The following is a 53,783-nucleotide window of genomic DNA, read 5'->3' as shown; positions in this document are numbered from 1 at the left end:
GCAAAAGTAAATGTTTAATAAGTAACAGTCCAATCGAATGGCCCTCATTTTTCGGCTTACTTCCGCCCGGGGACCGAGGAAATCCTGAAAAGCAGGGGCCGCGCTTTCCCGGCGGTTGCAGCCGAAGCGCTGAGCGAGCGGCCCCCGCCAGCGCAAGTCCTCCCCTCGGTGGCCGCGCCCGGGGCGCTCGGGTCTCGGGGACCCCGCCCCTGCTCGCGTTCCTCGGGCCTCGGAGGCGCAGGGCGGAGCCGCGGGCCGGCGGGCACAGGTGGGGAGGGGCGGCCCGAGCGCGTCGGTGACACCCGCGGGGGGCGGGGAGGCGCGGCGGGCTCACCCCGCCCTGGGAAGAAACCGGCCAGGTGTGGCCTCGGTGCCGGGTGCCAGCGGGGAGGAGACTCGCGCCCCCACCAACCAACACCAACACCCAACCGCGACCCAGCTCCTCTGAGCCCTCGCCGCCCTCCGAGCCACAGCTCTTCCTCCCGCGCCTGGTCCCTGCCCGTCGTCGTCCCCACGCCCGACCTCCGCCCGCCGCGCTGCTCTCGCAGCGGCCGGGACGGCCCTGGTGGCGAGGAGCGTCCCCGCGACCCTTCTGCGCCCACCCCAGTTCCCGGCTTGGGGCCTCTCTTTTGAACCCCTCCACCTTCTCCGAGCCGGCCCGCCCTCGCTTATGCCTCGGCGCTGAGCGGCTCTCTGAGTGCTCGCCAACATGAGCTGCAACGGAGGCTCCCACCCGCGGATCAACACGTTGGGTCGCATGACCCGCGCCGAGTCCGGCCCGGACCTGCGCTACGAGGTGACCTGCGGTGGCGGCGGGGGCGGCGGTGGCGGCGGCGGGGGCACCAGCAGGATGTACTACTCCCGGCGCTGCACGGTCACCGACCAGAACTCGGACGGCTACTGGTGGGTACCGGCCGTCGGGCAAGCACCGGGAGCCTGGGACCGGGGGGGTGGGGGGGGTCTCCATACTCTCCTTGCCGAACCCCAGCATGTTAGGAAAGGGAGGCACCGAGCCCTCCCTCCTCTGACCGACGAGAAAAGCCAGGTCCAGAAAAAGGAAAGCCGTTTTGCTCGAGTTCATGAAAGCATTGCTTGTTCGCGCCGGGGCAGAGCCAGGTGTCCTGCCGCCCTGTGCGCTGCGCACAGCCGGGTGGGTGTGTGTGCGAGCGGGGAGCGGAGCGGCTTCTTCCCTGCAAACGGGTTCTCGGTCCCGCCCTTCTCCCTTCCTGCCAGCCGGGGCTGGAGGCTGGCCAGCGAGGCGTGCAGGAGGACGCCGCAGGCCGGCCGGGCCGTGGGGGTCTCTGCCTCCCGGACTGCCCCCTGCGCCGCCGGGTCCGGCTGGCATCCCTTTTGTCCCCGCCGGCAGGTGGGAGGTCGGGCGGGCGGGGCTGCAACGATAAAACCCAATCTCTCCAACTGTAACCAAAAGTAGAATAGTAAAGCAGCGGGGGCTCCGGCTAGCCAGGGTCGGATTCGGAGCTCCTCGGGCTCCAGTGGCTTACTCCAAATTCCTGGTCACCCCGAGACCACCCCAGCTCGGGCGCCAGGGCTGCTGCGCCAGCCAAGGGCTTTTGTGTAGAGGCCGTGCGTCCGGCCGCGCGGGGTCTGGTCCCGAGAAGGCCCCGCCTGGGCCTCCCCTGCTACCCAATGGAGCTTCCCCGCAGGGGCAGCGGGCCGGCCCCAGGTCCCAGCTCACCCGGGACGCTCCGGTCGCCCTGGCCCCGCTGCGCCGCAGTCCCAGCCGGCGAGCGTACCTGTGACCCCGCGCCTGCGCCCTTTGTCTCCTCCTTTTAAAACTCGGAGGAACGACCTCGGTGTATTGCTAGCAGAGTGCGGGCGCAGGGTTGGCTTTTGGAGCCGGCGAGCTGGAGCGGGGACCTGTGGCGCGGAGGGCGCCGCTTCTCACAGCGCGAGCCCGCGACGCTGGGAGCCTGTCCTGGTCAGGGGGCCCAGTCGGGGGCCCTGCGGGATGGGGGCAGGGTCTTCACAGAAACATCGCGGAAACTGATCGCGGGGGTCATTTGGGAGGGTGGGGGAAGATCATGAGGCTGCATTGACTCGGTCCCTAGAGCTGGACTTGGGATGCCCACGGCAGCCGTGAGAATTTCGCGGTCCGCGCCCTCCCCCCGCCCCCTGCAAGCCCTTCCCCAGTAGGGCTTTTGGGAAACAGGCCGGCGTTCCAGAAGATTATTTACCCTGCCTTGTGGCCTTAGGCTGGGGAGGAGCAACCTGAATACACTCCAGGGGATTTTTGTTTTACCAGCAGTTTTGAAGGCAGGACCAGTCGAGTTGCGACCTGTTTTCTGCTTCGATTTATTTATATATTTATTTTTCCCGAGCATCTTTACATTTTATTTTCTCTTTTTAGAGTTAGCGAAGACTTGTCTTAGCCTTGGCGCTCTTGTTTTCTGAACAAAATGCGCCTGGGGATTTCCAAGAAAAATGTGCCAAGTAGTAGGAAGAATGGGGAGAAAATTTTACTAGTTATCACTTTGATTTTTAACCTTGTTTTAAAACTTGGCCAAGCATTTAAATCCGAAACTCCACTTTCCCCTCTCAGTCTTCCTGTATTTGGGAAGGACGTTCTTTTCATCTACCCATTTAAATCCAAGTCAGAATTTTGCAAGGATTCTTGAGCAGCAGTGTTTTCTGGCATTTTACGAACCAAGTGTTTTATTTTCATTTTATATTTTAAAAAAATATGAACCTGTTAATCTAGAGTCCTTATATTTTAAATTGACAATAAACATTACTGTTAATTGACCATTTCACTCCCTTGGCTCCTTGTAGAAGTAAATTTGTAATGAATTACTATATTGGTTAATGAACTGCATGAAGATACATGATTTATAAGGATTCTTCGTGGAAACACTACATTTTGAGGGGGCTCAATGTTTTCTCATAGCATTATTTTCCAACCTAAGCGCTGTTTATAAAATGTCAAGTTTTAAGTCTCTCTGAGAAGGGGAAACAGACTGGAGTTTAGAATTACTTACTTTTGGGGAGGGGTGTTTTTCTGCACTTGGAGGTGGATCGGCTAGGGCAGCGGGGTGTCTTGCTTGGAGGCCTGAGTCATTGTGGGGCCATTCTTCCGTGATCCAGTAATGGAGATTCTCCCAGCCTGGCCCCCCGGCCAGTGGTGCCGCTAACCCTTGCTGGATTCAAGAATTAGCACACGAAAACATTGCCTGCAACTGCTGACTTCTGCATTTAAAAAAATAATGGCGACTGACTTAGGAGACTTGAGGCTTTCATGCACACAGTTTCGTGTGGTCCTTTTTTTTAATGGTTTTGTGCCCAGGGATTTGTTGTCCCCCGGCACGTACTTTCTAGAAGTAGGATGCCATGTATGACCCTGACTGCCCTCTGCCAAATGAAGAAGGATTAAGAATTTAATAAGTGCTTTCTGACCAAAAGTTTTTCTAAATGAAGGTTTTTTGTTTGTTTTTAAAGCACCAAAACCTGTATGAAACTACTGGTTGAATTTAAACTTGTTTCTTTAAAACACTGCCACTTTATTGGCAGAATTAGATTGCTGATTTTTTAAACAATCCGTGTTTGTATTTAACCTTCCCCTAAATAAACTGATTTGAGTGTGTAAGGAGCCTAAATCTTATTTTTCTTTTTAAAATGACTTTAAAACACCGTCCTGTGTCTGTGCTTTGCATTGATAACACTTGTCAGTTCTTAAGACAGTATTTTATTTCATTTGTGGTTCTCCTTCTTCAGTGCCCACCCACCTTTTGTGTTTTCTTTATTTTAGGCTGACTGGAATCACAACTACTTTAACTGTTTTTTGCTCTACTTGATAAAGTTTGGTAAATGTTACGTGCTTGATGATGTAAGATATATTTCTGAAAATTTAAACTGGATTTTCTTATAGGATGTTACATTAATATTGCTTTCAATGAAAGCCAACTTACTGTCGCCTTGTTCCTACAGTTAAAAGAAATGATAAATCTGTAGTGAATTTGGTAGCAAAATTCAGTTTGGTAGACAAAGCCCCACAGTTAGAGCTCTCACTGATCAAAGTGTGGATATTGTAGGAGGATTAAAAGCCAAATACAGTCATTAAGCTTCAGAACTATGTAGTTATAAAGTTAATGCTTACTTCTCTCCAGAACTCGTGATTTCCAAACCAAAATACATGTGATCTATATTTTAATATTTGATATATATTTTAAAGTTTGTTTTAAACTAAGTGTCTTCCTTAGCAGGAGATAAAGAGGTCCATTTGCATTGAATTTTAGAGTTGGAGAGAGGGCCGAGGTGTATAAAGCCTCACTCTTCCACTTTAGAGAGAAGTCGAGTAAGACTTGCCCTAAATCCCAGAGTCCGCTCCTGGCTAAGTTGGCATGAGAACCCAAGGCTTCTCACCTTTGCCCTCCTGTCAATTCTGTGCCTTTAGACCATGTGTACCTTGGGTATTAGACTGGACAGTCCTGTACCTAAACAATGAAAGAGTCTCAATTCCAGTCATTCATTCATTCATTCATTCATTCAGTCATTCAGTGAATACTGAACATCTGCTGTGTATTAGGTGTCAAGGAGTGTCAAAGGTGAAAATACAAAGACTTCTTTTTTTTTAATTTTTTTTAAAATTTATTTTTGACAGAGAGACAGAGCATGAGTGGGGGAGGGGCAGAGAGAGAGAGGGGGACACAGAATCCGAAGCAGGCTCCAGGCCCTGAGCTGTCAACACAGAGTCCGATGCGGGGTTCCAACTCACGGACTTCGAGATCATGACCTGAGCCAAAGTCGGATGCTCAACTGACTGAGCCACCCAGGCACCCCCAAAGACTTCTTAAAAGGAACATAGCTTTTAAAGAAAAATAAGTACTATAATACAAAAGGATAGTAGAAGGTGTAAATGACCGAGAGGCTCATACTGTACTGGAGGTACTAGTGAGATTTTATAAAGAAAGTTGTGCTGAATTAGATGTTGAACTGTTTCAGCTGATAAAGATGGGTGGGCAGAGAGAGCATTCCAGGGGAAGGAAAGTCTGGGAGGTGAAAAAGCAGCAGGTCTGCTTTTTGAGCAAGTGGGAAGCAGGAAGACTCAGAAGAAGGGTAGGTTGTGGCCAGAGCCTGGGAGACGTTGACTCCGTGGTGGGGAATGTGGATACAATGTAGAGGGGAGCCACGGCAGGTTTTCTTCGAAGCCAGTGATGGTCTCCTACCTTGAAGGAACAGGGACATAAGACTGTCCTCGCGAGCTGTAGCACTGTTTCTGTGGTAGCAGTGAGCAGGGCGGAGAGGTGATGAAAGCCTGACTGAGGGTGGGGGCCTGGCCTCAGGATAGGAAAGTAGATGTGGTGGGTGGAGTGGCAGCTTCGGCTGAGGACTGGATGTGAGAGGCCGGGGAGAGCCTGAGAAAACAGGCCTGGAGTCGGGTGACTCACAGAATGGATCTTCTAAATATTTTTCTGGGAAGCGATTGCAAAGTACGATTCAGTTTAGCTCAATCTATGACTGATAACAAACACTTCCATGTTATTATCTTTGAGTAAGTTACATATTTTATAAAAATATCAGATGAGTGGTTAATAATAGCTACCATCACCTGGCAAACACCTACAGTGTGCCAGGTGTATTATATATGTTTTCTTAAGCCTCCTGACAAACTTCCCCTTTTACAGATACAAAACCGAGGTTAAAGTAGTTAATGATTTGGCCTGCGTCACACAACTGGTTAGTGGTTGAGCTGCACTTGAATCCAGTATACTACAATGGATCAAGAAAAGATCAAATCCTAGTTATTAGAATTCATCTTTTGGGGGCGCCTGGGTGGCTCAGTCGGTTGAGCTTCCGACTTCGGCTCAGGTCATGATCTCACGGTCTGTGAGTTCGAGCCCCGCATCGGGCTCTGTACTCACAGCTCAGAGCCTGGAGCCTGCTTCAGATTCTGTGTCTCCCTCTCTCTCTCTGACCCTCCCCCGTTCATGCTCTGTCTCTCTCTTTCTCAAAAATAAATAAACATTAAAAAAAAAAAATTCATCTTTTGTCCTGGTAAACTCTTCTACCTAAACCGAGTGTTTGCTTCTTTTTAATCTGTTGCACTCCTGTGAAATATTTATTTCATAACCAATGTATTCTTTTGTTAATACTCCAGTAGGGTTTCCATCTGCCAAGGAAAAAACACAGCATGATGCTGTATTAAGCCAACTCATGTTGGTCAGACCTACAAAGCAGCTTTCAACAGCAGTTAATTTTTTTCTCTAAATATGGGCATAATTTCATTGTTGTTCAGGTGATTGAAATGTCTTGGGGAAGAAAAAAAACTGCTGATGCCCCTGATGCCTCAGTGCTGACTGCTTAGGGTGGAGCAAAGGAGGGCTTGGGTGTGACCTGGGGAGTCTAACTCAACCCTCAGCCAACCTGTCTTTCCAGATGAGGAGGTTCTAGAAGGAGTGCTTCAGTCTGGAGGCCCAGGTGCTTAGGGCACTGCCCCACCCTTTGCTTTTCTTTCTCCCTCCTGCACTTGGTGGGAAATGGTCAGGTGTGGTTCTGATGTTGAAGGCACCGCCCCACAGACCCTAAGACTCAGCGAGCCTCTCCTTTGAGGCAACATCCTGTAAAATGTTAGTGCCGCCCAGGAATTTACATCTTACCACCAACAGCTTGGACTGGTCGGGTCCAGAACCTGCAAGGACCTCATGGATGTGAAATCTACATTTCGTGAAAATGATGATGCTTTTGCAAATAGGTCTAAGTTCTTGCTTGGAATTACATTTTTAAAAAACATTTTATTTACTTTTGAAAGTTTATTTATTTATTTTTTTAGTAATATCTGCCCCCATCGTGGAGCTCAGACTCGGGATCCCAATGTCAAGAGTCGCATGCTTTTCCAACTGAGCCAGCGAGGTGCCCCTGCAACTAAATTTTTTACATGCAAACATAACATCCCTGACTTCATCTGGCACCTGAAAAAAATTAAAAAGGAGCTGACTTCTTTTTTATGTTTTTTATTTTTGGGACAGAGAAAGACAGAGCATGAACGGGGGAGGGGCAGAGAGAGAGGGAGACACAGAATCGGAAGCAGGCTCCAGGCTCCGAGCCATCAGCCCAGAGCCTGACGCGGGGCTCGAACTCACGGACCGCGAGATCGTGACCTGGCTGAAGTCGGACGCTTAACCGACTGCGCCACCCAGGCGCCCAGGAGCTGACTTCTTGATGGATAAGCAGATAACCTGTCAATGATTTTTTTTTAGGCTTCAGAATGAATGTAAGTTTTCTCATAGGGGAATAATTCAAAATACAAATCCTTATTGTGGTATTGAGTTTGTAAGGACCAAATATTGATAAGTCATTTCTGCTTCATGAAGGATAAGAGGACATCTTTTTCTGAATTTTCTCATCTCTTTAGGAAATTTCTTTCACGTTGTTAAAATGTATCACTTTCTTTGAATCCTCTCAAGGTGTTATTTTCACATCTTTTTTTTTTTTAAATGTTTATTTATTTATTTTGAGAGAGAGAGAGAGCAGGGGAGAGGCAGAGAGAGAGAATTTCAAGCATGCCCTGCCATGTCAGTGTAGAGCCCCACATGGGGTTCGATCCCACGAATTGTGAGATCATGACCCGAGCTGAAATCAAGAGTCGGACGCTTCACCTACTGAGCCACCCAGGTGCCCCTTTTAGGTCTTGTAATAACCTCTGAAATGCCTCATGTTTACTGCCTAATCCATTTCTTCTTTTTCTTTCTTTCTTCCTTCCTTCCTTCCTTCCTTCCTTCCTTCCTTCCTTCCTTCCTTCCTTCCTTCCTTCCTTCTTTCTTTCTTTCTTTCTTTCTTTCTTTCTTTCTTTCTTTCTTTCTTTCTTTCTTTCTTTCTTTCTTTCTTTCTTTCTTTCTTTCTTTCTTTCTTTCTTTCTTTCTTCCCACCTCACCCCGGTTTGATGCAAAACATCTTTGGGAAAAGTTCAAAATTATGCATTGAGACAGAGACACAAAATGAAAAATAAAACAAATCTGAGAAGCCTAGCCTAGCAAGCAGCAGCAGTGACGACTGAATTTCTTCTGGGCTTTGTGGGCCTTTACTGGCTCCTCTGAGTGTCTTGTCAACCCCAGGAGGTGGGTGTGTTCCTACATGTTGCAGACGCAGAAACTCCAGGCACCAGGAGTCCAAGTCATTTATTTGCTCAAAGTCCCAGGCTGTACAAGTGGAAGTAGCTGAGCAGAGAGCGGAATCTGTCTCCCCGACCTCGGAAGTGTTTATATGAAGTTAATGGTATGTGATTCGTTTGCCCCGTGATGCTCCAATCCACGGAAAACCGTGTGAAGATAATGAACATGGAAAGGATGTCAACTTTTATTAGAGACTGCTTCCAAAGCTCATGGGTGGGGACAAAAGGAAGGCTCAGAGGAGGCCCCTTTCTAAAATTTATAGAAGAAAACTCTCTTTGTACATTGCTGGGGTGGGAATGGGGGTAGGGGGCAGAATAGATGCGCCACCTGACTTGGCTTTGGAAATCTGGGTAATGAGCGAGTGGTGGTATCCTCAGATCAGCCTTTTTATATACCTTCATTTTGCTTCTCCTTTACTAAACCAAACAAATACACATTAAGTACCTTCTGTGTGCAAAACTGTGTTGTTAGGTGCGTGTGTGAGTCAAGGATGACTAAGATGTGAGACTTTGCTCGACAGGAGTAGGACGGACAGGTGTGTAAATAACTAGTGCAGAATGAGGGCAGAGGTGTGAACCTGAGAGCCTAGTGAAGAGGCAGCAGTTTGGTCTGTAAGTTCTGAAGGACTTTGAGCTTGTTCAGTGACATTTCGACTGATACGTAGTGTGTTTAGTGTGTCTTGGAGGTAGGATGTTGCCCTGAAATGAAGAAGTAAAGATGTTTTCCTTTTCCAAACGTCACCTTCCCCCCGCCCCCCGCTTTTTACTTAAGATCCTCTAAAGAAACTCAGAATAGTTTACGTGAAAATGCTTTGAAAATTAGAAAGAGCTGGGGCTCCTGGGTGGCTCAGTTGGTTAAGCGGCTGACTTCGGCTCAGGTCATGATCTCACAGTTCGCGGGTTCGAGCCTCACATCGGGCTCTGTGCTGACAGCTCAGGGCCTGGAGCCTGTTTCAGATTCTGTGTCTTCCTCTCTCTCTGCCCCTTTCTCACTCCTGCTCTGTCTCTCTCTCTCTCTCTCTCTCAAAATTAAATAAACATTAAAAAATTTGTTTAAAATTAGAAAGAGCTAAGCAAATAGGCTTTAAGATCCATATTAATGCGTTACATAATTATAATTTCCAACAAATATTTATTGAGCTTTTCTAAAGCCATTATTCTGTGAACCTGAATACAAAGAGACATAAGGACCCTGTGTTGATGGACTGAACAAAAGAAAGGCAAGAGATAAAGATGGTGGTAGAGCTAGACAGAGAGGGAGAGAGAGAGAGGAAGGAAGAAAAGAAGGAATCCAATAGGAGAGAAAGTGTATACACAAAAGCACTACAGAATTAGTTGGCATGGACCACGTGTGCAATGAGCAATACTGATTATTATAAAATGACTTTGAAAATCAGAAAGAGTAAATATTAAATTTTTTTCTCTTACCTTGTAATGCTGCATGCACTCAAAATATTTGTCTTGTGTTTTCTGCTTATATTCTCGGCAATAGGCATTAAACTTAATGTCTCAATACAGCTAATGTTGAAGTCTTATTTTTAAAGAAAAGAATGTTATTTGGCAGTAGGAAAATAAAACATGAAAAGCTCTCTAATATTGTTCACATAATCATGTGGTCTGTCCTTAAAATTTGGATTAAGATCCAGAATGGGTTTTCCTTTTAGCCATTGATGAAGGAAACTTTATGTAAACAGTTAGAACCATTACTTGTTTAAACAAGTTTTAGAATGAATTTTTTTTTTTGATGTTTGTTCAGGCAGGTTCTTTATAGTATGAACCACTTGCCTTTGTATGTTTGAAGATAAAACAGAATTTCTGAGAAGTTAAAAACTTCGAAGGACAAATGTTATTTTTTCAAGGACAGTAATTAATTTTAGTTTAGAAGTCAGTATTTTTGATTGATTTGACCCAAGTAAGTTTTGTCTTCTTGTGGGCTTTTTTAAAACATTTTTTTTTACATGACATCTTTCATCTCCCATGAATTTAAAAATTGAACTTTGAGCTTTGTTAGTTCAATTCCCAACATGGTTTAAAATCGCTGCACCCCAACATCTATACATAGCAGTATTGACAATTTTTTTTGAGGCCAGGGATTTTTAAAATCTCTATATGCTTGCTAAATAAGTACTTTTACTTAAAAATTATTTCTTCATCTGTGGTAGAATTTTGCATTTTTCCAGTCACCTTGTGAACTGAAGAGGAAACTTCATTCCCTACCATTAGAAGAGACTTTTGTATTATGATCAGTAGGAGTGAGTTTGGTGGTTTCATAAAACAGTTACAGAGGAGTGAGCTAAAGAAATCTTAGATATCCTATCTAGCCTAACAGATGAGAAAACCGAGGTCCAGAAATTTCTGATGTAAAAAAAAAAGTTCTGAAATTGTGATGTGGTAAATTAAAAATATGACTTGACTTAAAAAGTTTTGAGTGGCACACAGCTGTAACAAAAAGGCACGTGCTCCCTGAGCAAGCTCTCAGGGAGCAATATTCACTCTTTTCTGATTTTCTCCTGGCTGTCATGCTGACGGATCCTGCACAGTGTTGAGCGTCTGATGGCGGACTGACTTGATGAGTCACAGTCCATTCGCCTGCACTTTCTCCCTGATTGAAGTACAGCCATTTCTACGTGGAGTCTTCCTAGGGCCGCAGACAAGCAAATGGAACGTGAAAGTGGATTCTCTTTTCCCCAGTCACTAAACCTCAGTCAGCCTGAGCCTCCCTGCCCCTGATTTTGCTGGACTCACCTATTAGAAAAGCCTACACCTGGCTCCCTCTCTCACCTAGCTCTGTGCCCAAAGGGTGTTCCTGGCCACACTGCTGAAGTGGGATTTTTACAGATGAGAGACAAGATGGGTAGATTTCGCTTTGAGAATCAGAGGAAGTCTTGGGGCGCGTGGGTGGCTCAGTCGGTTGAGCAGTTGAGCGTCTGACTCTATTTCCGCTCAGGTCACGATCTCATAGTTCATGAGATCAAGCCCCGAGTCCAGCTTCATGATGAGGGTGGAGCCTGCTTGAGATTCTCTCTCTCCCTCTGTCTCTGCCCCTCCCTGTGACATGCGTACATGTGTGCGTGCGTGCTCTCTCTCTCTCTCTCTCTCTCTCTCTCAGTAAATAAACTTAAAAAAGGAACCAGATGAAGTCTTGAAAAGTCGTAAGTTGAAATTTGGTTAATTAGGTCATATTTTCCTATGGACATATAGCAAGATGGAAAATTCTTCATTATGTTTTTCTAACACTTAGCTTTCCCTTTTTTTTCTTTTTGACCCTTAAAAAGATTCAATTTTTGTACATTTCTCTTTCCTGTACAGTGGTTAATCTATTCGCCTAATTGCCAAGCAACACATAGGGGGTTTTAGTGGATATCTAAGGCATGCATGGTGAACATAGGCAAGTCCTTTAGTGAAGCATGAAGATTTTTTTCAGAATTATTAGCAACATATGGAGTTACCTGTTTTTTTGATTAAGTTCAGATCTTTGTAGGGGAAATGTCTTCTAAAAGTAGGAGGGAACAAAAAACATGCAGAAAGTCCATGTATTAAAAAAAATTTTTTTTTAATGTTTATTTATTTTTGAAAGAGACAGAGACAGGATGTGAGTGGGGGGAGGGGCAGAGAGAGAGAGGGAGCCATGGAATCCGAAGCAGGCTCCAGGCTCCGAGCTGTCAGCACAGAGCCTGATGCGGGGCTCGAACTCAGACACGGAGCTGAAGTTGATAGCTCAACCGACTGAGCCACCCAGGCGCCCCAAAAGTCCGTGTATTTTTAAGCCAACATCAAATTCCCTCACCTCCCTTTTTGCTGCATACAGTTCATTCCTATGTCATGGAACTACTCTAATAGTTGGTTTAAAAGCAGCTGGTGAGTTTTCTGTTTTGTCATCAAGTGAATTTAGTGTCATCACCTCACTCTTAAAAAGACTCGTACGTACACTTTGGTCCATTCATCCACAGCTGAGTTTGGCCTCCCTGCCTCTTTTTTTTTTGTTTTTTTTTTTATACATTTTTATTTTCGGATAATTGTAGATTTATAGAAAAGTTGCAGATCCACTAGAGAGTTTTCATATGTGCTTCACTCAGTTTCTCCTGTCAGCCTCTGTCTTGCAGCTCAGTTTGTGATACTTTTTACAATAGCCCATGCTATTAAATCATTTGAGGAACCCTGACTTTGCATTGCACTAAGAGATAGCCCTTTCGTTTATATACCGGGGACTGGCTTGCTTTGTGGGAATCACTCTCTGGACCAGATTGCTGGAAGCAGTCACGAAACGTTTCAGAACAAAGGCACTCTCATCGCCTTTCAATAAAGAAAATAAATATAATTACACAGGACCTTCCTAAATTCCTTATCCATCCTCGGGTTCTAAATGAGGTTTCTGTATTTCCTAATTTTTTCCTTTGTCTCTTGAATTTCTTTCATGTGATTCTTAAGTCCATTGGAATTTTGCACAAGTTTTGACAACTGATTCAGTCTTGTTTACATCTCAGCGATATGAGAAGTGTGCCAGGTTTCCTGTATAATTCTGAGTGGAAGAAAGAGAAGGCTGTGCTCATGGGGGGTGAGGGGCGGGGTGTGTGGGTTTTGGTAGGTGGGCAGTTCAGGCAGCATTGTGCCTGGGCCTGCCTGGAGAAGCCGTGTCATCATCCGGGAGTGGTTCCCAGGGAGAGCTTCCTCACCCACGTACATCAGCTAGTGCTGGCTTGTTGAGAAGCCTTCCTTGTAGAGAGGGACCAAAATAGGTGGCAGAGAAAGTCAGTTGCTTCCCCAACGTGAAAAGACGCAGAATCAGGTGCTGTGGGAGAAGTTTCTTGCAATCTCATCCCATCTACCCATGGGGTAGCCTGTGTTTTACAAATCCCTCCTTTTTTTCAAAGTGACATTCTTTCTTTACAGCACACACAGACACCCCCCCCCCCCCACATGCAGGCACATATACACATAAGAGAAAGTCCAGTGCATCCAACAGGCATCAGTTTTATCTGCAGGTGTAGACCAGTCCTGGCTGAAGCCCTGGTGGCTCTGAAGCCCTGTGAAGAACTCAGGAGGCCTTTTCCCAAACATTCAGCAATAATTTAATATGCTTTAAATCTCTTTCCACTAAGGCTTAGGAGGCTATGCTGTAGCATAATGAATGTATCTTGGCAAATTAAAAAATAATACTTTTATTCTATGTTGCTCTTTTTATGTATATCTGGAGCACATTATAGTCTCGTAATCTCTTTCTTTAAAATATAGAACATCTATAGGGGTGCCTGGGTGGCTCAGTTAAGTGTACAACTCTTGGTTTCTACTCAGGTCATGACCTCATGGTTCATGGGTCGAGCCCCATGTGGGGCTCCGCCCTGAGCGTGGAGCGTGCTTGGGATTCTCTCTCTCCCTGCTTGTGCTCTCTCTCTCTCTCAAAATAAATAAATAAACTTTAAAAAAATATGGAACATCTACAACACCACCTTTTAAAAAAAATTTTTAATATTTATTTTTGAGAGAGAGAGAGAGAGAGAGAGAGACAGAGCACAAGTGGGGGAGGAACAGAGAGAGAGGGACACAGAATCTGAAGCAGGCTCCAGGCTCTGAGCTGTCAGTACAGAGCCCGACATGGGGTTCAAACTCATGAACTGCAAGATAGTGACCTGAGCTGAAGTCAGACGCTTCACCTGGGTGTTGCCCCCCGCCTTTTTTGTTTGTTTGTTTAAGGTTTCTACCATGCATCTGCCAGGAAAATGTTTCATGTGAGATGTGCATTTGGGTGATTATCATTGTAGAGAAAAATATTCCGTAGGGTCATCTTGAAAGGAAAAGCAGCTTGTTTTTGCATTCAAGATGTTTAAATTTCCCGTTGCTTTCCTGACACATATTTCTTTATCAATATTTTTTGTAGAATAAACTCTTCTCACACCTCCTACTGTTTTCCTCAGCCAGACTTGACTGTGAAACTTTCCTGTTCTGGGTCTGATCCCTTGAGGTCTTCCCTTGGAGGGCCTTGCATGGATAATCGCATTATCAGTTATTATGGGATGAAGCAGGAAAGGTGATGGATAAGCTGCTGGAAATGTGTTTTTATAACTCAAGGGAATATTTCTGGGTTGGATCTTAGACCTGGGGGTGGGGAGGAAGCTTGCTGTGAAGGACATTATTGGGCTAATTAGTAAAATTGGAAAAAGTTCTATAGATTAGAAAATAATATTCAATTAGTTTTGAATGTCTTGATTTTGGTAACTGTACTGTGGTTATATAATTGAATGTTTATTCTTAGGAAACATGCTGAAATATTTTGGGGTAAAGAGTTTATGAATATTTTTAAATGCTTCAGACAAATGTATATAAATTTTTTCTTAATGTTTATTTTTAATTTTTATTAATGTTTATTTATTTTTGAGAGAGACAGCGAGAGCGAGAGGGAGAGGGGCAGACAGAGGGAGACACAGAATCCGAAGCAGGTTCTAGGCTCTGAGCTGTCTGCACAGAGCCCGATGTGGGGCTCAAACTCATAAGCTGAGAGATCATGACCTGAGCCGAAGTCAGATGCTCAAGCGACTGAGCCACCCAGGCGTCCTCAGACAAATGTGTATATACGGCAATAAATACACCTGCAGAGAGGGGAAGAGCGATAAAACAAACATGCGAAACGTTAACAATGAGGGAATCTGCACAAAAGGTCTACAGGCGTGTTTTTGTTTCATTTTTGCAGCTTTTCTGAAAGTTTGAGATTATTTCGAAATGGGGAAAAAAATAAATTTCACATCTGCTTTCTTTGTGTTTGCTTTGTCAGTCAAACCGGGACGATGTCCAGGCACCAGAACCAGAACACCATCCAAGAGCTTCTGCAGAACTGCTCGGATTGTTTGATGCGGGCCGAGCTGATTGTACAGCCGGTGAGCTTTCTTGTTCTTCAAGAATGCCATACACCTCTACCTTTGTCCCCGTTAGCTTAGACTTCTTGTCCTGATCTGTGCATCCTTATTCACTGATGTCCTGCATACTTAGAGTTTAGAGATTATCTTTTTCAAAACAGACTAGAGAGGGAGGTGTATCTTCTTCATCTATTTGTTGGTTTAACAACAGTTAAACAATCAGTTTCCAACAAATGTTTACGGATTGCCACCCTTTTGGAATTGCAACAACGCGCCATTTATTTATTATTTTGATGATTATTGTCATGCTTTCTCTTCCTAGAAATGCAGCCTGACATGTTTATGTCACTGGATTGTGACGTACGCCATCAATGTAATAAGTTTTTTTTTTGGTCAGGAAATATTCCTGTATTGTGAGAACAATTCTATTTGAGAAAAGAAAAAGAAAGGAAGGAAGGAAGGGAGGAAGAAAGGAAGGAAAGAAGGAAGAAAGGAAGGAAGGAAGGAAGGAAGGAAGGAAGGAAGGAAGGAAGGAAGGAAGGAAGGAAGGAAGGAAGAAAATGAGCAATGGAAAATTGAGGAAAAATGGTAACATTTATGAAAGCCTCATGTTATTTCTGAGTATTAGCTTAAGTTCTCATTGAAACAGGCTTAGCAATCATGGATTGTATTTGTAAAGTTTTAATTTTAAAACACTGTAGCTAGCATTCAGATTTGCTCTGGTTTTGCTAAAAACCAGAATGGTGGGGCTGTAGACACCTTTTCTCTGTTTCCCCTGATTTATCGTATCTCTCCAGGGAAGGAACTGAGTTTCAATCTTCCCTATGCTGATATTAATGTAGGGGTTACACCTGGAATCTGGCCCATCACAAAGCTCCCCCTGTGAAATACAAAGAGGGATTTTAACCAAGTAAATTTATGTGTTCTGTCTGGAGAATATCTTAATGTTCTAATTTCTCAATTTTAGAGATCTGTGTGGGTTCTAGTTTATTTTACCCAGTTAAAAAATAACTTCACTTTAATCAGTATAAAAGGATATTTGGGGCTCAGCAAACTAGCTTGACTCTAGTTCTGGTTGTTCCAAGTCCCTGATTTATTTTTTTATTTTTTATTGACTTATTTTTTTAATGTTTATTTTTGAGACAGAGCGTGAGTGGGGGAGGGGCAGGGAGAGGGAGACACAGAATCTGAAACAGGCTCCAGGTTCTGAGCTGTCAGCACACAACCCGATGCGGGGCTCAAACCCACGAACCTCGAGATCATGACCTGAGCCAAAGCTGACGCTTAACCGACTGAGCCTCCCATGTGCTACCCCACCCCCCCTGCCTAGTCTCTGATTTAAAACACATTCTTCATCACAGAGCTGTGATTCCTTTACATAAAGCAAAATAGGAGGTTCCATGCTTCAGATTCTGTGTCTCCCTCTCTCTGTGCCCGTCCCCTGCTTGCACTCTGTCTCTCTCTCAAAAATAAACATTAAAAAAATTAAAAACAAAAACGGGAGCCTCCAGTGATTTAATATTGAATACATACACACCACAGTCCTGGACACGATTTGTAGTGGCTGTGGAGACGTTTTACATGTGGTTGTAAAAATGTACCTGGCATCATATTCTCAGTGTATTTTGACTTACATGCATTGAAGTGTAATAACATCAGGAATAGGTAGCATACTTGCTTCATTTGGCTGAAGTCAAATGAAAACAGCAATTGTAAAATTTGAGGGAAAGCTCATCTATGGCCCTGAAGCAGCGGCCTCTTGCATGTGAAAAGAGGAAGCTTTCTTTTTTTAAAACAATTTTTAATTTTGAAATAATTATAGACTCATAAGAAGTTGTAAAAATGGTACAGACCACCCTGGTGTACCCCATCACCCAGCTTCCCCCAGAGGTGACATCTCACACGACTGTGATGCATCATCAGAAGCGGGAAATTGATTAGCCCCATACCATGAATTAGATAGCTTCCTTTTAAGAACTGAAAAGCTGTGTTCCTCGAAGATGCAGGAAAAGCTCAGTGTGTGTGTAAAACACTTTATCCAGTAGAGTGTTCTGACCCCAGTGAAATTCCCATTGGATGGATGTTCTTTGTAAATATGAAAGATAGCATTTAACATATTGAAGCAAGGGAAAACTCAGTGTTCCGTAACTTTGCCTTTAAAGGCCTAGTAAAAATTTAAAATATAGTCCACAAATTTTGCTTCATGAATCCGCCCATATTTACCTACCTGTCCCACCAAATTAATAAGGTAATTTTCAGTTAGTCGCATGCAAAATGGCATCTTCTACTATTTGTCAAGTTTACAGCAGAAGCTTTTGCTTCCGTGAACACAAGTGAAAGTCTTCCTCTCCAGCATCGTGTGTTGCCTTCATGTGGATTCTTTCCTTTAGGAACTGAAATATGGAGATGGGATACAGCTGGCTCGGAGCAGAGAATTGGATGAATGTTTTGCCCAGGCCAACGATCAGATGGAAATTACCGATAGCTTGATCAGAGAGATGCGACAGATGGGCCAGCCCTGTGATGCCTATCAGAAAAGGTATTGCCTTTATCACAGAGCACACTTACCGGCAGGCCTCATGAAGAAGAATGTCATGCACCCACTGGCACTCAGTCATGTGGCCCAGGTCTTCCCTTGAAGGAACCACAGCCATTCCGGAGGAAAGGCTGGGCACGCTTGGTGTTTGTGCAGCTACTATATACAGTAGCTATATAGTGATTCTATTCTACCTTCCTCTTATGTGGAATCACAAAGCTTCCATGAAAGGAATTAAACAGAGGTGCCCAAAGGAGTGGGCTTGTATTGATTGAGGGGTTGAGTTTGTTATGAGATGTTACATGTACCTCTATTTTTTAGGGGGCAGCGAAAACCTTGGGCACAGCATTTGACTTTCAAGAGTCTAATACCAAGGCAAGCCCCGTTTGATGCATACAGAACTGAGGCATGTAGAGTTGAAAAAGCAGTTCACAGCAGAGATGGGTGGTCTTGATTTTGCTGTCATGGTACTTGGGGCCCATGGCACGAGGCAAATTCCCAGGGTGAAACTTGGGGGGAAGCAGGGGGTGCTACCGGGTTAGGCAAAGCCAGCGACACTTTCTGTGATGTTTCAGACTCTGAGCATCATAATATTGAGGTTCTTGTATGTAATTGAGATTCAAGTCATGTGGTAAAGAAAAGAAATCTTCAGGGGCACCTGGGTGGCTCAGTTGGTTAAACTGGCTCTTGGTTTCAGCTCAGGTCATGATCTTGCACCTTCATGGGTTCGAGCCCTCCATCGGGTTCTGCGCTGGGAGTGCAGAGCCTGCTTGGGATTCTCTCTCTCCCTCTCTCTCTCTGCCCCTCCCCTACTCACGCTGTCTCTTTTGCTCTCAAAATAAATAAACTTAAAAAAAAAGAAAAGAAAAGAAAAGAATTCTTTAAATAAGACATTTGTGACCTCCGTGCTAACACAAAGGAGACTCAGAAGGGGGGACATTTGTCCAGAACATGTCTTCATAGGCTGTTTTCCTGCCACAGTGTAATTGTTTTCCTTTCCTTTCAGACTGCTTCAGCTCCAGGAGCAAATGCGAGCCCTTTATAAAGCCATTAGCGTCCCTCGAGTCCGAAGGGCCAGCTCCAAAGGTGGTGGAGGGTACACCTGTCAGAGTGGCTCCGGGTGGGATGAATTCACCAAACGCCTCACCAGCGAATGTCTGGGGTGGATGAGGCAGCAGAGGGTAAGCAACTTCCAGACGCGGTTGGTTCTGGAGTGTTCCACACCTGGGTGTCAGGTGTATAGAACATGGCAGGGTTGGCCCCAGTGGTCTGGCCACAGAGTGGTCTGGGACCTCAGTTGGCAGTAGAAACTTGCTGTTTTCCGTATTTTCCTGATATACAATTTAAATTGAATGCTTCTTTTTTTGAAATAAATAAAACTTCAGCTTTTTTTTTTTTTTCTTCTCTTCTGTGGCTTAGGGAATCAGCCTCATTGTTTTATGGTCCTAATTTATCATACAGGTAACATTTAACAGGTATAATTTAATAAGTAGATTTTGAATATCTAGCTCTTACCATTCCCAACCTGAAAATGTGTTGGAGTTCATGGGTCATTGTTCTTTCTACTTGAGCAGTGGTAAGGTGGTAAGTGACCTCATCTGTGTTACTGATAGGTACTTAAAAAAAATCTTGTAGAGGTTTATTTAAAATGTTAAATTGGAGGAGCTGGAAACAGTAAAACTGGATATTCTGGTTTGGGCTCATCGGTTGCTTACCTTATACTTTTGAAGTATCAGTTGCCTTGTGCAATCATTACGTCATGGGTGTGGGAGGGGAGTAAAATAATGGCAACCAAAGTATATGCTGAGCCTTTCCCTACAACTGCAGTTTCTACAAAGTGTTTTCCAATGCTAATTATTGTTTTGTTGTTTTATGTGGTCATTAGGCCCTTTAATGAACAGGTGGCATTAGAAATATATCATAATCATGTAGATGGGGATTTTATAATGAAAAACCTGATGCTAATAACCCACCCTTCTCTCGAGAAGGTGGATACGATAGAATGATAAGTTGTGCAGACATTGTTTGTTATGCCATGTGGTTGTGGTTGTAAGAAATACTGGTTTTGTTGTTTGTTGTTGGACCAATTGAGCAGTGGGTTCAAAGTTTCTCAACCACTTAACATTTTTTGTATGTTTTTACTTAAGTGGTGAGGGTTTACGGGTCTGTACATTCATTCATTCAATTAAGCTTTTCTCCTACTTGTTATAAAGACTATATAATACTATTTTTTTTTTTTATTTTTTTTATTTTTTTAAAATTTTTTTTTTCAACATTTTTTATTTATTTTTGGGACAGAGAGAGACAGAGCATGAACAGGGGAGGGGCAGAGAGAGAGGGAGACACAGAATCGGAAACAGGCTCCAGGCTCCGAGCCATCGGCCCAGAGCCTGACGCGGGGCTCGAACTCACGGACCGCGAGATCGTGACCTGGCTGAAGTCGGACGCTTAACCGACTGCGCCACCCAGGCGCCCCAAGACTATATAATACTATTATAGAAGGTGGGGCTTATAGAGGAGAAAAGTCAGTTATAATCCCAGAAACATAAATAAGGGTCCTATTTGCATGTTTTCAGATTCTCTTCTCATCTTTGAACACACATTCCTTGAGCTTTTTTATATCTATTGGCACCATACCAGAAAGGGTGTGTCTCATGGTCCTGGAAATGAATGTTATTGAAGAAAACAAGACATGTATGCCCAAATGCCAGATTTCTGTCCAGAACAGTGTGGGATTAATTGCTGTGTTTGAGCTGTAATAAAATCCTGCTCAGATAGGGCTGGGGGAGGGGTGGTGCTCCAGTCCCTGTGGAATGGAGCCCTCAAAGGAAGACTTGCTTGGCAGAGCCGGTGGGGCTTGAGCTACATCATAAGTGATGTTAGGTGAGAAAACCTTTGAACCAAGTTACTTGTTTGGTGTGAAAACATCCCATCACCTAATTCCTCCTTAGTCAGTATGACAGTTATATAAAATGACAGCTCATCACCGGTCATTTTCTGTATTCATGTTGGGTGTAGCTTGGCAAGAATCCTTTGTAGCAAAGGCTCAACATTTTTAAAAGTTTGGAAAATGGCATCGTCCCGTGGGCTCACTTTTCTGTCGTGGTGGGGGAGTATTGTTTTAATAGGTGCCATTGATGAGCAATGCAGTTCAGATCAGCTGGCCCCCATGGTTTGAAAGGAACTAGAAGTAGTTTTATCACTTACTGAGGGTTTGCTCTGGGATTGTCTTTTCCTCTTATCCCTCTTCCCCCAAGCACAGCCTGCATTCTTTCTCACTCCCAGGAGACTGGGCCACAGGCCCAGCTAGCTGATAAGGGAGCAGCAGTGTCCCCAGCCACATGATCAGTAAGCAGTCACACATCTCCTGTGCCAGGTTTTTGTTGCTTCCCTGATTTGTGTTTCTGCTGATGGGCTGCTCAGATACTATACACCCTGCTGGTAATGAGGGGCGTGCATGGGAGCCTGGTCATCCTATTAACTTCCTAGTGCACTCACCTGTTTCTGCTCGAAAGCCGAAAAGAGCAAGGGAGAGAAAGGTCAAAGTCCCCGGTAACTTTCAGCAATCTGACTGAAATGGCTCCCCTTTCTGAAGGCTTGCCAAGTGTATTAGAACATGGATGTGGCTTAGAACAATGTGTGTTATGTTCTTGCTGCAATACCAGACTGGGATGTTTGGCCTTGGCGTGTGTAAGAGATGACACAGGTGATTTGAAAATTTACATGAGCTCGTGCAAAAGAAACATGAGATAATAGACCTGCCTCAGTATGAAACTTGTGGAATAGTACGCTTGTTTCTTATTATGTGGCATTCTTAAATTTGAAGTAGTGGGGACTCAAATTGGAAAGTCAGGTTTAATTCTTAAAGAGCTAACATGAGGCTTTGAGTATGTGCTATAGTAACTTCTCTTTGAAGTGGGCCATAGGGAGTTTTGCATCCTGAAAGGTAATGGTAAATGCCAAGTTTAAAGAGTCAACAATTAACACGAATCGCAATAATTTAAAGAAATGAACAGTGAAAAATACTTTGAGGTCAGCCGTTTAGCTTGGGAAGTAGTACATGACTGAGCTTAATGAGCTATTTCTGATGCACATTTTTTTTTTTTAATTTTTTTTTTCAACGTTTTTTATTTATTTTTGGGACAGAGAGAGACAGAGCATGAACGGGGGAGGGGCAGAGAGAGAGGGAGACACAGAATCGGAAACAGGCTCCAGGCTCCGAGCCATCAGCCCAGAGCCTGACGCGGGGCTCGAACTCACGGACCGCGAGATCGTGACCTGGCTGAAGTCGGACGCTTAACCGACTGCGCCACCCAGGCGCCCCTGATGCACATTTTAAAATGAATCTAGGGGCACCTGGGTGGCTCAGTCAGTTGAGGGCCCGACTCGATTTCAGCTCCAGTCATGATATCACCGTTTGTGAGATCGGGTCCCGTGTCAGGCTTCACTTCACTTCACTTCAATGACAACGCAGTGCCTTCTTGGGATTCTGTCTTTCCCTCTCTCTCTGCCCCTTCCTGCACCTCAAAACAAATAAATATTAAAAAAAATAAAATGACTGAATATAGGAACTTCTATCAGTATTTTCTAATATATCATACACATACTATACAGATACATGCCACTTGCATGTGCACAGGTAGATATTTTTTTCGTTAGAGGACATAATCTAGACATAGTCTCCTTCCTGCATCATCTCTCCTCAGCCGTGTTGAGCTGGGGTTGAACAAGTTGTGGGAAGTATTGGGCAAGCCCTGTTTGCTGTTCAGGAATTCTAAGCCTTTACAGTTTTTGGTGGTGGGTGGGGGGGCGGTTCAAGAACATTGAATATTTACATCTTCATGTTTATCTGAATGGAAGCTATGGCTGTCCCTTGATACTCTGACCCCTGTTGCTGGGGCTAAGGTGAATCTAATGGAAAGGATTGGAAATGAAGGGCACACTCTTTCCCTTGGCAGGCGGAGATGGATATGGTGGCCTGGGGCGTGGACCTGGCCTCCGTGGAGCAGCACATCAACAGCCACAGGAGCATCCACAACGCCATTGGGGACTATCGCTGGCAGCTGGACAAAATTAAGGCTGACCTGGTACTTTGAGATGTTTTCATTTTTAGAATCTTAGAAAAGTATATGGAGGGATTGTGGAATTTCTTGATCCTGGGCGTTTTTGTCTGAAACATTAGCCTAAGATTTCTTCCATAACAGACTGGAAATTTCTAAAAATCCCATTTCATAAATGGGGAAGCAGGCTCAAACAGACCTGCTAGAGACTGTGTTAACACTCGAGGGAGAGGTGAACAGAAGGCGAAAGGTGGACACACATGCATTTGGGCACAGTTTGTAGAATAGGGTATTTGAGGGTGGTAGGGTTTTTTGTTTGTTTGTTTGTTTTTAGAAAGCAGAGCATCTCTTAAATAGAGAAAGAGCTACAATTATAAAATTTGTGTGCTTGGAAAATCCTTTCCTATGTGGTAATTCAATGGATTTCTAATAAGGGAAATCGTGTCTCTTCCTAACACTTTTCCTTTGTCAAAGGACTGACTTGCATCTGGCTCAAGAAATACAGCATGAAATAATCACTCGATTTTAAGTACTTGGATCCCCCTGACCAGATCTCCTGCTTTTAAATCCCTCACTTTTTTACTTAGACCAGAGATACTCATCCTCACTTCTGCCTTTTTTTTTCCTCCCTTACTTTTGTCTACCTGAATATCTCACCAAATTTCTCCCTTTTTTCTCTAAGGTCTAGAGAGTCCTAAGTTGTCTTGTGAAACTTAACACATGAATTAACATGTGAGTCTTTAAGTGATCAACCTTTTGTGGTGATAGCAACAAAAGCACAGTTGGTGGCTGGGGCACCTGGGTGGCTCAGTTGGTTGAGTGTCTGACTCTCGATTTTGGCTCATGATCTCATGGTTTGTGAGTTCAAGCCCTGCATCAGGCTCTGCATGGAGCATGGAGCCTTCTTGGGATTCTCTCTCTCTCTCTCTCTCTCTCTCTCTCTCTCTTTCTCTGTCTCTCCCCTGCTTATTCTCTCTTTCTCTCTCTCTGTGTCTCTCTCAAAAAAAAAAAAAAAAAAAACAGCCAGTGAGGGAAAAGGTCCCTATGAGTAAAAGGGATTTTTACTGAGAGATTTTCTGAGATTTTCTAGAGCAAATACTTCTTTCTACTGAGGGATCTGAAGTCAATATCTGACAAAAAGGAGGTTTAGAAGGGCTGCTCTTTTTGTACAAACCCACGAGGGTTATTAACTACTTGCTCGCTGTTTGTCTTTTTCTAGCGGGAGAAATCTGCGATCTACCAGTTGGAGGAGGAGTATGAAAACCTGCTGGTAAGCAGACTTATTTCTGACATCTCTGCATTCAGTTCAGTTCAGTTCCATAAAAGTGGAGAACAGCCTGGGCGGCAGCACCTAATAACCCAGGAAGTACCCGGAAGTAATAGTTAGGGGCTTGTAGATGCTAACTGCATTTCCACTGCTGGGGTTCCTTCAGAAGTGAAGTTAGAAGACTTTTTTTCTGAAGACAGTATTCACCGATATTCTGTTTATTTGCAAGTTGAGGGTCACATATATAACACAGATTAAATACTTGGTGTTAAATAAAGCTTTTCCATTGGTCAATTGCAGCCTTTTTATGAAGTATAAACAAAAATAAGACTTGTTTTCCCTAGATAGAGAGTGATTAGACCGTCATCACCATTTTATGACAAACGTGAAATCAGTTCACTTGACTGGTAAGAAGAGCGGTTGCCATTTTTTTTCACCTACTTGTGACACCCTGGCTTCACGTCCTCAATATTTTCTTGTTGGCAGTGATCCTTTTAAAATAATGTAGCTAGTGGGACACAATGTAGGACACAATTGTCCTATTAGATCCGGGGCATGACTGATGGCACCTTGAAATTTTGGGGTGCGGCAGAGGGCAGGAAAAACTTGGCTTATCTTTCTAAGCATCTGTTTTTCCCTTTGTAGTCTAAAACTAATTCTCGAAACCAAACGTCAGTGTCTGAATCAAGACCCTTTTGCGTTAGGCTATTCCACTGAATCTAAAATTGCTCCCTTGTTGATCATAAGTTTGGATGGATTTTTGTTTTTGTTTTTTTTTTTACATCCTAGGTTGTCAGGGAAGATTTTACCGATTCATGTGATTTATTTATTTTTTAATTAATGTTTACTTTCAAGAGAGTGAGAGAGACGGAGCATGAGTGGGGGAGGGGCAGAGAGAGAGAGGGAGACACAGAATCCGAAGCAGGCTCCAGGCTCCAAGCTGTCAGCACAGAGCCTGACACAGGGCTCGAACTCACGAACTGTGAGATCGTGATCTGAGCTGAAGGCAGACACTTAACTGACTGAGCCACCCAGGCGCCCCTGTATTTGTCTATTAAAAAAAAAAATTTTTTTTAAATAAAAGGGACCACACAGATTTATCTATGGAAACTGCAGAGAACACCAGTAAGGTGCATACTGTTATCCTAATGCTGCTTTTGAACTTGCCTTGCAGAAAGCGTCCTTTGAGAGGATGGATCACCTGCGACAGCTGCAGAACATCATCCAGGCCACGTCCCGAGAGATCATGTGGATCAATGACTGTGAGGAGGAGGAACTGCTCTATGACTGGAGTGACCGGAACACCAACATCGCGCAGAAGCAGGAGGCCTTCTCTGTAAGCTTGCCCCTCGGAGTTGTAGATGCGAGGCTCTTGCCTGAGAGGGCCCCGACATGGGGACAAAGGCCTCAATAATTTAATCAGCTATGTGGACTTCTGCCTCAGTTGAAATGGTCATGACAAGCCATTCCTTTCTGGAAACTTCTCAGTGACTCTAGAGGGGCAATGCATTGCTTACCATCCTGGAAGACAGTAGATAAGAGTCAGAATTATGCATTTGGATATCCCAAAGTGTGTGTAGCCCAGTAGGGTGGTGGATTCAAACCTAGGATTAGGAAATCTCACCGTTAGTTGTTGCTGTCCCTTTGCCTGTGTGCATTGGGACAAGACATGTCTCCAGTGTGACATCTGCCATGTGCTAGATGATCTCAAACATCCTTTCTGGTCTTTAAAATGCTATGATTCTTGAGGACACCATAATTCGACTGTTTGACATTGTTCATTTCCAGAATGCAGTTTTGTATTCTAATTTTCCCTAAAACCAGTAGAAGTGATGGCCAGCTAATGGTGACTTTGCTCTGATGGATTTGTTTTTCTTTCGTTTACAGATACGCATGAGCCAACTGGAAGTTAAGGAAAAAGAGCTCAATAAGCTTAAACAAGAAAGTGACCAACTTGTCCTCAATCAGCATCCAGCTTCAGACAAAATTGAGGTAGGCTTCAAGAGATATTTTCATTAGAGAGTAAAGGGGAACTTTTTATAAAGTAATACTATACAGATTGAATGATTCGTATGTATCATAAAGCCATGACAAGTTTATTTTACATATTTTGGGATCAAAACCCTAGACTCGGGGCTGACAAGCTTTTCTGGAAAGGACCAAATAATTAATATTTTAGGCTTGCAGGCCATTTGGTTTCTGTTGAGATTACTTAACGCCGACATTGTTGTGTGACAGTAACCATAACAACATGTAAGTGAATGAACATGACTGTGTTCCAACAAAACTTTATTTATAAATACATGTAGTGGGTCCAGCGTAGCCTTCGGGCCGCTGACCTCTGCCCTAGGCTGCCATCTGTGGGCTGTGCTTAAGGCCAACATTAGCTGGTAGCAGCACTGTAATGGCCATACTGGTTGTTAGAAACTGTTCTTCATACCAGTTGATAAGAGTCACTGCCTTAAACCCCTCAAGCCCTCTGCATGGGTTCCTTGGACTTCCTCATCATCCAGAAGCTGTATAGGAACAGGGTGCAGTGGAAGGACCCTGCCCCAGTGCCACCCAGTGTCTGTTCTGATTCTGATTGGTCAGTAACTATGCCATTTGAGTGAATATTTTGGCTAATCTCCTAGTGGTATCTATTTGCTAAAACTATTTTTAATTTCTACCATACCAAGAGTTCCCTATTGGGAAATTTTTTTTTTTTTTTTAATTTATTTTGAGAGAGTGAGACTGTGCATGTGCACAAGTGGGGGAGGAACAGAGAGTGAGAATTCCAAGCAGGCTCTGCGCTATCAGCACAGACCTCACAAACTGTGAGATCATGACCTGAGTCGAAACCAAGAGTCAGACGGTTAACCATCTGAGTCCCCCAGGCACCCCCCCCCCACCCCCCCTTGGGAAGTTTCTGTTTTCAATTTTTAGAAAAATGTTTGCTTGATTTGGTATAGATAAAACATATTTCATAGCTTTCATTCAAGCTCACATGTCAATCAAAGAATGGATGTCCTTGTCACTGAGTGGCAATGTGACAGCTGATGGTTTCTTGTTTCAGGCATATATGGATACTCTTCAGACACAGTGGAGCTGGATTCTCCAGATCACTAAGTGCATTGATGTTCATCTCAAAGAAAATGCTGCCTACTTCCAGGTTTTTATGCTTAGTAGTAATTTAATTGTCGTACAGGTCTTAATACCTTATCTTCTTTTTTTCTAATTTTTTTGATGTTTTATTTATTTTTGAGAGAGAGAGGGAGAGAGACACCGAGTATGAGTGGGGGAGGGGCAGAGAGAGAGAGAGTGAGACACAGAATCTGAAGCAGGCTTCAGGCTCTGAGCTGTCAGCACAGAGCCTGACCCCGGGCTCAAACTTGTGAACTACAAGCTCATGACCTGAGCTGAAGTCGGATTCTTAACCGACTGAGCCACCTGGGTGCCCCAGAATACTTTATCTTTTGAATGTACTCCTAGAAGCACTGAATACAGTCTTCAAAATATTTTACAAATCCTATTTATTGGCTTTTCGTGTCAAGGAGCACAGATTGGCAACTTGATCATGAGTCACTCAGATGTCTCTGGCTGTCACGTAGGTTAATATACCTTCTGCTGTAACCTTTTCCTTTAGCCACCTATTAAATAGACTCCGGGAAGATACTCCTTGAAATGGAAATAGTAGTTGCCTACTGAGTTCCTTTTCCTTAACATGTGATCACTCTCATCTTTAATAGTTTTTTGAAGAAGCCCAGTCAACTGAAGCCTACTTGAAGGGCCTTCAGGACTCCATCAGGAAGAAGTACCCCTGTGACAAGAACATGCCCCTGCAGCGCCTGCTGGAACAGATCAAGGAGCTGGAGGTATCGTCGCAAAACAAAGACAGAATACTGATTACTTACCAAGAAAATTCCTTTGGAAAGCATACTTCAAATTCTATTGGCAAAGTCTTTTCACACAATGATATTCTTTCCTGCCCACTTCATTCATGGCTCTGTAGCTGCTGAAGTGGCTTATTTTGAAAGGTTCCTATCGTTCCTGCAGATAGATAAACCTGCAACCTTTTGTAGCTGAGGCAACTGTAACAATACCTAATTTGTGATGTCGTAGCAGCTATATTAATGTCATTTGCAGGTCTTACCTGAAATGCACTGAGCATCTATGCTAAAGTACAATCTTATTTCCAATTGCAGAAAGAACGAGAGAAAATCCTGGAATACAAGCGTCAGGTCCAGAACTTGGTAAACAAGTCCAAGAAGATTGTGCAGCTGAAACCACGCAACCCAGACTACAGAAGCAACAAACCCATTATTCTCAGGGCTCTCTGTGACTACAAACAAGACCAGGTGTGCACTCACTTCTTCAGAATGAATCACATGTTTTCCCTTTCTTTGCTTAGAGATTTTTGCCATCGAGGGAGTAGAGTTTAATCCACGTATCAGTGGGCAGCCAAGTCAATGCCTTGCTTTCATACACAGAGCAACAAACTGTTGAACTGCAGCAGCTTTACTCTGACTCTTATCATAGCTCTTGATAATTAGGACAGTGGTGATTATTTTTTAAATGTTTTTTTATCTATTTTGAGAGAGACAGAGAGAGGCAAGTGGAGGGCGGTGGCAGAGAGAAAGAGGGAGTAGGAGAATCCCAGGCAGGCTCTGAGGTTACAACAGAGCTCTATGTGAGGCTCTGTCTCATGACCCTGGGATCATGACCTGAGCCAAAATCAAGAGTCGGATGCCCAACCGACTGAGCCATCCAGGTGCCCAGGGCAACAGTTATTTTTAAACTTTTCATTTTAAGTATTAATACTTCTCTTCTTCTAATATGCAGAACTTCATCTGTGATTACCCTTTAAATCTTTTTTTTTTAAGCTTATTTATTTTGAGAGACAGTGCATGAGAGTGGGGGAAGGGACAGAGAGGGGGAGGGAGAGAGAGAAAGAGAGAGAGGGAGAGAGAGAATCCCAAGCAGGCTCTGCCCTGTCAGCACAGGGTAGGGCTGGAACCCATGAACTATGAGATCATGACGTGAGCCGAAGTCAGATGCTTAACCCACTGAGCCACCCCATGCCCCACCCTTTAAATCTTAAATTTTAAAATCTTAAAATTTCTATAAAGAACTTTAAGTTTCTGACATGAAAGAAAGCGGGAATGTGAGCATTATGCTGCGTTTGAAGTGAATGTGGTTACAGACATTATGAATTGATTGAGCATATTAATCCTACAGGCTCTGTGGTAAATACAAGCATTTATATGGAAAGAGGACTTGTTTTTACTAATTACTTATGTGATTTTCACAGCTTTTTTTCTTTTTTTTTTTCTAATTTTTTTTAATGTTTATTTTTGAGAGAGAGAGAGAGGCAGAGCAGGAGCAGGGGAGGGGCAGAGAGAGGGAGACACAGAGTCAAAAGACATAGAGCCTGACTCAGGGCTCAAACTCATGAGCCATAAGATCATGACCTGAGCTGAAGTCGGATGCTTAACTGACTGAGCCACCCAGGTGCCCCCGCACAACTTTGTTTTCCTGTAAAAATTATGGAGGATTTAAGAAATATATGACCAGCTGTTTAGATACATGTTATAAAACGGTGGAGTTTATTCTAACAGGTGGAGATGTTTTAAGAACTTGCATGGTAAGGGGCACTTGGGTGGCTCAGTCAGTTAAGTGACTGACTTCGGCTCAGGTCATGATCTCACAGTTTGTGAGTTCCGGCCTCACGTCGGGCTCTGTGCTGACAGCTTGGAGACTGGAGCCTGCCTTGGATTCTGTGTCTCCCTCTCTCTCTGCCTCTCCCCTAATCTCACTCTGTCTCTCTCTCTCGCACTCTTAAAAATACATACACATTAAAAAAAAAAAGAGAACTTGCATGGAGAGAAGCAAGTTGAAATAGAGATATGAAATACATAAATATCAAGCTTATTACATTTCACTAGTTAAGATAGTTGTTCTATTTGAAGTGTACCCATTTCAAGAAGCTATGGAGTTGATTTAGAAAGTGAGCTATTCAGGGGGCTGGGTGGCTCAGTCAGTGAAGCATATGACTCTTGATTTTGGCTCAGGTCATGATCTCAGAGTTCGTGACATGAAGACCCATGTGGGGCTCTGTACTGACAGCACAGAGCCTGTTTGGGATTCTCTCTTTCCCTCTTTCTCTGCCCCTTCCCTGTTCATGCCTGTGCGCTCTCTCCTCCTCTCTCTCAAAATAAATAAATTAACTTAAAAAAAAGTAAGCTATTTAGATGTTGTAGTTAATTTAGAAAGTTATTTTCTGGGAAAGAATTTCAGAATTTCTTTTTATTTCTAACTTTTAAGAGCAAGTGAATGAGACAGGTGACTCCCACATACTCAAATTTAATATATAAAATATGAACTCACAAAAATAGAAAAGCCACGGGGGGAATTTTTGCTTTACAAAAGGATTTCTCACTTTACTGATGGATTCCCCAGGCTGTCGTTGGAAAGTTACTTTACCTAATTCATTTTATACACACCTTTTAGGCTCACATGTATTATTTAAAGCATCAGTATTGATGGGATGTGTAAAGATCATCTTCATTTAAGGGCAAATAATAAGATAAAAGCTCAAACAGTTTGCATATTTCATCTCTATTTCTCCCTTTGAGAAAAAAGATAAGAATGTGTGTACTCATGAGTAAAGCCAAAACACCGGGCCGCTTGCCTTACAGAAAATCGTGCACAAAGGGGACGAGTGTATCCTGAAGGACAATAATGAGCGCAGCAAGTGGTATGTGACAGGTCCGGGAGGCGTGGACATGCTCGTCCCTTCTGTTGGTCTGATTATACCCCCTCCGAATCCTCTGGCTGTGGACCTCTCTTGCAAGTAAGTTGTTGAAGTTCCTAGTGGCCACAGCGTGAATGCAAGTGTGGAGAAATAGGGGGCAAATGCTTATACAAGAAATGTAGACCCACCCTTTTTCACTATAATCCCCTCCTTTGAAAAAAGGAGCCTCGGGAAGGTCCCCTTGCATTGTCATGTAACTTTATGTTGAAGATACTATAGTTTTTATTGGAAGGCAAAAAAGAATGTCTGACTGTATAGGGGGACTGGAGGAAGCCATTCTTTTTTTTTTTTTTTAATTTTTTTTTTAACGTTTATTTATTTTTGAGACAGAGACAGAGAATGAACAGGGGAGGGTCAGAGAGAGGGAGACACAGAATCCGAAACAGGCTCCAGGCTCTGAGCTGTCAGCACAGAGCCTGACGCGGGGCTCGAACTCGCGGACCGCGAGATCATGACCTGAGCCGAAGTTGGTCACTCAACCGACTGAGCCACCCAGGCGCCCCAGGAAGCCATTCTTTTAAAAAAATATTAAATATTTAATATATAAATATTAAGCAAGCCACAACTGTCCAAGCAATGGGCCAAATGAGAAATCAAACGACGAATCAAAATATGTCTCGAAACCAAAGAAAAAGCAAACACAATATTTCAAAATGTATGGGTTGCAGCAAAAGCGGATGTTAGAATGAAATTTATGTTATAAATGTTTGTATTAAGAAAGTTCAAATAAACAACATGACACCACTAGGAACTAGAAAAAGAAGAAACGTAGCTAGAATTTAGTAGAGGAAGAAAAAAGAACAAAGAAAATCAGAAAGAAATAAAATAGAAATCAGAGTAAACAATAACAGAACATGGAAAGTAATAACCAGTTTTTCCACAAAAAGAAACAAATTGGCAATGCTTTACATTAACTAAGAAAAAAAAAGAGAGAAGACTCAAAAACAAAAATGAGAAATGGAAGAGAAAATAGTACAGCATATAACCACAGAAATACATAGTGTGATAATAGATTAGTATAAACAATTATATGTTAACAATTCAGATAACTTAGAAAAAAAACACAGATAATCCCTAAAAATGCACAAGTTACCATGATTGGATCTCAGATCTTGAATCCAAAAAATAGGAAATCTTCTTAGACCAATAACAAGAATTCAAGTTCAATTAGAAATCAAAAATCTCCCAGCACAGAAAAGCCCAAGACCATATGGTTTCGCTGGTGAATTCTACCAAACATTAAAAACTATATAATTGATGATGATCTTTATCAAAATCTTACAAGTAATGGAATAGAGGCAATACATTCAAAATCATTCCATGAGGCCATTACTACCCTGATACCAAAGCAGGATAAAAATGATACAAAAGCAAAAGAGTCTAATTTGTCCAATATAAGTATTGCTACTCCAACTTTATTTTGTGTGATAAACATTTCTCCACCCCTTCACTTTCAATCTGCAGGTGTCTTTAGGTCTAAAATGAATCTCTTGTAGGCAGCATATGGATGAGTCATTTTTTTTTTATCCTTTTTCACACCCTATGTCTTTTGATTAGAGCATTTAGTCCATTTACATTCAAAGTAATTATTGATAGATCTGTATTTATTCCCACTGTGTTACTTTTTTTGTCATTGTTCCTGGAGATTTTCTTTGATCCTTTCTTGTCTTTGTCACTCTTGGTCTCTCCTTTGCACTCGAAGAGCCCCCTTTAACATTTCTTGCAGGGCTGGTTTAGTGGTCATGAACTCCTTTAGTTTTTGTTTGCCTGGGAAAGTCTTTATGTCTCCTTCTATTCAGAATGTTAGCCTTGCTGGATAGAGTATTCTTGGCTGCAGATTTTTCCTATTCAGTATTTTGAATACATCATGCCACTCCCTTCTGGCTTGTCAAGTTTCTGTTGAGAAATCTCCAGCTAGCATTATGAGGTTTCCCTTGTAAGTGAAGGACTTCTTTTGTCTTGCTGCTTTTAAGATTTTTTAGCACTAGATTTTGCAAATTTAATTACAATATGTCTTGGTGTTGGCCTGCTTTTGTTGATTTTGATGGGAGTTCTCTGTGCCTCCTGGACCTGGATGTCTGTGAGGAAACATTCTTTTTTTTTTTTTTTTTTTTCTTTTTTTCAACTTTTTTTTTTTTTTTTAATTTATTTTTTTTTTGGGACAGTGAGAGACAGAGCATGAACAACGGGGGAGGGGCAGAGAGAGAGGGACACACAGAATTGGAAACAGGCTCCAGGCTCCGAGCCATCAGCCCAGAGTCTGACGCGGGGCTCGAACTCACGGACCGCGAGATCGTGACCTGGCTGAAGTCGGACGCTTAACCGACTGCGCCACCCAGGCGCCCCGGAAACATTCTTACCATGTATCTTGAAGCATTGTTTCAAAGTTCTTCTTCCCTTCTTAGACAATCAGTAGTTTTACAGGTAGCCACAAAAATAAAATGCCCTTCTTAGGAATACCTGCTCATCAACAAGCAAGTAGAGCATTCATTTTACAGATTGTCCGCAGCAGATTCTTTTCCACATTTAAGTATGGAAATCTTCAACTGTACACAGAATAGGGAGAGTAGCATAATGAGCCCACACACTCACTCCCAGGCTGCAGTAGCCATCCACATTCCATCACCGGTTTCTCCCTGCCATCCTGCATGGTGTTAGACCTCTGTAAATTAAACAGTTGCTGACAAACAACACAGTAACAAGGAAATGTGTGTTTTGAGCAAAAGTGAATTATCTACACTGATGTGGATCATTGAGAATGAACTTTGGGGGAGGAAATTAGTCCAGACCCATTGAAATGATGAATGTCTGGAAAGTATACATTCACTGTATACGTTAACTATTACTCTGTTGGTTCTTGTTTTAGTTTTAACACAGTATGTGAGCATAGCAGGTTTCCTGTTTGGGTGGAAGTTTGAAAGCCGGGTTTCAGTGTGTTTTCCCCTTGTGCCTTCCAGGATCGAACAATACTACGAAGCCATCTTGGCTCTGTGGAACCAGCTGTACATCAACATGAAGAGCCTCGTGTCCTGGCACTACTGCATGATCGACATCGAGAAAATCAGGGCCATGACTATTGCCAAGGTACATCCTGAGGACCACGCAGGCTGCCTGGAGGAGGCGCCAAGCTGCCCCCTGTGGTGCTCACTTCTGCCAGGCAGACCTTTTATTTAGCAGGGCAGCTAATCTGTTCGTATCTCATCTGAAGAGTCAGCTCAGCCTGCCTGCAAGGCTCATCCCAAGTAGGATGGGAGGGATTTGCACACGGCTGGCTCTGGTACAAAAAGAAGTACTGACTGAAGTTACCTGACAAGCCAGAAGTACCCATGGAAAAGACACGTGGTCCTGTACTATCCTGGATCCTATTGTCCTTTGATGCAGTGGAAAGCTAGGTCATAAACTATTAACTGGATATCACAGAAGTGAATGGTGGGACAGAATTCATGGCATAACACTCAAAGCAGTCCTTCCTCTAGATCAGTGGTTTTCAAGTTGTGGTCTGAAGAATCCCGGCTTAAGGGGTTCCACTAGGGATAACAGGGCCAGGAGAGAGGTACAGAATGAGTAAGTCTGGGATCCCCTTTGTCCCCCTTTTCCCTTTGCGGTCAGAGCAGCTTTGCTGTGATCTGCTTTAGATTTGCGACTTCTGAGTAATATTTCCTTTGAAGAATAAAATTCTGTAGGAAAAATAAATTGACAGCCCACTGCTGTGGTTCTGAGGAGCAATCTCGTAATTCTCCAGGACCTTTTATATCTTAACGGGTCTTTAACAAGGATTGCCTTAAGCCCCCTCTAGCATAGGGCGTTTCTGGGCACTCCCCTTGGTCACCCTGTGGGGGTAATCAAACACTCCTGCCTGGTTTACTTCCAGCTGAAAACCATGCGGCAGGAAGATTACATGAAGACAATATCTGACCTTGAGCTGCATTACCAAGAGTTCATCAGAAACAGCCAGGGCTCGGAGATGTTTGGAGATGATGACAAGCGGAAAATGCAGTCCCAGTTCACAGATGCCCAGAAGCACTACCAGACCCTGGTCATACAGCTCCCCGGCTACCCCCAGCACCAGACAGGTTTGGAGCGTCTATTCTCTTTGTTATCAACCACACACACAGCTTTAACAGAAAATAGTTTGCACGAAACCGCACACACAGCTTTAACAGAAAATGGTTTCAGAATCAACTTTGAAAAATAACATATCAGAAGTCACTCATACACTAAATTTTCAGACTCAAATCAAAGAAGGAGCTGCAGTTTAGGCAGTACAGATGCTTTTTGAGGACAAGTACCCTTCTAGCTAGGAATTCTCTGACTTTTGTGGTCCTAACATATTTTTACAGTAACCACAACTGAAATCACTCATCATGGTTCCTGCCAAGATGTCAACCATAATAAAGTGATTGAAACCAACAGAGAACATGACAAGCAGGAAACATGGATGCTGATGGAGCTCCAGAAGATTCGCAGGCAGATGGAACACTGTGAGGGCAGAATGAGCCTTAAGAACATCCTGCTAGCAGACCAAGGGTCTACACACCACATCACAGTGAAAATAAATGAGCTGAAGGTAGGCATCCGGTGATATTTTGTTCGATTCCGGGTATATTATTTATCTGCAAGCTAATTAGAAAACCCTCCTGGTTTAAATACTTATAGGCAAGGAGCACTGATTTTCAAGAAAACAGGCTTCTAGCAGGATTTCCTTTTTTCTTTACCTTACTTCCAAATTTGTAGAAGGTTACCAGGCTGGGGATTAAAGCACCTTCATGTTGGTTTGTGGATTGTTGAATCAGACCCCAGTGTTTTTCCTTTGTGTCCACATAGTACTTTGTTCATTTTTAAAGTTTTCATAAACATTAATTTGGTTGCTGCCTGAAACCACCTATGATATGGGCTAAACAAGTAGATTTTTTTTTTTTTTCAGTTTAGTTGTTTATTTTGAGAGAGACAGATAGAGCATGAGTGAGTGGGGGAGAAGTGGAGAGAGAGAATCCCAAGCAGCCTGTCAGTGCAAAGCCCGATGTGGGGCTCGAACTCACAAATTGTGAGATTATGACCAAGAGTTGGATGCTTAGCTGACTAAGTCACCCAGGTGCCCTGAATTATTTTTGTTTATAGACAGGAAACTGACATGAAGAGATTTGTTTGGTCGGGGGAGGTAAAACCTCAAAGCTACAGAGAGAGCTGGGACTACGGCCCAAGTATAGTCAACTCCCAGCCCTGTGATCTTTCCTGCTCCACCATGCCTGCGCACTGCATTGGGATATCTAAGATAATATATTCTGAGTAAGAGGGCCATGTTTACACAGTGCTGATAAGGCCTCTTCAAAGAAGGAAATGGAATGTCAACTCTATCTCTTGAGTCTTTTCCATTTAGTGGACTTCTTCAGGACAAAAAATGATCATAAGAATCACACAGTTCAATCAAGAGCTTTTCTTCTTTTTTGACAGAGTGTGCAGAATGATTCCCAGGCAATCGCTGAAGTTCTCAACCAGCTTAAAGATATGCTTGCTAACTTCAGAGGTTCAGAAAAATACTGCTATTTACAGAATGAAGTATTTGGACTGTTTCAGAAACTGGAAAATATCAATGGCGTTACAGATGGCTACTTAAATAGGTAAACGCCCCTAACATTTATCACAGATGTTTTGCTTTTCTCAAGCTTTGTCAGACTTCATTTGCTCTGTATGCCTGACTTACTACAGTCTTGCCTTACAGTTTTTTCTGTTCATTGCAGACTTTTGAGATAGTAATTTTGAGATAGTACTTTTGTAGATACTGTGCTTTTGAGATAGTAATTTTGAGATGTTAATTCCACTGTTGTGAAACCTAACGTGTTTTACAGCTGAGATATATGCTGTAAGAGTCAGGACTTAGAATTCTTCTTCAATTAATGCAGAATGGCTGTCTGAAAGATGATATAGGGGGGAAAGATGATATAGGAGTTTATGGCTCCTGCAGCTTAGAAATAGGCAAAATAAATTTTTATCGGCTTCTTTAATTAATAGTGGCAAGAGCCAAATGTTCAAAGGCTAATTACGTCACTGGCAATATTATTTGCCTCCTTTGCTCTTTACAGCTTATGCACAGTAAGAGCTCTACTCCAAGCTATCCTGCAGACAGAAGACATGTTAAAGGTTTACGAAGCCAGACTCACTGAAGAGGAAACCGTGTGCCTGGATCTGGATAAAGTGGAAGCTTACCGCTGCGGACTGAAGGTAACTGAAAGTTCTATTCAGTTTATAACCACTGTTATAAACAGTATTATGGGAAATCATGCAGGACTACTCAGTACCCAAATCCAAGGCTTCACTAAGTTTTCATGAGTTTGAGGATTATTGGATTTCATCAGCCACACATGGTTGATATCTGTCGTTATCTCTAGCACACTGCTTTCTAGAGTGTACTATTAGGAACTATGTGCGGATGTAATTTGTGGTGAGATTTGTTTGAGGAATGCAGAGTTAAACATAATTGAACTGGTTTCTTCACTATAGGATTTTTCTTCTTTAATATATTCATATGTACTATAATTATTCAGGAATGGAATAGAGTATGGTATTTAGCATTTCTCAAACAAATATACACACTGAATCCTTTATTAAGGGGGTAGCTTAATAAGTAAGGAGCTATTTATTGACATAAATAATGGGAAATGTAATCAGCGAATATATTTTTCTGGCTTGATTATCACTTAAAGATACAAATATTCCAAGAGATTAATCTGTACTCTTTCTTTCTCTCATGACAGAAAATCAAAAATGACTTGAACTTGAAGAAGTCATTGTTGGCCACCATGAAGACAGAGCTCCAGAAAGCCCAGCAGATCCACTCCCAGACCTCACAACAATATCCACTTTATGACCTGGATCTGGGCAAGTTCAGTGACAAAGTCACACAGCTGACAGACCGCTGGCAAAAAATAGACAAACAGATAGACTACAGGTGTGCCAACTTCCTTCCCTACTTTCTTCCCATTTGGTTGTTCCAAGATAGCATCACTTGAATTTGTCACTCTAAAAGCAGTGGCTTGGTTTGCTGTGTAAGTTAGGCGTAAGAGGCGCTCTGTTCATGGACTGTCTGGAGTCAGCTTTGTCGCAAATGAGGGAAGCAGGTACCCAAGCTTGAACCAGCCCATACCAGGTACTCTCCAGGCTCTTAGGGAAATAGTGGAAGCCATTGATCAGGCCCTTTTGGCCCTATAAACTCTTGCTAGGATTGTTGGAAGGAGTAGATGTTTTGAGTGAGTGTTCTTCTGAAATTTAAGAAAATTAAATCTTCTACAAAAGAAATGCCTTCTTCCAAATGAGGGTTTAAAAAGTCTCTTCACTTTTGCAAGTAGTTCATTTTACTAACAGTGCTTTTACCTTTATTGATAACTAATTCCTATGTCATACAATTTGCCCATTGAAAGTGTATAATCCAATGGATTTTATTGTATTTAAAATTACGTAACCATCACCGCAATCTATGTCTAGAACATTTTCTTTATGCTAAAAAAAGAGCCCCGTACCCATTATCACTAATTTCCCATTACCTCCCAATCCTCCAGCCCTAAACAACCACCAATCTTTCCTCTGTCTCTATAGATTTGTCTATTCCAGACATTTCGCATGAAGGGATCATATATCATGTGCTCCTTTGTGACTGTTTTTTCCACTCAGCATAATGTTTTCAGGGTTCATCCTTGGTGTAGCTTGTTTTAGTACTTCATTCCTTTTTATGACTGAATAGTATTCTATCATATAGCTATACTTACTACATTTTATTTTATTTTATTTTTTTACTTTCATTCATTCATGATTTTTGGCTATCATGAAAAATGTCACTATGAAAATTCATTATAACTTTTTGTAGGGAGGCATGTTTTCAATTCTCTTGAGCACACAGCAGGTGGAATGACTGGGTCATATGATAACTCTGTTAAATACTCTCAGGACCAGTAGCACTGCTTTTCTGATTTTATCATATCTATCTTCTGCAGATTATGGGACCTGGAGAAACAAATCAAGCAACTGAGGAATTACCGTGATAACTATCAGGCCTTCTGCAAGTGGCTCTATGATGCCAAACGCCGTCAGGATTCCTTAGAATCCATGAAGTTTGGTGATTCCAACACAGTCCTGCGATTTTTGAATGAGCAGAAGGTACAAGCCAGTTTGTCACTTCCTTAGATAACATTGAGGGTGCACTGTATTTTCCTCTAGTTTTCATAGCAGTGTCTAGGTTTGAAATGATATATTTTTTTAAAGAGTGTTTTAAATGTTTATTTACTGAGAGAGAGTGAGAACGTGAGCAGGGAAGAGGCAGAGACAGAGAGGGAGAGAGAATCCCAAGCAGGCTTCATGCTGTCAGTGCAGAGACTGACATGAACCGTGAGATCATGACCTGAGCTGAAATCAACAATCGGATGTTTATCCGAATGAGTTACCCAATACCCTGAAGTGGTGTTTGATATTACTAGTCCATTTGGTGAATGCTTGCATAAGGCCTAGTGGAAAAACAGTTGAGATATTGAAAGCAAATCATAGTGGAAATCAATTGTAAAAGAAATAATGTAACATTGTAGTAAAGTATCTTTATAAATTGAGGTGATAGGATCAGAAAAGTGTACAGATTTGAAAGATTCCTCTTAGAGAGTAAGAAGTTGAAGATCTTGCTTACTCTTCTGAAGGAAAAACATGCTCATCTTCTAAGGCTGACCTGTGAGAATACGAGTTCACTGCACGTAGTCATAAACTGTGGAAAACCAGTTGTTCAGCAGTGAAATAGCATTTATTTAAAAACATTTATATACTTCAACGCTTATAAGTATTTTACTTTTTGTCTAGAACTTGCACAATGAAATCTGTGGCAAGCGAGACAAATCAGAGGAAGTACAGAAAATCGCCGAACTTTGTGCAAATTCGATTAAGGTATGTTCGTTTCTCAAAGAATGTTGTCATCTCATCAAGAATAATGGTAAGGGCTTGCTTTGGCAGCACACCTACTAAAACTGGAATGATACAGAGAATATTAGCATGGCTCTTGTGTAAAAATGACATGCAAATTTATGAAGTGTTCCATATTTTAAAAGTATATATTATTAACTGAATTATGATTAAATTAAATTATTATTAATTTAATAATATAAATTAATTATTAATAAATAATAATAATAAATATAATAAATAATAAAAAATAATAATAAATAAATAAAATTAATGATAAATTAATTATTATTAAATTATTAAATTATTATTATTATTAAATCATTTTCTGATTTACTCGAAAGAGTAAAAACTGCTTGAGGATAGCAATTGTGGCTTTTATATGTTCCCTCCTGAACATACCGTGAAAAGTTTGTTATCCATTTACTTGAATTCATTTCACATTGGCAATATCAGTGAAGTGCCTGGTCTTCATTCTTTAGACTGGTAATATGGGTAAAAATCTTCCTATAGCATATAAAGATGCACTCCTTGGTTTAATAATGTCATGTTAGTGACTTGGACACTATCAATGCATGGTAGCCTTTGAGGTTGGTCATGAGAAACACAGCTTGATGATTTAGAACCATGAAATTGTAGCTGTCAGTGACTCTGTGAAGTTCATTGAGTATATTTGTCTTAAACCTTTTATTCTGTAGGATTATGAACTCCAGCTGGCATCATACACCTCAGGATTGGAAACCCTACTGAACATACCCATCAAGAGAACCATGGTTCAGTCTCCCTCTGGGGTGATTCTGCAAGAGGTATGTACATCGTTACGTATTTCTTAGAGCCAGCCCCTCCTGCACCTTCATTGTCCCTGCCTTCTTCCTGTCTTCCCTACAGACCCTGAATTCACCCCTTGTTATAGGGTCTCCACTCCCAAAGGGTTTAATAGCAGGTTATGCTCCTTTAGTAGGAGTCATCAATACTGGAGTGATTTTAGGAGGCGGTTAGTGGAAGTCTGGATCTGTTGTTTATATAGTAGGATCTTGGTAGAAACTGCGCTTAAATTCTGGGTTTAGTGAGGGAAGCTTTTAACAAGTAGAAGATGTCTAGTCGATTTTTAAAAGACAACTTCTTCCCAAAGATGACAGAGAACATCACCCATCAGATGGTTTAGGGGAAACACTTTAGAGGGATAAGGATAGGATACAATGTTGTTAGCCTTTTGTGGTGCTTCCAGATTTTGGAATTAGCACACATGAAGGAAGGGAGTTCACTCTTTATTTGTGTTAATTTTTAAGTGTTTATTTGTTTTTGAGAGAGAGTATGTGAGCAGGGGAGGGGCAGAGAGGGAGAGGGAGAGAGAATCCTAAGCAGGTTCCACACTGTCAGTGCAGAGCCCAATGCAGGGCTCAAACTCCCAAACCATGAGATCGTGACCTGAGCTGAAATCAAGAATCAGACACTTAACCAACTGAGCCACCCAGGCACCCCAGGAATTCACTCTTAAATTATAATTTCACTATTTCATTGATTTAGGAAACAAAATTGGTCAGCTTGCATGGGACATTTTTCTAATGCAATAATTGTTTTTTTCTTTTTTTCTTTCACCCCTTTTTTGCAAGGCCGCAGATATGCATGCTCGATACATAGAACTACTTACAAGGTCTGGAGACTATTATAGGTTCTTAAGTGAGATGCTGAAGAGTTTGGAAGACCTGAAGGTAATTTACTTAATTTATTTCCTTGGAGCATTGGAAAAGAAAATGGAATAGAGCCTTATTATTACTGCCTCATTAGAACATGGATCTGGACATACTCCCTGGTATATACTCACTGTTGTAGAATTTGTTCAAAAGTCAGGGGTTAGTTCTGTGCTTCAGGACACTGCTCTGAATGGAGTTAGGTGATATTTACAAAATTCTAGCTGCTTTACCTTACCAAAAAAACCCCACTAATTTCATTTACTGTTTGGTCAAGGATTTTGCTTTTTTTGTTGGTGTGTGTTTTCTCTCTCTTTTTTTTTTATGTTTATTTATATTTGGGAGAGAGACACAGAGCATGAGTCGGGGAGGGGCAGAGAGAGAGACAGACAGACAGACAGACAGACAGATAGAATCTGAAACAGGCTTCAGGCTCCCAGCCGTCAGCACAGAGCCCAATGCTAACTATGAGATCATGACCTGAGCCAAAGTCAGACGCTTAACCAACTGGGCCACCCAGGTGCCCCATGTGTTTTTTAAATTAAGGAAGAGAACATCCTGGACTGGCTGGATTTGGATTTTTTTACCAACATACAGATTTGCTTTATCAAATTTTGATGTTTTTATCAACATTGAAAACATCTGATTGTTTAATTTACTCATCATTTCCAATACATGCATTGAGTTTGTATGGACATTTAATACCTTGAAATAAAGGAAACGTAACTTATGAAATCTTAAGCTTTTGATCTTGGAAGAAATCACCTCATTTACACATGAGGCAGGGGAACCTCAAAGACGCTGTATTATTTGCTAAGATCATACAGGCAGTTGATGGAAGAATTACGACGACAATACAGATTTCGTGGGGTTTTGTCCAGTAGCTTTTGCTTTGTGTCACTCTTTCTATGTGTGCTTATGTGTGTGGTGTGCGTGTGCACATGTGCAGGTGTGGGAAGAGACGCGAGAACACACAATGGTCTGGGAGGGGGGAAAAGACTGTTTCTTTTTTTAGGACGCGAGAGGTTTTCCTTTCATCCTAATTTCCGATTTCACTTCCGCAGCTGAAAAACACCAAGATTGAAGTTTTGGAAGAGGAGCTCAGACTGGCCCGAGATGCCAACTCTGAAAACTGCAATAAGAACAAATTCCTGGACCAGAACCTACAGAAGTACCAGGCAGAATGTTCCCAGTTCAAAGCCAAGCTTGTGAGCCTGGAGGAGCTGAAGAGGCAGGCAGAGCTGGACGGCAAGTCAGCCAAGCAAAACCTGGACAAGTGCTACGGCCAAATAAAAGAACTCAACGAGAAGATCACCAGGCTGACCTACGAGATCGAGGACGAGAAGCGAAGACGGAAGGCCGTGGAAGACAGGTTTGACCAACAGAAGAATGACTATGACCAGCTGCAGAAGGCAAGGCAGTGTGAAAAGGAGAGCCTTGGCTGGCAGAAAATGGAGTCTGAGAAAGCCATCAAAGAGAAGGAGTACGAGATAGAAAGGTTGAGGGTTCTGCTGCAGGACGAGGGCGCCCGGAAGAGAGAATATGAAAGTGAGCTGGCAAAGGTAAGAAACCACTATAATGAGGAGATGAGTAATTTAAGGAACAAGTATGAAACAGAGATTAACATCACGAAGACCACCATCAAGGAGATATCCATGCAAAAAGAGGACGATTCCAAAAATCTCAGAAACCAGCTTGATAGGCTCTCGAGGGAAAATCGAGATCTGAAGGACGAGATCGTCAGGCTCAACGACAGCATTCTGCAGACCACCGAGCAGCGAAGGCGGGCCGAAGAAGATGCCCTGCAGCAAAAAGCCTGTGGCTCCGAGATGATGCAGAAGAAGCAGCATCTGGAGATGGAGCTTAAACAGGTCATCCAGCAGCGCTCCGAGGACAATGCTCGGCACAAACAGTCCCTGGAAGAGGCTGCAAAGACCATTCAGGACAAAAACAAGGAGATTGAGAGACTCAAAGCTGAGTTTCAGGAGGAGGCCAAGCGCCGCTGGGAATATGAAAATGAACTGGCTAAGGTAAGGAACAATTACGACGAGGAAATCATCAGCTTAAAAAACCAGTTCGAGACTGAGATCAACATCACCAAGACCACCATCCACCAGCTCACCATGCAGAAGGAAGAGGACACCAGTGGCTACCGAGCCCAGATCGACAGCCTCACCAGAGAAAACCGCAGCCTATCCGAGGAAGTAAAGCGACTGAAGAACACGTTAGCCCAGACCACTGAGAACCTCAGGAGGGTCGAAGAAGACGTCCAACAGCAAAAGGCCACGGGCTCGGAGGTGTCGCAGAGGAAACAGCAGCTGGAGATTGAGCTGAGGCAGGTCACTCAGATGCGGACGGAAGAGAGCCTGAGATACAAGCAGTCACTCGATGATGCCGCCAAGACCATCCAGGATAAAAACAAGGAGATCGAGAGGTTAAAACAACTGATAGAAACGGAAACCAGTGAACGGAAACGCCTGGAAGAAGAGAATGCTAAGTTACAGAGGGCCCAGTATGACCTGCAGAAAGCAAATAATAGTGCGACGGAGACGATAAGCAAGCTGAAAGTTCAGGAGCAAGAGCTCACGCGCCTGAGGATCGACTACGAGCGGGTGTCCCAGGAGAGGGCTGTGAAGGACCAGGACATCACGAGATTCCAGAGTTCTCTGAAGGACCTGCAGCTGCAGAAGCAGAAGGTGGAGGAGGAGCTGAATCGGCTGAGGAGGACCGCCTCGGAAGACTCCTTGAAGAGGAAGAAGCTGGAGGAGGAGCTGGAAGGCATGAGGAGGTCTCTGAAGGAGCAGGCGATAAAAATCACCAGCCTGACCCAGCAGCTGGAGCAAGCATCCATCGTTAAGAAACGGAGCGAGGACGACCTCCGGCAGCAGAGGGACGTGTTGGACGGCCACCTGAGGGACAAGCAGAGGACCCAGGAAGAGCTGAGAAGGCTCTCCGTGGAGGTCGAGGCCCTGAGACGCCAGTTGCTGCAGGAACAAGAGAATGTCAAACAGGCTCACCTGAGGAACGAGCATTTCCAGAAGGCGATAGAGGATAAGAGCAGGAGCTTAAATGAAAGCAAGATAGAAATCGAGAGGCTGCAGTCTCTCACGGAGAACCTGACCAAGGAGCACTTGATGTTGGAGGAGGAGCTTCGGAACCTGAGGCTGGAATACGACGACCTCAGGAGGAGCCGGAGCGAAGCGGATAGCGATAGAAATGCAACCATCTCTGAACTCAGGAGCCAGCTGCAGATCAGCAACAACCGGACCCTGGAACTGCAGGGGCTGATTAATGATTTACAGAGAGAGAGGGAAAATTTGAGACAGGAAATTGAGAAATTCCAAAAGCAGGCTTTAGAGGTATTCACAAATATTTGATCACAGCTTCCCTGTCCTTCAAATAATTCCCTCCATTTTCATCTCATCTCAACTGTGCTCCTGCTAACTGGGATGGCCGCTTACAGAAAGTCTAATTTTTCTCCTTATTGCTGTACTACTAGCTGTCATAACCCAGGCCACTGCTTGAAAGCAATTTGCCCTCTTTGCCCTTCTGTCCTGTTCCCGCATCAATACCAATCTGTGTGTCACCTCTGTTTGGCTGTGCTTTTCAAACTTTAGCACACCATCAGGTTTAACACCTGAGAGCTTGTCCTCTGACTATTCCAGTCTGTTTTCTAGAAGATAGCTCTTACTTAGTGAGCTATGACCTGCATTTTTTTCGTTAAAATTTTCCTAAATAAAAGCCATGGTAAAGGTATTGTCTATGCAATTTTGAAATCACTTTTTCTTGCTTGCTTACATGGCTTTTCTGCATGCATGATCTGTTCTCTTTTGATCACGACCCTGATGTGTTTGTTTTTGCTAGGCTTTTCTTTTAACCCCTAGTTTAAAAATACCTTCTTTAAGTTCTAATACGTTTGACTTCTATAGACAATATTTGTGTGGGGCTGGGTGTAGGGTGTGTATATGCCCATAGATTTATTTTGTTTTATTAAACATGTTAGTATAGCTGTAAGAGGGGAGATGTAGGTATAGCAGGTGTGATAACCTGGGACAAAATTCCCCATATTTTTTCAAACCATTATTTCTGTTAAGAGTAAGACTAGTCTATAACTTCTCCTAGTTCCTTCTAAAAAAAAAAGTAAGTATGATGCCATTTATCAAAGTGGCAACATACCTCTACAGAATTTTTTTTTTCATAATTTATAAGATAACAAAATAGCAGTATATCCAGGGAAAATAGAGGAAGTTCAAACTAAGTTTTATTTTTTAAGTGTAGGAAAAGAGGAATTATAACCCTATGATACGATCAAAACGTTATTTCTTCCCATTTCTTTCTTTTTAAATTCTAGGCATCTAATCGGATTCAGGAATCAAAGAACCAGTGCACTCAGGTGGTGCAGGAAAGAGAGAGCCTTCTAGTGAAAATCAAAGTTCTGGAACAAGACAAGAGCAGGCTGCAGAGGCTGGAGGATGAGCTCACTCGCGCGAAAGCAACGCTGGATGCGGAAAGCAGGGTGAAACAACGCCTCGAGTGTGAGAAACAGCAAATCCAGAATGACCTCAATCAGTGGAAAACCCAGTACTCCCGCAAGGAAGAGACGATTAGGAAGATCGAGTCGGAAAGAGAGAAGAGTGAGAGAGAGAAGAACAGCCTTAGGAGTGAGATCGAAAGACTCCAGGCAGAGATCAAGAGGATTGAGGAGCGGTACAGGCGCAAGTTGGAGGACTCCACCAGGGAGACGCAGTCACAGCTGGAAACAGAGCGCTCCCGACTTCAGAGGGAAATCGACAAACTTAAGCAGCGCCCCTATGGGTCCCATCGGGAGACCCAGACAGAATACGAGTGGACGGTTGACTCCTCAAAGCTGGTGTTCGATGGACTGAGGAAGAAGGTAACGGCCATGCAGCTCTATGAGTGCCAGCTAATTGACAAAACAACCTTGGACAAACTGCTGAAGGGGAAAAAGTCCGTGGAAGAAGTTGCTTCTGAAATCCAGCCTTTCCTTCGGGGTGCAGGGGCTATCGCTGGAGCATCTGCTTCCCCTAAGGAAAAGTACTCTCTGGTAGAGGCCAAAAGAAAGAAATTAATCACCCCGGAATCCACAGTCATGCTCCTGGAAGCCCAGGCAGCTACAGGCGGTATAATTGATCCCCATAGGAATGAGAAGCTGACCGTTGACAACGCGATCGCTCGGGACCTCATTGACTTTGATGACCGTCAACAGATATACACAGCAGAGAAAGCTATCACTGGTTTCGATGATCCGTTTTCAGGCAAGACCGTATCTGTTTCAGAAGCCATCAAGAAAAATCTGATTGATAGAGAAACCGGAATGCGCCTGCTGGAAGCCCAGATTGCTTCAGGGGGTGTGGTGGACCCTGTGAATAGCGTCTTTTTGCCGAAAGACGTAGCCTTGGCCCGTGGGCTGATTGACAGGGATTTGTATCGGTCCTTGAATGATCCCCGAGATAGTCAGAAGAACTTTGTGGATCCAGTCACCAAAAAGAAGGTCAGTTACATGCAGCTGAGAGAACGGTGCAGAATCGAACCACACACTGGTCTGCTCCTGTTGTCAGTGCAGAAGAGAAGTATGTCCTTCCAAGGAATCAGACAACAGGTGACCGTCTCTGAGCTGGTGGATTCTGGTATATTGAGACCATCCACTGTAAATGAACTGGAATCAGGTCAGATTTCTTATGATGAGGTTGGCGAGAGAATTAAAGACTTCCTTCAGGGTTCAAGTTGCATAGCGGGCATATACAATGAGACCACGAAACAGAAGCTTGGCATTTATGAGGCCATGAAAATTGGCTTGGTCCGACCTGGTACTGCCCTGGAGTTGCTGGAAGCCCAAGCAGCTACTGGCTTTATAGTGGATCCTGTTAGCAACTTGAGGCTACCGGTGGAAGAAGCCTACAAAAGAGGCCTGGTGGGTATTGAGTTCAAAGAGAAGCTCCTGTCTGCAGAACGAGCTGTCACCGGGTATAATGATCCTGAAACGGGAAACATCATCTCTTTGTTCCAAGCCATGAACAAGGAACTCATTGAAAAGGGCCATGGCATTCGTTTATTGGAAGCACAGATTGCAACCGGGGGGATCATCGACCCGAAGGAGAGCCATCGCCTGCCAGTTGACATGGCGTACAAGAGGGGCTACTTTAATGAGGAGCTCAGTGAGATTCTCTCTGATCCAAGTGACGATACAAAAGGATTCTTTGACCCCAACACAGAAGAAAATCTTACCTATCTTCAGCTAAAAGAAAGATGCATCAAGGATGAAGAAACAGGGCTCTGTCTTCTGCCCCTGAAAGAAAAGAAGAAAGAGGTGCAGACATCACAAAAGAATACCCTCAGGAAGCGCAGAGTGGTCATCGTTGACCCAGAGACCAACAAGGAGATGTCTGTTCAGGAGGCCTACAAGAAGGGCCTTATAGATTATGAAACCTTCAGAGAACTGTGTGAGCAGGAGTGCGAGTGGGAAGAAATAACCATCACTGGATCTGACGGCTCCACCAGGGTGGTCCTGGTAGACAGGAAGACAGGCAGTCAGTATGATATTCAAGAGGCTATTGACAAGGGCCTCATTGACAGGAAGTTCTTTGATCAGTACCGATCTGGCAGCCTCAGCCTCACTCAGTTTGCTGATATGATCTCCTTGAAAAATGGCGTGGGCAACAGCAGTGGCATAGGTGGTGGCATCAGTGACGATGTTTTCAGCAACAGTCGACATGAGTCAGTAAGTAAGATTTCTACCATATCCAGTGTCAGGAACATAACCATCAGGAGCAGCTCTCTGTCTGACCCCCTGGAAGAATCAAGCCCCATTGCAGCCATCTTTGACACAGAAAACCTAGAGAAGATCTCCATTACAGAGGGAATAGAGCGGGGCATTGTCGATAGCATCACTGGTCAGAGGCTTCTGGAAGCTCAGGCTTGCACGGGTGGCATCATCCACCCAACCAGTGGTCAGAAGCTCTCACTTCAGGATGCAGTCTCCCAGGGCCTGATTGACCAAGATATGGCCACCAGGCTGAAGCCTGCTCAGAAAGCCTTCATTGGCTTTGAAGGTGTGAAGGGAAAGAAGAAGATGTCAGCAGCAGAGGCGGTTAAAGAAAAATGGCTCCCCTATGAGGCAGGTCAGCGCTTTCTAGAATTCCAATACCTCACCGGAGGCCTTGTTGACCCAGAAGTGCATGGGAGGATAAGCACGGAAGAAGCCATCAGGAAAGGATTCATCGACGGCCGAGCAGCTCAGAGGCTGCAAGACACCAGCAGCTATGCCAAAATCCTGACCTGCCCCAAAACCAAATTAAAAATATCCTATAAGGATGCCATGAATCGCTCCATGGTGGAAGATATCACTGGCCTACGCCTTCTGGAGGCCGCCTCTGTTTCTTCCAAGGGCTTGCCTAGCCCTTACAACATGTCTTCTGCCCCAGGCTCCCGATCGGGCTCCCGCTCTGGCTCCCGCTCCGGCTCCCGCTCCGGCTCTCGCTCTGGTTCCCGAAGTGGGTCCCGGAGAGGAAGCTTTGATGCAACAGGGAATTCTTCCTACTCTTACTCCTACTCCTTTAGCAGTAGCTCTATTGGGCACTAGTAGTCAGTTAGTTGCTACTTCCTTGGCTTCACTTATGTGAATTTTCACTTTACTAAATACTAACAAAAGAAAACCTAGTGCTTGCAGTATAGTGATAGAGTTTCAATGATTAAGAAGATATAACCTTGGTTGAAATCAAATACTGTTCTGGCTTTTTATCTTCTCAGCTCATCTAACATATCTAATACACTGGATGTAGTGTGTCTGAAATGGTAATCAGTTGTAAGGATAGCACAAATTGAATCTAGAGTTCGTTCCTTCTGTGTTTAGTTTTTTTGATTGGTTCTTGTACTTCTTTTGGCCTATAATACAGATTTCTGGTCTTGGAGATGAAATTAAGTTGATCATTGATATTCTAGACATCAGTCTGTTTTTCATCTAAATATTTCCATTTTCTGTATTAGGAGAAAATTACCCATCCCATTCTCCCCAAAATACTCCACCCCAAACCCAAACATTTTGGAATGAGTCTCCTTTAGTTTTAGATTGTGGATCATGTAACCTATATACTCTTCAATGCACCTGTTTGGTTCGGCATTAATTTGACTATATGTGCGTGATAGCAGCAATCTTTGCTTTTCTTTGGTCAAAGTTTTCTGTTTATTTTGCTTGTCATTTACTATGTACTTTAAAAAGGTGTCTTTATGAAGTTTGCGATTCTGGCAATAAACTTTTAGACTTTTGAAGTTTCTGTGTTTTGATTTTATATGTTTATACATACAAGGCATTTATCAGCATCTTTCTGTTAATATGTCTAAAACCTTCTGTTTACTAAGTGCCTATTAAGGATGACCATTAAAAAAAAACTATCTTAGTTCTGAATTCTTGTTAGAAGTTGGTCTTTTGTAGTTTTTTTCAACATTCTCAAGTGCCTGTTATGTACCAGGCAGAGCTCTTGGAAAGAAGCCCATGTAAAGAGGCCAGGCCACATGTCAATACCCAGTTCTTGTTTATCCTGGACAGTGAATTCTAAGTAGCATGGGCAAAAGTCACCATAATACCATTAGAAAAAAAATGAAGTGCCTAAGATTCTATTTTGGGTATTCTCAAAATATATGGTGTTTCATTTTGTCCCTTCAGACGTATGAATTGTCCTTGAATCTATAAAAATGAGTCCTGAAGGGTTTTTGGCTCTCTGTGGAAGGACAATGAGATAAAACCTATTCTTTGTATCAATAGAAGCTTTTGAAATTCAAACACTTGTTATTAAATCAATATGACCTGGGGCGCCTGGGTGGCGCAGTCGGTTAAGCGTCCGACTTCAGCCAGGTCACGATCTCGCGGTCCGTGAGTTCGAGCCCCGCGTCAGGCTCTAGGCTGATGGCTCGGAGCCTGGAGCCTGTTTCCGATTCTGTGTCTCCCTCTCTCTCTGCCCCTCCCCCGTTCATGCTCTGTCTCTCTCTGTCCCAAAAATAAATAAAAAATGTTGAAAAAAAAAATTAAAAAAAAAATAAAAAAATCAATATGACCTTACTGAATACCTATTATGTCTAGTATTAGGCTAGATACTATGAGGATTCAATACATTGATATTCAGTACATACGACTTCAAGACATTTGCAGTCCGGATGGGGACAGAAGACACCTATAAAGAAATCAGTGGAAGAACTTTCATATATCAGCAATATGTATTAATATAATCAAGTACAGTGCAGATTAGACAATAGGAAAACAAATGAAATGTTAATTGTGAAGACCAAAAAAGATCATATTTAAGATAATACTTAAATTATTGGGGCTTTTGATACTTTGGATGAAAACAGCATTCCTTCCTTCCTTGTCTCACCTCCTCCTTGCTCCCCTCCCAATCTGGAAGACTTGAAATTAATTTTTTTTAATTTTTAAAAAATATTTATTTATTATTGAGAGACCGAGAGAGACAGAACATGAGTAGGGGAGGGGCAGAGAGAGGGAGAGACACAGAATCCAAAGCAGGCTCCAGGCTGTGAGCTGTCAGCACAGAGTCCAATGCAGGGCTTGAACTCACAAACCGCAAGATCATGACCTGAGCTGAAGTTGGGTGCTTAACCGACTGAGCCACCCAGGCGCCCTGAAATTAATTTCATTCACTGATAATTTACTTCTGTGTGCTACACATTGTGCCCAAAGCCATGGATCCCCTGGTATTAACACATTGTAATATAAAAGGAAGAGAAAAATAAGTGGTAAATGCTGTGTTGGGTGAAGTGAAGAAGGATCTTCATGCTAGAGCTAGGAGACTATATCAGTCAGCTTGGGCTGCCGTAACAAAATGCCATAGACTATGTGACTTAAATTAATTTTCTCAGTTCTAGAGGCTAGAAGTCCAAGATCAAGGTGTCCTTAGATTGGTTTCTGGTGGGAGCTCTCTTTCTGAATGGTAGGCAGTAAGGAGTGGGGCGGGGGAAGCCCTGGTGTGTCTTCCTTGTCTTAGAAAGACTTGAGTTTTATCACATTAGAGTCTCTTCTTTATGACTTCATTTAACCTTCATTACCTTCTTACAGTCCATAACTCCCAATAAGTCACATTGGAGGTTAGGGCTCCAGGATATGAATGGGGGGTGATGGTGGTGGTGAGGAAAACACACAATTCAGCCTATCATAGAGGCCTAATCTAGAACGGGACAGGAGATCTCTCTAGAAAAAATGGTGATTAAACAGATGAATAAGTATCCATGTAAAGCAGTTCTTATGGTTGAAAGAGTATACCTCTAAGCTGTTGCTGAAAGTTGTTATTAAGCTCTGAGATGAGATAGGCTGTGTCCTAGAGACAGGACTTGCTTGGCCTTGGATAAGTTTTGATTTGGCTCATTTATAGTGAGCCTCCACAGAAAAGGGGCATATATATACAACTTTTCAATGACAGTCATCATTTCACATTCAAAAATAGTCTCACGTTTTCTAGGCTAGTTGAGCTAAACATATAAATGCTGATAAAGGTAGGTATGCTGTGGACAAAGTATGAATAAACTGGAATTCATCCCTTCATACCTGCTTACAGCTCTTGGCCTATTTCCGTATTTTTGGGTACTGCTTATTTATACTCAAAACTTTTTTTTTTTTTGAGAGAATTGTACTATCTGAAATAGCTATTCTGTCCACATTTTCTCCATCTGATAGAAGTAAGTGCAAAGGGAAGCAAAGATTTGACATTAAGCTTGAAAATAGTATAAAATAACATAAGAGGGATTAGGTTCTGGGAGTTAAAACCATTTGGGGAAATTAAAAGGGTTGATTCCAGGTCTTGGATAGGAAATGTACAAAGTAAGCTTGGGTTAATCAAAGCAAGGAAAAGGAATCAAACCAACCTTCCACTGGTCAAGGTTGGGACAATTTGAGAATCAGTTAAGAATTGTGATGGTAACAGAGTATGTAATAATGAATTAAGAAACCTCAAATCAATAATGATTTTAAAATTCCCTTGATTCCGGGCACCTGGGTGGCTCAGTTGGTTGGGCTCAGGTCATGATCTTATGGTTGAAGCCCTGTATTGGTTTCCATGCTGACAGCTCAGAGCCTGGAGTCTGCTTGGGATTCTGTGTCTCCTTCTCTCTCTGCCCCTCCCTTGCTCGTGCTCTCTCTCAAAAATAAAAAAATTTTTAAAAATTTTAAAAATCCCTTGATTTCATAGTGAACAAAAAGAAAGTATGGTAAGAATGCCGGCTAACAAATACAGAAGCCATGATAATACTAGAGAATCATCATTTATAACTCCTAACATAATGACAGATTCACTGAAGTATTGTATCAGTTTGTTGGGGAAGAAGAATCATAAGGCTTCAAAGTATCATCCCACAGAGGAAAATGTCCTACAGCGGAGTGATACAGCTCTCTACCTTTACCAAGTGATCAAATTTAGCATTACTAATAGAAGGAGAATTTAAGATGGGTGTCCTCTATGAGATGTAATAAAGAGGCATACACATCTCCTTGCAAAAATTATTCAAAAAAATCTAATCATAGGGGGAAAAACCTGATAAATCCAGAAAGAGGAACATTCTATGAGATAACTGGCTGAGGCTCCTGACAAAATTCAATGACTTAATTTAAAAAGGAGGGTGTGGGGTGTGCCTGTGTGGCTCAGTCAGTTAAGCATCTGACTTTGGCTCAGGTCACGACCTCGTGGTTTGTGATTTCAAGCCCCACCTCAGGCTCTGTGCTGACAGCTTAGAGCCTGGAGCCTGCTTCGGATTCTCCCCCTCTCCCCTCCTCTCACTCTCTCAAAAATAAATATATGTTAAAAAATTTTTAAAAAGGAGGGTGGGGAGACATTCCAGGTTAAAAGAGACAAGAGCCGATTATAGTTCATGGGTTGAAAAAACTAATCAAATGGCTGTGAAAGGAATTTTGGAGACAATTGGGGAGATTTTAATATAAACTGAACATTAGATGGTTTTACAAAATTATTATTTATCTGAGGTTTAATCATGTATGGTGGTTATGCAGGACGATATCCTTATTCTTAGGAGATGCATACAGACCTATTTGGGGGTTGAAACAGCTGCACCTGACCCTTAAATAATTCTGCAAAATAAGTATGTGAGGTTGTGTGTGTGTGGAGAGAGCGAGAGAAAGCAAACGTGGGCAAATGTTAACCAGCTGGAGGACGGCTTTGCAAATTCTCCTTGTACTACTCTTTAAACATTCTGTAGTTATAAACCATTAAAAACAAAAAAGTTCAGTTTTTTATTGAACATGTTGAAAGAGGTTTAGTCAAAAAGACCCAAAGCTCATGCATGCCATCATCAGACTCCTCTGGTTCTTTTATTTGCTCCCACTTTCTTCTTCTTAGAGGGGTAGCAGTGGTGGACGGGGCAGCACTTTTGCTGGTGCAGCGCCAGCCGCTGGGGCAGGTACACCAGCCCCTACGTTGAGATGAGGTTCCTGATGGTGACACTGGCCAGAAAGATTCAACATTTAATGAGGGCATCGATCCTATCCTCCGTGACTGCCATC

The 53,783-nt window shown here is 42.9% G+C and overlaps 1 protein-coding gene and 1 non-coding gene across 3 annotated transcripts; both read left to right on the top strand.

Annotated features, from left to right (window-relative positions):
• Positions 1-296: 296 nt before the first annotated feature.
• DSP (desmoplakin) lies at positions 297-49,534 on the top strand. Of its 2 annotated transcripts, none has more exons than XM_058733066.1 (24): positions 297-903; positions 14,889-14,991; positions 17,361-17,509; positions 18,513-18,687; positions 22,465-22,593; positions 23,786-23,836; positions 25,008-25,169; positions 25,721-25,825; positions 26,889-26,984; positions 27,562-27,687; positions 28,018-28,170; positions 30,511-30,665; positions 33,584-33,710; positions 34,498-34,699; positions 34,967-35,193; positions 36,078-36,244; positions 36,707-36,845; positions 37,379-37,572; positions 38,612-38,774; positions 39,459-39,542; positions 40,256-40,363; positions 41,171-41,269; positions 42,313-44,607; positions 45,600-49,534. In XM_058733066.1, the coding sequence occupies exons 1-24, from the start codon at positions 710-712 to the stop codon at positions 48,846-48,848; spliced, it is 8,652 nt and encodes a 2,883-aa protein (XP_058589049.1). In that variant the 5' UTR covers positions 297-709; the 3' UTR covers positions 48,849-49,534. The 2 variants fall into 2 exon arrangements, with proteins under 2 accessions (XP_058589049.1, XP_058589050.1); XM_058733067.1 differs by having other exon boundaries at positions 301-903; positions 42,313-42,810.
• Positions 39,597-39,699, top strand: LOC131515567 (U6 spliceosomal RNA). The gene has a single exon (XR_009263635.1). It is a non-coding gene; the product is annotated as a U6 spliceosomal RNA (small nuclear RNA).
• Positions 49,535-53,783: the final 4,249 nt, after the last annotated feature.

Source organism: Neofelis nebulosa, chromosome 6, assembly GCF_028018385.1.
Source record: "Neofelis nebulosa isolate mNeoNeb1 chromosome 6, mNeoNeb1.pri, whole genome shotgun sequence".
Lineage (NCBI taxonomy): Eukaryota > Metazoa > Chordata > Mammalia > Carnivora > Felidae > Neofelis > Neofelis nebulosa.
This window is presented reverse-complemented; position numbering and strand designations above follow the sequence as displayed.

Coding starts and splice junctions, on each gene's coding strand:
- DSP (XM_058733066.1), top strand. CDS start 710: ATGAGCTGCAACGGAGGCTCCCACCCGCGGATCAACACGTTGGGTCGC. Junction 25,826..26,888: donor CAGCTTCAGACAAAATTGAG/GTAGGCTTCAAG, acceptor TTCTTGTTTCAG/GCATATATGGATACTCTTCA. Junction 28,171..30,510: donor GTGACTACAAACAAGACCAG/GTGTGCACTCAC, acceptor CTTGCCTTACAG/AAAATCGTGCACAAAGGGGA.